General features: G+C 34.6%; 4 protein-coding genes across 4 annotated transcripts; 1 reads left to right on the forward strand and 3 right to left on the reverse strand.

Moving 5' to 3' along the window:
- Positions 1 to 32,817: 32,817 nt before the first annotated feature.
- Positions 32,818 to 41,713, reverse strand: LOC107408675 (anaphase-promoting complex subunit 7-like). Its single transcript, XM_060812986.1, has 11 exons — positions 40,636 to 41,713; positions 39,857 to 40,176; positions 39,019 to 39,173; positions 38,512 to 38,576; positions 37,968 to 38,173; positions 34,542 to 34,626; positions 34,380 to 34,439; positions 34,256 to 34,301; positions 34,019 to 34,071; positions 33,397 to 33,464; positions 32,818 to 33,287 (listed from the first exon to the last, which is right to left on the reverse strand). Exons 5-10 carry the CDS (start codon positions 37,997 to 37,999, stop codon positions 33,402 to 33,404), a joined length of 339 nt encoding a protein of 112 aa, XP_060668969.1. The 5' UTR covers positions 38,000 to 38,173; positions 38,512 to 38,576; positions 39,019 to 39,173; positions 39,857 to 40,176; positions 40,636 to 41,713; the 3' UTR covers positions 32,818 to 33,287; positions 33,397 to 33,401.
- A 5,528-nt stretch (positions 41,714 to 47,241) lies between these two features.
- LOC107409188 (uncharacterized) lies at positions 47,242 to 49,066 on the forward strand. The gene is made up of 3 exons (XM_060812739.1): positions 47,242 to 47,383; positions 47,993 to 48,334; positions 48,414 to 49,066. The coding sequence occupies exons 2-3, from the start codon at positions 47,993 to 47,995 to the stop codon at positions 48,933 to 48,935; spliced, it is 864 nt and encodes a 287-aa protein (XP_060668722.1). The 5' UTR covers positions 47,242 to 47,383; the 3' UTR covers positions 48,936 to 49,066.
- A 1,488-nt stretch (positions 49,067 to 50,554) lies between these two features.
- Positions 50,555 to 55,229, reverse strand: LOC107407438 (CDK5RAP3-like protein). The gene is made up of 10 exons (XM_048465456.2): positions 55,061 to 55,229; positions 54,700 to 54,834; positions 54,093 to 54,187; positions 53,906 to 54,000; positions 53,664 to 53,799; positions 53,431 to 53,580; positions 52,731 to 53,300; positions 52,337 to 52,545; positions 51,782 to 51,914; positions 50,555 to 50,872 (listed from the first exon to the last, which is right to left on the reverse strand). Exons 1-10 carry the CDS (start codon positions 55,119 to 55,121, stop codon positions 50,741 to 50,743), a joined length of 1,716 nt encoding a protein of 571 aa, XP_048321413.2. The 5' UTR covers positions 55,122 to 55,229; the 3' UTR covers positions 50,555 to 50,740.
- Positions 55,230 to 67,907: 12,678 nt separating this feature from the next.
- On the reverse strand, positions 67,908 to 69,208 carry LOC132800091 (uncharacterized). The gene is made up of 4 exons (XM_060813073.1): positions 69,063 to 69,208; positions 68,758 to 68,958; positions 68,573 to 68,668; positions 67,908 to 68,446 (listed from the first exon to the last, which is right to left on the reverse strand). Exons 2-4 carry the CDS (start codon positions 68,950 to 68,952, stop codon positions 68,252 to 68,254), a joined length of 486 nt encoding a protein of 161 aa, XP_060669056.1. The 5' UTR covers positions 68,953 to 68,958; positions 69,063 to 69,208; the 3' UTR covers positions 67,908 to 68,251.
- Positions 69,209 to 72,089: the final 2,881 nt, after the last annotated feature.

The following is a 72,089-nucleotide window of genomic DNA, read 5'->3' on the forward strand; positions in this document are numbered from 1 at the left end:
CTACAAAACCAAAGTGAAGATTGGTGATGGCCGGTTCATGAAAGTAGAAGGCAAAGGAGATGTGTGCTTGAACACCAAGGAAGGTACCAACATTATGGTGTTGAAGGGTAATGGTGAGCTAGAATCAACAACTGAGGAAAGTGGTGATGAAACCAAGGAAAAGGAGAAGGAAGACCTTGAAGGTGGGGCCGAAACTTTGAATGCTTCCCATGCTGAATTAAGCTTGGTTTCTAGGAGAGTGCTGACTACATACAAAGATGAGGATGAGATTCAAAGAGAGAACATCTTCCACACCCGATGTGAGATCCAAGGTAAGATTTGTAGCATGATTATTGATGGTGGAAGTTGTAGTCATGTAATTAGTAACATTGTGGTTGATTAATTAGGCTTAACAACTATTAAACATCCAAAACCATATAGATTACAATGACTTAATGATAATGGTGAGATGAAAGTTAATAAACAAGCTAAAGTAAAATTCAGTATTGATAAATATGTGGATGTGGTTTTGTGTGATGTTGTCCTATGCATGTGAGACATATTTTACTTGGTAAGCCTTAGCAATTTGATAGAGATGCTATTCATTATGGTAGAGCAAATAGTATTGTTTTTAGATTTAAAGGTAAGAAGGTCAAGCTAGAGGCATTAACTCCTAAAAAGGTGTACAAAGATCAAATACAAATACAACATAGGAGGGTGGCCGAACAACTCAAGGAGAGAGCTAGCATGGCCCCCACGGCAACAACACCCATCCGAGGAGTCCAAGCCATGCAAGACCAACCAGGTAAGTGTTCTAAGGCCCAACTTGAGTGGAAAAACCAAGAGAAAACTAAAAGTGATGTGAGAAGGGGAGAGAAACCCGAGAGTGTGAGAAAAGCCGAGAGTGAAGGAAATTGCGTGGTGGCCGAGAGAGAGAGAGAGAGAAAGGAAAGAAAGAAAGAATAAAAATTTTTATTTGAGTTTTGGAGATGTGAATAAAGCTATTTTGAGTAAGAAACCATTGTTGGTCATGATTTATAAAGATAATTATTTTAATAATCAAGCTAACCTCGAAGAACTTGAATTGCCAAGTTCAATTCTTTCTCTTTTGCAAGATTTTGAAGATATCTTTCTGGATGAAATTCTAAGGGATTACTTTGTTCCAGGGGCTTCCATACCAAATAGACCTGCATATAGAAGTAATCCCGAAGAAACAAAGGAGCTACAAAAACAGGTAAGTGAGTTACTTGATAAAGGTTATATTAGTGAGAGTATGAGTCCATGTGCTATTTCTGTTTTATTAGTGCCTAAAAAAGATGGTTCTTGGAGAATGTGTGTTGATTGTAGGGCTATAGATAATATCACCATTAAATATAGACATCCAATTCCTATATTAAATGATATGCTTGATGAATTGCATGGTGCTTGCATGTTTACTAAAATTAATCTTAGGAGTGGATACCATCAAATTAGGATGAAAGAAGGTAATGAATGGAAGACCGCATTTAAGACTAAATATGGGCTGTATGAATGGTTAGTCATGCCTTTTGGTTTAACTAATGCACCTACTACTTTTATGACGCTTATGAATCATGTTATGCGTCCATTTATTGGTAAAATTATGGTTGTGTACTTTGATGACATTTTAGTGTATAGCCGAAACTTAGATGAATATGTAGACCATCTTAGGCAAGTTTTAAATATCCTTAGGAAAGAAAGGTTGTTTGCTAACATGAAAAAGTGTGACTTTTGCAAAGATGAGCTTGTTTTTCTAGGATTTGTAGTAAGTGCTGCAAGAATCAAAGTTGATCAATCTAAAGTTCAAGCAATCAAGGAGTGGCCGACACCAACCTCTATCACTCAAGTGAGGAGCTTTCATGGTTTGGCAAGTTTTTATCGAAGAATTGTCAAGGACTTTAGTACCATTGCAGCACCTTTGAATGAAGTTATAAAGAAGAATATTGGCTTTAAATGGGGGGAAGTACAAAAAAAATTATGTATTGGAGCTGTATTAATGCAAGAAGGAAGGCCCATAGCCTACTTTAGTGAGAAATTAAATGGAGCTACACTGAAATACCCTACATATGACAAGGAGATGTATGTTTTGGTGAGGGCTTTGGAAACATAGCAACATTATCTCATGACAAAAGAATTTGTGATACACATGGATCATGAATCTTTGAAGCACATTAAAGGCCAAGGAAAGCTTAACCGAAGGCATGGCAAGTGGATTGAATTTATTTAGATCTTTCCATATGTGATCCGCTACAAAAAAGGTAAGGAAAATATGGTTGTCGATGCGTTATCCCGAAGGTATGTTAGGTATGTTCTCTTTTCTACCTTAGATGCTAGATTGCTTGGTTTTGAACAATTAAAGGAACTTTATGAGCATGATAGTGACTTTAGGGAAATATTTAGGACCTGTTTGAAACATGGATTTAATAAATTTTACATATTTGAGGGGTATTTGTTTAAGAAAAACAAATTTTGTGTGCCTAATTGTAGCATTAGGGAGTTACTAGTACAGGAAGGTCATGGGGGTGGTTTAATGGGACATTTGGGTGTTTTTAAAACTTTATCCTTACTGCAAGAACATTTTTATTGGCCTAACATGAAGAGAGATATTGAGAAAATTTGTGAAAGGTGCTTAAAATGCCGAAAAACTAAGTCCACATTGAAGTCGCACGGATTGTACCAACCTTTGCCGATTCCTTCACATCCTTGGGTAGATTTGTCTATGGATTTTATTCTTGGTTTACCTAGGTCAAGGATAGGTAAGGATTCAATTTTTGTTGTTGTGAATAGATTTTCTAAGATGGCACATTTTATTGCATGTACTAAAACTGATGATGCATTTAATGTTGCTAATTTATTTTTCAAAGAAATTGTGAGGTTACATGGAATGCCTAGGACTATTGTTTTGGATAGAGATGCTAAGTTCTTAAGTTATTTTTAAAAAGCTTTGTGGGCTAAGTTAGGTACTAAGCTTTTATTTTCAACTACTTGTCATTTACAAATTGATGGACAAACCAAAGTAGTCAATAGAACTTTGTTTGCATTGTTGAGAGCATTAATTAGTCGAAAGTTGAGAACTTGGGAGGATTGTTTGCCACATGTTGAATTTTCTTATAATAAGTTCTTGCATTCAGCAACTAAATTTACTCCTTTTGAAATTGTTTATGGTTTTAATCCTTTGACTCCATTAGATTTAACACCTTTACCTTTAAGTGAATGTGTTAATCTAGATGGGAAACAAAAAGCTGATTTTGTGAAGTAGATTCATGAAAAAACTAAGGCAAATATTGAGAGGAGGACTGAGTAATATGCAAGGAATGCTAATCAAGGTCAAAAACAAGTTGTGTTTGAACCTGCAGATTGGGTTTGGTTGCACCTAAGAAAGGAGAGGTTTCCCGAACAGCGGAAATAAAAATTGATGCCGAGAGGAGATGGACCTTTTCAAGTTTTGTAGCGAATAAATGACAATGCTTACAAAATTGATTTACTGGGTGAGTATAATGTTAGCGCTACATTCAATATTGCTGATTTGTCTCCTTTTACTGATGACTTTAATTTGAGGGCAAATCCTTTTCAAAAGGAGGGGAATGATGCGAATCCGCCCAAGCTCGCACAACCGACAACCCGCTAGGATACTTATTCGATACGGATGAAGACCGGACGGATCACTAGGGCTCAAGCTAAGAGGTTTAAGGACAACCTTGCTAACTTTATCCAGGGAGTAATTCATTCTCAAAAGGGCTTATCCATACTTGAAGATAAAAGACCTACTTTAAGCATCCAAGTTGTGGAGGTTGCTACATCAAACATTTTACATCGGACACCCATACATCGGACATTTTATATCGGACACTCATACATCGGATATTTTATATCGGATGCCTATACATCGGACATCTGACCTCGGACTTCAGACTTCGGACATCAGACATAACTTAGTTCGAGCATCAGGCAGACATAAGTTAGCTTGGACATCAGACCTAAGTCATCTTAGTTGTCAAACTAGTCAACTCGTTTCCTGATTTGCATTTGACTTTTTTTAGGGTTTTTATTTATTTATTTCCTGGACAAATAAGTTTAGGAAAGTTATTATTTTATTATTTTCATTGTAACTTAATTAATTTCTAATTCAAAATAAGGAAATTAATTAATTCAAATTAGATTAGGAAAGGATGTGAAATTAGGCAATTTCCTAATTGGATTCTATGTTGGTCGAAATTTCCTAATCCTTTTAGGGTTTTATTTTGTCAATTCAAAGCATATTTAAAAGCTTATTTTCAAGGAGAAATCAAGCTTGAATTTTATGCAAAAAATTATTTGTGACATTGAATTCTCTTTGTTCTTTTGAACACCTAAAACACTATTAGTGAATGAGTATTTTAGTTTGACTTATCAATAGGCCTTCCATTACCTATTGTGGCGTTTTCATTATATACCAAGGTTTCTAATCACAGGTTGGCTAGGGGTCAAGGTGACCATTAGAACTTGAACATAATTAGATCCGGGCTAATATAATATGAGTTTAGGAGCAAATCATCCTAGGTTCGTATCAATAAATGATGGTTGCATTTGTTTGCTTGCAACCTAAGTCATTAAGCAATTTCCTTAACCAAATCGCTTGGTTTGATGCTGCTGCCGTCGAGATGTATTCAATTTCTATTTTTGATTGTGTTATGCTTCCTTGCTTGTGTGAACTCCATGAAAATGGTCCTGAATCAAACATAAACACGTATCCAGAGGTGCTTTTCATGTCTTCCAAGCTACCTGGCCAATCATTATCACAATAGCCAACTAACTCACACATGTTGCCAAGCTTGTATAATATTCCAAAGTTAGCCGAGCCTTTCATATATCTTAGGACTCTTTTTATAGCTTGGTAATTGTTCTGAGATGGTGCACTCATGAACCCTGATAGCACACTTACAGCATACATAGTATCAAGTCTGGAAGCACACAAATAAAGCAAGCTTCCAATCATACTTCCATAAACTGAAGCATTCATTTTTTCACTTCCATCATTTAATTCAAACTTCGCATTTTGCATCATTGGTGTTTCAACAACTTTGGCATTTTCTAATTGAAACTTATCAAGCAAAATCAAAGCATATCTTTTTTGGGATAGAAATATACCTTTACTTGTTTGGTCGATCTCCAAACCTAAGAAGTAATTCATTAACCCAAGATCAAAGATCTAAATGTTTCTTTTAGTTTGTCTTTGAACTTTTGAATGCCTTCAATGTTGCAACCTGTTATAAGCAAATCATCCACATAAAGAGAGATTACCGTTTGGTCTTCATGTGAGTTGGCTTTGATATAGAGAGTAGCTCATTATCACTTCTTGAAAAGCCTTCATGAGTGAGGTAGTCATCAATTCTTGCATACCAAGCTTTATGAGCTTGTATACTTTCTCCTCCTCTCCTTCTTTGACAAAGCCTTCAGGTTGCTCTACATAAACTTTTTCTTCTAATATACCATTTAGAAAAGTTGATTTCACATTCAAATGATATATTTTCCATGAATTGCTTGCTGTATATGCTAGCAAAAGCCAAATAGTTTCATGTCTTGCCATTGGTGCAAAGGTCTCCATATAGTCTGTTCCAAATTGTTGAATGTATCCCTTTACAACCGGCCTTGCTTTGTGTTTGTTTAAGGTGCCATTAGGGTTTTGTTTGGATCTAAACACCCATTTAACACCTATAACATGTCCTTTCTTTGGTCTCGACACCGAACTCCAAGTTTTGTTCTTTTCTATCATGTGAAGCTCCTCCTCCATTGCAGCTTGCCATTCTTTGTGTTGTGAAGCCTCACTATATGTTGTAGGATCAAGTGTTGCCATCCTTACTCTAGCATAAAGTTTAGCAATTGATTTTGTGCCTCTCTTCCCCACATGATCTTCATTGGCCGGATCATCATCATCCTCATCATCATCCTTGATAATATTAAGATCACTTTGATCAGTGGAAGTAGTTCTTGATTGAATATAAATGTATGCTTCCACTTTATGTTCTTTCCAACTCCAATATAAGTTCTCATCTATAACAACATCTCTAGAAACAACAACCTGCATCTTAGATACATCAAATATTCTATAGCCTTTTGAAACCGAGCTATAGCCTACAAGTATACCAATATTTGGTTTTTTATCAAGTTTGGTTCTTTTGGAATCATGGACATGCATATAACAAATACTTCCAAAGAGTTTTAAATGAGCAATTGAAGGTTTAAAACCATACCACATTTCATTTGTAGTTTTGGACTCAATTTCCTTACTCGGAAGTCGGTTTAGGAGGTACACACTTGTGTTGGTAGCTTCGGCCCAAAATTTCTTTGGTAAGCACTTCTCGAACGTCCAGCATCTTGAAATCTCCATGATAGTTCTATCCTTCCTTTCACTAACTCCATTTTATTTTGGTGTGTATGGAGTTGTGAGTTGATGTATGATGCCATTTAGCTTGCAAATATTTTGAAAAGCTTTGAGAATATACTCACCACCATTATCGGTTCGAATCACCTTGATGGTTGTTTGTGCTTGGTTTTGTACAAGTGTTTTGAACTCTCCAAACATGGATGCAGCTTCTGTTTTTTGTTTGAGGAAGTATATCCAGCATTTTCTTGAATAATCATCAATAAAAATAATAAAATACCTCCTCCCTGCATGAGTTGCTTCATTCATTGGTCCACACAAATCCGAATGCACCAATTGTAGTTTTTCCTTTGCTTTGCTGAGTGTTGTTAAAGGAAATAGTTGTCTTTTGATTTTGCCAAGTTGACATGTTTGGGAAACAGTTTCAACTTCTTGGATTTGTGGTAAATGATCAACTATTTATTGAGATTGCATTTCCTTGATGGTAGCATAGTTGTAATGGCCGAGCCTCCTATGCTACAATTCGGAATCTTCATGGACTTTACTCCTCATAGCTAATTGATTCTGTTGATTAAAATCAATCACAAGGCTATTATCTTTCATATGGACAACTTTTCCATCCTTAGATATTTCACAATATGTATCTAAGAACTTCAAGGTGTATCCTTTCTTCATAACTTACGGCACATTTAGCAAGTTCTCGGATGGATTTGGTACATACAAGACATTAGTGATTAAAATTATACCTTTTGGTGTTTTAATGACCAAATCTCCCTTTCTGATAAGAACCTAGGACGACCTGCTCCTAAACCTGTATTATATTAGCCTAGATCTAATTATGTTCAAGTTCTAATGGTCACCTCAACCCCTAACCAACCTGTGATTAAAAACCTTGATATATCGAAGATGCCATAATAGGTGATGGATTTCCTATTGATAGGTCAAACTAAAACACTCACTCACTAATGGTGTTTTAGGTGTTTAAAAGAACAAAGAAAATTCAAGCTTAATTCTTATTAAAAAATAAGCCTTTAAGTAGGCCACAAAGTCACAAAATAAAACCCTAAAAGCAAAAGAGAAAACCGGCCACACAAATTAGTTTCCTATGGTGGCCGAAATACTCTCTCCTTTCCTAATCTAATTTAGATTAATTAATTCCTTTATTTTGAATTAGGAATTAATTAATTTACAATGAAAATAATAAAATAAAAACGTTCCTAAACCTATTTCTCCAGAAAATAAATAAATAAAAGCAAAAAATTAATGGTAATTTCCTAAAACAAAAAATAGAATCAAATTAGGAAACTAAAATACTAGCTTTTTAACTAAGTTGACTTTGACCAATGTTTGACCACTTTGAGCTCTAAATCAGCTTCTATAGCTTTTTATGATTCCAAATAAGCTTATTATGAAGTCCCACATGTTGCCCTTGCTTGGAAGAAAAAGAAAAAGCCAACTCAGCACAAAATATAGCAAAAAGGGCCAAATTTACTAACTCTCCGTACAACCCCCTTTTTGGACGACTTTGAAGCAGATTTGACTTAATTCCATGTCCTCTTATACATATGTATTGAATCCATGAAACATTGGAACCATTTCATGCTTCTCAGACTCCAAAAATGTACCAAAACCACCACCTGGGCCCGTACCTGCTTCCACCACTTGTATGCTCAAAACAGGTCTTGGATCTTCAGGTATGGACAAGTCCTCTTGAGAATGAATTATCCCCTGGATAAAAGCAGCAAGTTTGTCTCTAAATCTCTTAAATTGAGCTCTAGTGATTGGCCCGGTCTTCATCTGTATGGGGTCGGTACCCCAGCGGGTTGTCAGTTGTGCGGGTTCGGGTGGAATCACATCACTTTCCTTGTGCCTGCATGATTTGTCCATTTGCTGCCTTGATTTTTGTTGCAATTCTTGGGTTAAGTTTTGCAAACAGGTCATGGATGTTGCACATGTGATTTGTACATCCACTGTCCAAAATCCATGAATCTTTGGTTGTACATGCAAGGTTGCAAGTTGCTATGAAGGTATGCTCATGCTCTTCACTTGATTCCACGGGTTCTTGTGCTTGTCTTACCTCTTGTCTCATGTTCCTTTGCCTGGAAACTTTCTCCATATGACCAATTGCTTGCATATTTTGCATTAAGCATTCGATCTCCACCAACATACTTTGGCCGTGTGTCCTTACTTCTTACATATTGTTCAAGGACCATAGGTCATCTTGTTTCCTCTTTTATTGGTGATCTCCTTGCCTCTATTTTTCCTTTGAAAAGGCCTTGGTTTCTAGATTGATTTGCCTTGATTATTTGCTACAAGGGCAGCTTCACTTGAACTAGATTCACCTTGTAACCGAAGCCTTCTCCTTTGTTCCGTGGCTTACAAGGCATTGATCAATTCAGCAATTATGACTTGTGCAAGGTCTCTTGTTTCTTCCAAAGTTGAAATCTTTGCTCCATATTTCTCTGGAAGACATATGAAGATCTTTTCAACAATTCTTTGGTCTAGAAAAACTTCTCCATGCAACTAGATTTGATTAACAATATTCATGAGTTTATTAGAAAATTCCTTCACGGTTTCATGTTCAAGCATCTTCAGATTTTCAAACTCTCTTCTAAAATTGAGCAACTACATTTGTCCTGATCTTGTGCTTCCTTAGAACTCTTCTTGAAGCATTTCCCAACTTTTCTAGATGTTGTGAAAGTCATAATTCTAGTAAAGATCTCATCGGTCACAGCAGCTTGAATTGCTGTGAGTGTTTTGTAAAGTCTTGTAACTTCTTCCCTATGGAGCTTAATTTGGTTCAAGGTAGCTCCTGCCTTTAATGGTTCTATGTCAAGGTCATCTTCAACAAGTTTCCAAAGGTCATGGGCTTGAAGATAGGCTTTCGTTTTGATTGCCCAAACAGAATGGTTTTGGCCATCACAGATAGGAGGTGAAGGTACTGAAAAGTGTGAGGAAGCCATTACAACTGGTTGTTGTTCTTTGAGTTTTCACTCGGTTTTTTTTTTTAACAAGGAAGTGATGAAACCAAGCTTTGATACCAATTTGAAAGGTTAGGGCAAGGTTAAACTAAAGAGAACAAGGTTTTTGAGTTGCTGGAAATTGATTTTGGTGTATGATGTACTCGGATTTGTTTGATTAAGCTGTTGGAAATTTTTCAGCAAAGCCAGTTTGGTTTTTCTCTTGGTTTCAATAAGGATACTAAGGTATTTTTCTTCCAAAATCAGCACACTTATTCATTGAAATGTTTTACATATTTATAGCATACAAAATAGGTGTAAAAACACATCATGGTTAGTTCTAAACACCAATACAAAACAAGCCCTTCATGGTTAAGTAAAACACATGTGTAAAGTAACTTTGCCACATGCTTTATGGTTTGTAGACAAATGTTGCTGCCTCATTGAGTGCTTCATGTTGAAGTAGTCCTCATGCATGATGACACATGTCCTTACATGCATTGGATGAGAGAAAGCCGAATGGTTGAGCTCCATGTCACTAAGTGGCTTCCATGTCACCATCCATGTCACTAAGGTGCTTTCCATGTCATCAAGGTGCTTAATCTTCTTAAACTTCCTAAAACCCTAATTTGGCTAATGCATTTTAATTGACACATTTTGGTGTCTTTGTGCACCAACTTAACAAGCCTATATTTACACAAAATGGCTTTAACAAAGTACAAAACAAACTAAGCAAGTTGCTTCTTGACCAAAGCATTACTTATGGTCTCGAGCTTAGCTCGTTCATGGCTAACAATTGCCATGATTCTCTAACAAAACACAATGCATTCAGATCATCAGCTTTTGGCAAAAGATCTTATTGCTTCCATAGAAACAAAGGAACATTTTCATAAGAAAAGCATAATAAAAATGATTTGGTAGACAAAGCCCAAAACAATAGCATGCCATGAAGGAAAAACAAAAGGATACCTTTAAAAACCAATATTTTGCCAGCCTTTGGACCCTTTGACTAATTGATCCTTCTTCAAGTTTCTGATACAAAAGAAAATGTAGATTCAGGAAAACGTAAAAAATGTGATAAATGAGCATAATGACCAGGAACAACAGAAAATATATTATCCCAAAAGCAAAATAGCCATAAATTTTAAATTTTCTAATACAATATAGTAAGTCCCTCGTACTTAGTCCCCCGTAAATTCACTGTTCTAATACATGCCTTCTTATGAAAACTTGATGTCATGCCAGCTTCAGCACTTTTTTGTTGCTTCTCTTTAAAAATATCAAGCAAGATCCTCTTGGTCTCAAGCTTTACAAAAAAGGAAAAAAGATACAAAATTGCTAAGTCAAAATTGTACCAAAACCACGTGTTAGTATATAGAATCAAATTATGGACCACATCTATATCCTATACACAAAGTTGTTTATCATAACCAAAGTTCCAACAAATATGTCTATCGTAAAAGAGACAACTGAACCAAATTACAAGGTGGAAACTAGATATGAAGAGCTTAAGCACTACCCTAAATAATTTACCAAGAAAGCAAGCAAACATAGACATAGATATATATATATATATGCATAAATCCATCAAAAGCTGATAACTTTTTATATATCTACTAAAGTTTCACTTAAGAGGTTCAAATAATCAATAGAAAATAAGATGAACACGTAAGAATTCTCTTCAAATAAAAAATAATAATAATAAAAATAAAAGAAGGTCAATTTAAAAAACATACATTTCAACAACCCAAGTGCAGAACAGGGACCAATTGAGCTAAAATTTACATTTCCTCAGCTCCCACAAAAAGCATAAACACAAAAAGGAAGAATATTTCCTACCCAAATTCTCAGGAGCCAAACAAACATTCTAACTTAATAGACCAATTAACCACACCTTATCAACATTTAGCATATTAGGCCTAAAAATGTAGCAGATTAAGATATTTTTAACTGCCAAGAAGAATGAAAATCAAACAAAGAAAAGAAAATCTAAACAAACAAAAAACTTCAAGGAAAATAGAGAAATGAGAGAGAGTATGAGTGTGAGTGTGAGAAGTCGAACCAGTTAGGTTACTCGGACAAACTCAGTACTCGATTATTGCCAGCATATGAAAAAACAATTAAGAAACCAGGGACTCCATGGAGAAGACCTTCGTTTGTGTTTTTTCCTTCTTTTTTTTCCCTTTAAGTATGAGTTTTGTCTAAATTATAAAAACCTCCCATGAATTTTCTAAAATTTTAAAAATCCCCTACCTATGTACCTACAATATCAATTTTGCCCTTCACATTGGTTTTTACTTTGCCATTTTTGATTGGATCTTTTAACAAATTTATGATGGATAACCTTAATCGTGAAATCCACCTTCATAAATTTCGTTATGTGTGCCTGCCATTGATTTATTATTTATATCATTTCTAATTAGAAATTGCATATGGTTTTAATAATAAATATTACATAAATATCTTTTTTTGAGTAAATACTATATTGATTTATCATATAGGGACCAGCTACAATGAGGACCGACTGTATGGATTCAATCTGGACTAAAAATGTGCTGAAAATGGGAGCCGTTGGATTTTCACATATGCCATTAACGGCCCAGATTCAAGCTTTCTCACGTGTGAATTTTTGCCCAGAGCTCCTCTTCCCATTTGCACCTTTCTCTTCTCTTCTCCTGTGCTTCCACACTTCCACCCACCGTGCCAGCAACGTTGAGCCACCACCATTCTCCACTGTTTCCAATGGCCAACCCTATCTTAGATTCTCTGCTGCTTCCACCATCTAGGGATTAGGTTAAATCTAGAACTTCTCCTTACCATTCCAGCCATTCTCTCCTTATTCCACCGGCCGAATAGCCTTGTAAATAAGTGAAGAATGTGTTTCTTTTTAATATTTCGAGTAAGTATAATAATTTTCCCCTTTTTTATCTTGAATTTATGTTACTGCAAATGTAAAATAGGACAATAATCTATGGATAAAAAGTCTTATCAAAGCATATCAATCTTTACGAGTCTTGTTTATCTTGTTTCCCTACTTTTAATTAAGTTCTTGGTTCTCTATTAGTAAGTTGTTTTAGACTAAATCTAATATTTGGGCCATTGATGAGATCTCACCTACTCAAGATTAAAATTTTGGATTTTAGCTAAAACCAAGATTGTATGCATGTCCATCATATAACCGTGTATATAGATTGCCTTGCCAATTTACCAAATGTTCACATCAATATGGCCTATGATCAACAACTTTGTTTACACCCTTTTAAGTTCTGTGATATCTGATCTAGATCTTTGAAAATCCAACGGCTCCCATTTTCTGTACATTTTTTGTTCGGATTGAAACCATACGTTACTTTCATGTGTTTGGTATTGGGCGTTTTCATCATTTAGCAAATTTTGAAGTGTTTTAGCAGAAAGCAAGGATCTAGTTTAGTAATTACAATCATTGAAAAGATTTAGAGGAGTATATCCATTCATGGTCTTTTATTTGCTTAGGCTCTGTGTATTAAGAACTCATATAGTTAATATGCTTGGTAGTTACTCTTTATATCTCCATTCGAGGTTTCTACTTCTAGTCTACCAGTGAAAGAGTTAGACCTTTTGTCACTGCTTGAGCTTTTGGGTGTCCTCTATAGATAGGTGCTGAAAAATTTATTTTTTTTATTTGTGGAAGCAAAAATTGATCTTTTTTAGTTGTGGAAGCAAAAATGATGAAGTGTGTGGGGAAAGACAAATTATTCATTCCACTTTAGCTCTTAGCATCATTTTGAAGTTTCCTATATGGTTCATTTTGGTTCTACCAGGGATGGGATTTGGTACATGTAAATACTCTCTATGGTTGCCTTTATATTATTCTCATTAGAGCATTTTCAATGCTATTTTCTACTTTAGAAAGCATCTTTTTTCATAAAAGATATTAGTATTTTTCGGACGACTTTGTTTTAGACATTCTGTAGAACTAAACGAATATGGTGATATTTTATTTATGTAGATTGATATTTGTTATTAAATAAAAGAATTTATTGCAATGTTTCATTGTAATTGATTTTTTTTTTTAAAGGAAAAAAATAGAAGAGTTTATGAAGATGTTTTGAGTTGTATCAAAGTTGAGTTGGTGTTTACCCGCAAAGCCTCGCAATATCTTATGGGGATCGAGGGGTAAAGTTAATAGTTATTAAAAGGAAAGCCAGCATAAAAATGCATACTCCTTGTGGAATTAGGAATAGTGGCTTCCACCACCTTCTTGACAACTAGGAATCAATAGGTAAAAAAAAAATGAGATTTAAGATTATTCCTCGAATATTTGTAAAGAGAAAATTATAGTACCACTAACCCAGCTTCCAAAACTTAAGACTCAATGATGATTCCAAGTACCATGAATGAAAAGGAAAGTAACTAGTAGCTATCTAAGAAGTTAAAAAAATATAGGAATTATGGATCGGACTGAATAAATGGAAGAGAGATCTAGCAAAGTACAACTGATCCGATAGTGAAAATACCATGAGAAAACACCACCAATTCTAATTGCTTATCTTAAAATCTCTACTTAGACTACTTTGCATGCCATGTGATTCCCTCATTCTAAATGTTTATATATACATTATAGTGATATAAGCGATACAAATATCACAAACGAAACATGAATGTTTATTATGACTAAATCTCATTAGTAAGGTTCATGTAGCTTATTTATGATATTCTGCCTTCTCATAGTAGATTTTTTGGTTGGTAAAAAATCTATAATTTTATTGTTTTGTTTGGTTTTTGTTATTTTATATCTTTGTTTTCTTTGGGAAGATGAGATAGTAAGGGTGTATCTGCCATGTGCTCAGCATATACGATTTTGATTAGGTGTTATTATGTCTGCCATTTTAGGTGAAGTGTTTAAACTAATACTCTGAATTAGCAAGAAGAATTTTTGGTAAGATATGGTTCTTTCTTTCCTTTGTTAGCATACATCCTCAATGTTAATTTCAATACTCATGAATAGCTAGAAAGAGGAATTATCCTTGAGGTTTCTGGTGGTTTTTTTTATATTTATTTTTTTGTTTTCATATATGTCTTTTGGCTTTTTATAGCTCATTAAATCCTACCTTGTCTTCTTTAGAAGTCAGAGCTTAAGATTAGTTGTGTAAGCATGTCAACAAGTACTAGTGATGTTCAACAGATCTAGATGTGCTCATATGGGCAAGATATGCATTTAAAAACATCAAGGGCAAATAAGAATCCAAATCGTCAATTCTGGAAATACTTAGATGGAGAACAGGTCATACATAATTGTTAATATGTTTTATTTTTATTTGTTTTCGCTTATAAAATAATTAAACTATAAATGTTTACTTGACACGGGAAAAATGATGTGGTAAATTCATGTGGGCAAAAGAAGGGGAAGCTAAAGTAGACAAAATAGATATACTTATCGATGAAGTTCATCGTTTATTTGTGCAAGTGGAGAAATCTAATAATATGCTTGAAGCAATTCACAAAAATACTAAGACGAGCGACCAATATGACATTAAGACTTTTATAGTTCTTGTAATTTTATTATTTCTTTTCTTTAAAATGTTTTCCTAGTGATGTAGTCAAATAATATATGTGTCTATTTGGTTGGTAAGCTAATTATGTACGAAACTCTACTGTATGCTTGTTAAGCACCATATGTATCCTATGTGCTTTCGCTTGCTTCTTGGGTATATATTGCTGTTGAAATCTCCTTCATGGAAGCTGTTTTGGCACGCACACAAATTGTGACATTTCAACCAATTTGGCAGTGGTTTAACAGTGTTTGATTAAAAAATTACTTTTTAAATTACTCTCGTTCTATATTTCTCTAAACTTTGTATCTAAGTGCAGCTATCAATAACAATGTGTTTGTAAATTCCTAAGACAGTAGCAGTAGCACCTTATGTTGTGAATGACAATGGAGCTCTGTTCGTCAATACCGTGATAATAATATGCTACTTAAAAGCTTACTTTGTAGTATTCTTGTCTTCTTCTTTGCTTCCTACGTTATTTCTATCTTCTTTACATTAATTGACAATGGAAGTGGTAGTAAACTTTGTAACAATGCTTTCTCAAAAGTGAATGTAATGCTTGCCAAGGTTTTAGGCCATGGATTTTGTTTCTGTCCCTTATCTTTTTTACTTGTTTATTTAAATATATTAGAATTTTCCTAATCTATGTATTGTCATACTGCATAATTCTTTGTTAAAAATTTTTCAAGCCATGGCAAGTAATGCTTAAAGAAGCAGATGACTCTTATGCTTGTGCAAGCAGATGATGAGTTTCCAAATCTTGACAGGATCCATTCTATTTACATGCTTGAAAAGTGTGGAAAATTTTTGAATGCTTCGATGGCTGATGCTTGAGCTAAAAGTAAAAATTCTTTCTTCTTTTCCAGGTTCAATCCTTAGGAGTAAAAGTTCATAAGCTGTGGTGTAAACAATTTTGAAGCATGGATTGATTGATCTGGAGAAAAGCTGCTATGAACCATCTGCTACTTGAGCACATTGCAGCTGTTAACCTTCATACTAGTGACAATGTGACTGCTGAACATTAATGTTGGATTGTACCATGAACAAGTTTTAAATTTTCCAGAAAAGAAAATGTTGAGAATGTTGTCAAATACCTGGGTTGAAATTGTTGTAGCTCACGAGCTTTGAAAGTATAACTTAGATGTTTGTGTTGTGAACTAATTACTGAAATTTGACAGAAAATCTGAGCGTTCAAATAGGTAGAAAACAGGAACTGTACTTTTTGGACATGAGCATCAAGTTGATGAAGCACTTAATAGAAAATCATCATATTCTTAAATTTCAATTGTCTATGCTACATACGGTAAGGGCCCACATTTGAAGAGGTCTTAATGTTTCAAATAAAACAATGGACAGAAAAGCATAAATTTTTTTCTTCCTTTCGCCCTAGGTTCCATTAGATTGAGAAAAGCACAAATATTTGTCTTCCTTTCTCCCTACACCCATGACTTTTTTTTCCCACTTACAGCAACAACACGGCACTACACAATGAGAACTATTACAAGATTGAATGAAAACTTTCTTTTCCCTTGACATTTGGTAGAACATAACTATTACTTGAATGAAAACTTTGTGACGAGCAAAACCAGTTTTCCTCAAGGCACTAAACACTGCATCAGTTACTATTAATTTCTGCTCCTCTGTAACATAAACTGCATGTTGAAAAGAAAAAAGGAAAATTTAATCATCATCAAAACTTTTAAGTCCAAGTCCACTGATGCTGCAAAAAGAGACATTTTTTACAATTCTCATATGCAGAATTTTCAGCAATGAACAGTACTTCAATTTGTTGAAAAAAAATAATGTTGATTCCTAGCAGTTTAGACATTCAAACTTAGTTAGGTTCTTACTCTGCCCACCTCATATTTGCAAAAATATGACCATTTCTCAAATGATGCAGTTAAAGAATCTCCATGAGCACATGTTTAAGTCAGTAGCTTGGGGAAAGAAAAGTCATAGATTTATCTATAGTTCCAGCTAAACTACTACATTTCCAGCTATCAAAGCATTCAACTATGAGATTAGACCTTAAAATATCTAAGCCAAATTTGATTTTTCCATTCTTTAATATCAATTTAACATTTTAATGCATGTGCGGGTCCCTGGGACGTGATGATGGATGCTTGGAGTTGCAAGCAAATCAGCTCAATTCTATCTCATGCTCTTTCTGCCATAATCTCCCCCATTGGCTTTTTATAAAGGTATATAATATTTTTTTTTTTAACAACAAATTTGTTTCCCAGAATTCTGCTCTTCCTTTCTTTCATCATGTATAATTATGCTAATAGTTTCATGTTAATCTACAAAGTATAAATCTAAAGTAATTTATGTGCTTTGCAAAATTTATGAATTCCCTTACTTAAAGGATGAGATTGACTACCTTTCTTCTCAATTGGAGGACTTACAGCAAAAGGAGAAGGTAAGTTATTGGGATGTTTTCGGAAGGATAGATATCAGACTTGAATTTCTGGCCAATGTTAGACTTTAGGTAAGAAGAGTTTTCATGTGTTGCTAGAAATAGTGTAATGACTTTGTTAGCCTCAAAATGTAATACTAATTACCAATACCTGGGATGTTTTCATCATCATTCACTTTGATTGCTAGAAATGTAAGCTCTTATTATTTTATTTTATTTTATTTTTTATACTTCTTGTCTATTGCAAATCATATTTCTTACTATTCAATGAATGTGTAGCTAATATGACCTCCTATAATTATAAGCAGAAGGTTATCCTTGAAAATTGAAGAGCATTATCTATAGTGGTTGGAAATGGATGAGAACATTTTTAGTATTAAGAATTTAGGACATAAGACTCTTAAAATTCAAGGTTAACTTACCCTATCATGAATGGAAGGGGCAAAAGGATGCACTTGTATGGTTTTTTATATATCCATATTCTTTCCTACTCCCTGTAAACACAGACATCCCATAGGTGAAAATAAAGACTGAAAACATGCAAATTTAGATATATAAACACAGAATGGTTCCATGTCTCCTCCATGTACTTAGGAGAAGCTCTAGGGTCCCAATATGTGAAAAAAAACACCATATGAAATCAACTATGATTAAGGATCTAAAAGGAAAGAGATGAAAAAAAAACAACGATAAAGAAAGTCTCATAAAGATTAAATTTCCTAAAGGCATTTTGAGTTATTTTTTCACCTCATTTTAACTACATTTTTACAGGCTGCTATAGGAAAAAAGGAAATTTATTAAGTATTAATTATGTCTCTGAAGCAGGTAAACAACTTGTCATTAAAAGAAGACTTACAGGAACAGAACTAACTTCTAAACCAAAATGCATGCGAAGAACTCTATCAACCACGGCCTAAAAAACATAGGATGTAAAGTATATTAGACGGCAAATTGAGAAGCATTAAGCTTAACCTCAGCTAAAACTAGGAGAAGAAATCAAAAAATATCAGAAGGTGAGTTTAACATCAGATAAAACCATGGCCTGCTTTTTTTGCTCTTCTCTTCTTATTTCTTTTTCTTTATTTTTTTCTTTTATGTTTTACATTTTACCTAATATATCCATGAAAGCATGGTAGATATAATTTATATGGAACACATATCAGTTTCATGATGTAGAGAAATTAAACATTACAAACAAAAAGAGTAGGATGTGAATATCAATTATGAGTTGAAGAGGATGCATGCTTGACATTAGTTAAGTCACCATTCTTATGACTAGAAAAAGATAAGCTAGCTATGGCCTCAAATGGAGTTATCGGGAAGTCAGACAGTACGCCATCAACGCTGAAGCCGCTAGTTTCAATGAAGTTCAGGTACTCAGCTATCGAATCATAACTATAATTGTTAGCTAAAAGGATAGTCATTCATAAACTCTGATGCAAATACTTCTAACTTTTCTTTGTGAGCATCCAAGACAAGAGGAGTTTGAGGTTGCCAATTATTATTTTACTTCTAGCCATATGTAAAACTTGGGAATAAGAATTCCATAGGCAAATGTCTTCATAAATGTCAGATTCTTTAAGTCAAGTAATATAATCCATGTAATTAATATGCACACGTACAACGTAAATGCATGCTGATAAGAGTGAATGTGACCAGCATATTAAATACCAATGCCACCAATGGCAACCACATGCAACTTTCAGTGAGAATTACATATTATTGTAAATTTACACATTAAAATGAGAGGCATGCATTGGAAAAATAAACGGCAAACCAGTATACATTCATTCCAATAATCAAACAACACTTCATATTACAATACATGGCAAGGTATGGAGTTTATTATCATAACACAGCTCTATTTTACAAACTAAGCTGATAGTTCTTACTATAAGACAGAAAAACCCAAACAACCACACCAAAATAAGAAAACAACTTATTCCCCCAAAGCTATTGCAAGATAGTTTATCACACTACATGGGGTCATCCTTAGTTTTCTCATGTAAACCTACCAAATTAAAGCAAGTTATTAGATTAGCAGCATGTTAGTTCAAGCAAATGTCGAAGACCATAAGACACCACTTAGTTTTATACTTGTAGAAGTAAAACTATTAGCTTCATATTCAAATTCCAATGCTTGTTGAGATTTTCCTCATTTTGTGAGGACCTACGTAGATGAGTAGCATGGTTTGTACAAGGTATGATCATTCCAATTGCATAAGAATAATAAATCATAAATGTATTATTTGCTTACGGATTGTTGAGGACCAGACAATTTCTTTTGTCATGCGATTGCCCAATTTTTTCCACATCCATTGCAACATCGACCTCTATACTTTGCAACATTTGTTGCCTTACTTTTCCCCCCATTAATCTTCATCCACATCTTTTTTCCCTCACTTGAGATAGGTCTTTCAAAGCTTCAGAGTCATGAGCATTACTACCTTTTTCAGAAATGCCTCCACTCTTCGTGTTGCTAAGTATGGATTCAATCTTGCCTAGCAAACTTTGAAGACCATCGTTCACAATTACACTTGCCTCTTCATTTGTTATGGCTTTATCAATGACTTTTGAAGCAAGTTGGAATAGTTTAGCTAACCATGTCAACATTGAACTATGTTTTCCACTTATCTTAACACCTTGCTTATTGGATATTATTTGAGATTTTACAACTGTAGTCCACCTTTTCATGATATATTGATTTGGCAAAGGAATATTACCAAAGAGTCGTAAGAATGTCAAGATATGTCTACATGGAATTCCACACTCTTAAACTTCTTATAAGTACAAGATGCATAGTCCAATACTTTATCATAAGCAATTTCCCAAACTCTACGAACACTTTCCTTTGGACTACTCTCGACCACATACATTTTGCGTGTAGCATTTTCACAAACAAGTTATGGCATTTGTAGTAAGCTATGCTACAATTCATCTTGAAACTTAACAAAAATCTTGCCTGTGTAAATCTCAGCCATTTGCTTTTCTATTTCCAATGGCAATTTCAAAACAAGCTTCTCATTAATATCAACGTGATCAGTCTCTAATTCTTCGTGACATTGACGTGCAAATGCCCTATTAAATCAAAGTATGAAATCCATCAATAAATTTCTCTTCGAAACATATTTCTTGAAAAATGGATGGGAGCTTTCTGCAGTTGGCTACTTGACATTCCAGCTGAAATTATATGATTAACATATGCAGGCACCCATCTTGAACGTAGCTCAAATATTGATTTTAACCAATCATTTTCATATAGGCTTGCCTTCTCAATGTAGTCACCCATTTTCTTTCAAACTCTTCAGGGCATTCTAATTCGCAAATGCATTGTTGGAAGTCCTTATAAAAATCTCTGTAGGCGATTGCATTTAAATACGTAGAAAACTTCTAAAGTATGCGACAACTGGCAATACCTATGAAATGTATTCGATAAGCTCTTTGAGTTGGTAGTAGGCATGCTATCCTTTAATAGCTGAAACAACCAAACAAACGATTCTGTTCTTTCATCACTTAAAAATGCACATGCAAAAAGCACCATTTGACCATGATTGTTAACGCCAACCAAGGGCGCAAATATCTTGCCATATTGTTTACTGTTGTAAGTTGTATCAAATACAATTACATCACCAAAACATCCATAAGCTCTTCTAGACACCGAAATCAGCCCAAAAACAACACTTCAATTTACCATCATCATCAACATCTATTTTGAAAAAGAAGCATGGATCCTTTTCTTGCTTGGTTAGGAAATATTCCTTCAATAGATCTGCATCTTGTCCTCTTAATTCATTATGCAACTTAGCTTCATGGTTATAGATATCCTTCTTCGTACACCTAATATTCTCTATACCTCCAGCTTCAAATTCAAGAATACTTATTTGTTAATGAGTTAGCACATTTGCTGCTAAAAACTGCAGGGTTAGTGATTTATTAGCTTTAGACACACTACGATGTGACCTCAATAAATGCACTCTTCGAGGGGTTGATAATGGATGACTATGTTCTTCAACAAATATAATGATGACAAATTTCCCCAATTTTGACCTAATCATAGCAAGTTTTGATTTACAATTTTCTCTCGTCATCCGCCGACACCTGTTCTCTCACTATCCTTCATAGAAGATACTTTTTCCTTATAACAACCAAATTCTTTTCCGGAAACTTCATTCGTATCTTTACATCTCTTACTAGAATTTCTACGAACATTAAACCCCACCTCTTTTGCATATTTAATGTAAAACTCATGTGCCCCATCCATCTATTCAAACTATTGTCCAACCTTTGGTTTCTAGTTTTCAGACAGTTGAGGAATGTAAACATCATCAACGGATTCTAAATGTGACAGCAGGGATATTTCTTCAACTCCTATAGGATCAGAATTTGCTTCTAACTATTCTACATTCATGTTTCCAATATTGCGGAGCTAATGTGGTAATCTCTTTTATTTTAAGAAAGCTTAGTATCTAAATAGAAAAGAAAAATGATGAAAAAAAGAAGGCACTTCAGCCAAAATCTGACGAGTGTGCATAAAGGTTGCTGATCCATCACATTATAGAATGAAAGAAAAAATTATGCCTGCCACCATATATCTCTTCCTTATAGTCATAAAGAATTAAAATTTGTACACCACAAATGTAGTACGCTTCCAACACTATGAAAAAATTTACATGAGTCCCCTAATAAATAGCACATTCTAGCGGTGGCTTTTCCATTTTTTTTTATTTTTTTATTTTTTTGGAGAATTTGCTATTAGGATATACGACTTTCTCAACTAAAATATGTAGCATATATACACAACAGACATTAGCAATGTTCCATAAACAAATAAAAGGAGGCATTGTAGACTAACCTACCACCATATATCTCTTCCTTCTTTCCATTTGGTATTCTGCCTAGTCATTGATGACTAGTTTTCATAGGCAAGGCATGCATCTGCAAAGGAAATAAATCTTATGCTTTAGGGAGGAAAAAGTAAAATCCACAGATCATAGAATGATTAAAATAGAATGATCTATTACACAGTAAGAGAATTGACAATATCAAGTGTCACAGGTTTAAGATCAACCTACTTCAAACTTGAGCCTGACCTAGTTGGTGGTTAATATCCAAAAAAAAACTAATATCCAATTAGAGGTGCTTTACCTCAAATCAGGTCAGGTCATCCTGCATTGTGATGCTAATGAACTTTTGGCAGATTTTCTCACCTCACATTGCATCACTTGATAATTGTATTGACCTGAGGAATTTACTCCTTGTCACTCAAGGTCTAGCCAATTTTTTGCTTCCAAGTCTATCCATAAAAGTTATTCAGCATTAGAAAATTAGATGTTGTATTCTGAGGAAAAAAAAAAAGTCAATATTGTGCACGTCCACCAGTGAATGACCAATGAACATGGCAGAGTTAAAAGGAATAATAATGAGCAGCATTAGATGCATAAAGAGGCTAAATGAGAAGACAATTGATAAACATGAAAAGAAAGCAAGAGAAAGACAAACAAGTTGAAGTTACAAGCATAGGTGAAACCAAACAGAAATGATAAAAGCAATAATATAGCACAAATATTATTGAAACAATAAAAAACAGTAACAACATAAGTATGAGATTGATGCTTCATGATTATTGATGATAAATAAGAAATTAAGGACATGCAAAAAAACATAAGGGAACTTAATTTAAAATAAATAGTTTTGGCTATTGGAATGAAATATTTAAGATTGTGATCAAAACATGAAAGGCATGCAGCAAATTTTACACACTTTAAGTGTAATTGGGTGGTGGTTGGAATGTGCATGGTTGGTAAGCTTAACGTGACAACTACAAAGTATCCTTAATTTCCATTTCTTTATAATATTTTTGATTAACTATCAAATATGTAGCCACATATTTCCTTCTCCAAGCAGGCTAGTCCAGTTATAAATGTCAATTATTTTCTAAATCTTAAATTTTATCCAAAGAACAGGATGAAACCCACGCACCAAAATTCTCTTCAATATTAATTCATTGTTCATTACTAATAAAATCATTTTTACTTAAATTTGAATTTTTTTTTATTTTAAATTGATTCACCAGCCATGTCAAAAGGGAAAATAAACAAGTATTTAACTCACATTTCAAAAGTTTAATTCTGTGTTATGGTAAACTCTGCCTCAGTGATGATCAAAGGAAATATGAATGTGGTGGCCACCCCATGTAAGTAGACGAATTTTTATATAATTATATTGTTAACTTTTAATGGTTTCCTAAAATAATTTCTGCTGGCATGTCTACCCTTTGAGCCAGCTTTTATCCATTTGGGATTGTTTCTCAAAGTAAATTATTAATCAATAGCTCTGTTTCAGTCGTGTTCTATATGACATAATTTTGTTTTTTGTCCTTGTTAATTAACATATATACGGCAATTAGAATGGAAAAAAAAATACAAAACATAAAAACACCAACAAAGGATAGAGGTTAAATCAAAATGAAGCAATCAAAATGAAGAAGTGCAAGAAAGCAATGGCAACTAACTTACACTCCGCTGGTGAGGTACTCATGTCCTACTCTCTGAAATGGCCCAAACGGTGGTTGGAACGGTGGTTGGGAAAGGTGGAAGCTAATGAGAATCTGCCCGCACCCGCACAACCGACAACCTGCTGAGGTGCTGACCTGATACGGATGAAGACCAGACTGATCACTAAGGCTTAAGTTAAGAGATTTAAGGACAACCTGGATGCCTTTATACAGTGAGTAATTAATTCTCAAAAGGGCTTGTCCATACCCGAAGATACAAGACCGTTTAAGCATCCAAGTGGTGAAGGCCAATACGGACCTGGTAATTGTTTTCGTGCAAATTTAGACTCTGGGCAGTAAGGAATTGTTCCAACACTTCATTAACTCAATGAATATCATTAAGAGGACATAGAATCCATCCAAGTTAGAATCAAAAGCATCTAAAAATCACTTGAATAGACGGCATCTCAATTTGGCCGAAAATGTGATGTTTGGCCATTGACTTTGACTTTTCTTCTTGTTTGACTTATTCCAATCAAGGAGAAACATGTGAAAATCATTATTAATCATATTTGGCATCATAAATGGCATATGGAAGCTGATTTAGAGCCCAAAAAAACTGGAGATTGGTCAAAGATACCTTAGTAATCAAACTAGTCAACTAGTATCCTAATTTGATTTTAACTTTTTGTTTTAGGAAATTAGTCTTTCATTTGGTTTGTCTTTAATTATTAACTGGACAAATCAACTTAGGAAATTTATTATTTTATTATTTTCATTGTAAATTAATTTAAAATAAAGGGATTAATTAATCCAAATTAGATTAGGAAAGGAGGTGAATTTCGGCCAAGCTAGGTTTCCTTTTCTTTTGGTGGCCGATTTTACCTAGTTCAATTAGGGTTTTTTGTTTCATGACTTGAACCTATTTAAGGGTTATTTTTCAATGAGAATACAAGCTTGAATTTTATACAGAAAAATTGATTATGGAATAGAATTCTCTTTGTTCTCTTTGAACACCTAAAACACCATTAGAGAGTGTGTTTTAGTTTTGATTTATCAATAGGATATCCATCACCTATTGTGGTATCTTCATTATACCAAGGTTTCTAATCATAGTTTGGTTAAGGGTTGAGGTCAATCCATTAAAATCTAAACTTAATTGAGATTCAAGCTAATATAATACGGGGTTTAAGCGCCTGTCGACCTAGGTTGGTATCAAAAGAAAGCTGAAAGAGGAATGTAGGTTGGGAAGAGAAAAGGAATGAAGGTTGGGAATTTTGGAAATGGTGGTGTGAGTTGGTGCGAGCTGTTGCGATTTGGAATTTGGCAAAAACTGATGTGATGGGAATGCAAGCAGATGCGAACAGGAAGGGGAGCTTTGGGCAAAAATTCACACCTGAGGAAGCTAGAATCTGGACCATTCATGGCAGATGTGAAAACCCAACGGCTCCCATTTTCAACACATTTTTTGTCCGGATTAAATCCATATGATCGGTCCTCATTGTAGCCGGTCCCATATCATATATACATATATAATATGCTAAAATATTAGATAGATACTTTTCATTACAAATTTCATATTTTATTATGGTTATGGTTCTCTTTTTTAAAAGAAAAAAAAATTAGAAACAATAATTATTTGCTTAAAAAAAAAAAGGGAAAAGAAAAAACACTAACTATGAAAACCTACTAAATTAGTTAATATAAAATTATTATTTTTTGTTAGGGATTTGAAATCGATCATGCTTTTTCACTCAAATTGAATGAACATAAAATTCATTCTCATTGGGAAAAAAAATGGAGATTAATCAAGAAAAGATGGTGAGCATTATTTGTGAAGATTAAAGTGAATTATTCATCTTCAACTCTTCTTCTTTGATATAAGTGAAAGCAAAAGGTTAACAAAAGACAAAAACATTTTTGTTTTTCTTTTCAATTAGACATAAATATAATTAATTAATTAACCTATACTGCATAAAAAATAAAAAAATAAAAAATTTAATGCAACTTGGTGTTTAAAGATGGGTCTAATCCTAGATGATATTGCTGGTTTTTCTCCATAATAATAATAATAATTAAGAAAAATAATGGTCCACATTCATTCCATCCCTTAAGAACGTTCTTTTTGATAATCCATAATGTTAAAAGCATTCAGCATTTTCACCCATTAATTGCACGCATTGGAACGACTCTGTGATGGGTTAGAGCACGCATAAAGGCCATGCAGACTATGTTTTCAGGTCCCTTAAGCCTACTTTCTCAATTCAGAAAACACACCATCAGTTTAGAGATAGATAAGGTTTAAAAGACCTTTCTAATATCTTTGAGTGTATATTGAGTGTATAAGAGATAACAGCAATGGCGAGAGGTACATTTTCGATCTAATTTTTTTAATTCTGCATTGATCTAATTGCTATATAGAATTGTCGAGCATGTTTAGATCGATATAGTTTTTCTTACATTTGGTATCAGAGAACCGTTTACCTCTGCCTTGTTCGTTTTTGCTCTCTGCATTTTTGTTTAGCATAATACCTAAACTGAGGTTAATTTTTATAGAATTCAAATCTCTATTTTAGATGTGTTTTATTAAATTTAAAAACATCATAAATTATTAGGAAATTGAATTCTAAAATTTTTGTTATAAAATATGCAATTTTTGAGCATCGGAATCTTGAGGAACCATCTGGTTTCTATTCGAATCTCAACCAGGTTAAAAACGGGTCACTTTGATCCGTCTAGAGGTTGAAGACAACTCAAGCAAAGAGTCGTTTTGGTGCTTGGAAAAACAACATATCATTTTTCATCTAGAAAATGGGACCCTGAAGTTGAACGACATATCGTTTATCTGTTAAAAAAATAAATAAAACAAATGTTGACACCTGTAGGATTTGAACCACAACCCAGCCAATCCAAAACCTTAATCTAGCACCTTGGACCATCAAATCAGGCTTTGTTTTCTACACCTGTTTTATGCTTTTATTTTATTTATTTATATCCAACGGGTATTTTATTGAAGAAATTTTTATTGAAATTGAAATAAAATGTATATGTGTGTTTAATAATACTGTGAATATTACTGTGTTTAAATTGTTTATTTTGTTAATTGTATTATTTATTTTTGTGTGTATAAAATTTATTGTTGGTACATATGCAAAATTTAATTAAATTATTTTTATGCATATATCTATATATATATATATATATATATATATATATATTGAATTTATTTGCATTACTTATGTTTTATGCAAATATTTAGCTCATTTTTGTGAGTTGGTTCATGAAGGTGATTCATATGATTTTAATTAATTAAAGATTTTCCACAGCATCTTTAATTAATTAGGATTATATATTAAGTTTTAGGATCACATTATAACACTAGTTGTAGTTAATCATATGTGATATAATAAAATCTACCCACAGGAATTTTGTTATATTTGTACGATTAATTAGGATAAAATATCAAATTATATTTCTTAATCTACCCACAGGAATTGAGAAAATGAGCATAATTTGATAGTGTTATCATGAGGCAATTATTTTTTAAAAAAAATCTAATTGAATAGGACTTTAGCCCACATGCAAGTTTTATGTCACTAGGTTTATTAATCTAAAGCATGATTTACATTGGTAAAATATGAATTATTTTCTTTGTATCTCAAAATTATGAGTAATGAGCATGTATGTTTAAATGTTGCAGTTATTTAACCTGTTAATTTCTCTTATATGAAATGCGATGTTCCAAAATTTAAGGGTGACAACTATAAGGTTTGAAATAAGAGGATTCTCCTTCACTTGGGGTGGATGGACACTGACTATGCCATCAAGAAAGAAGAATCTCCTAAGTTTATTGAAACCAGCACTTCAGACCAAGTTGGTCTTCATGAAAAATGGGAGCAATCTAATCGCCTTTCAGTCATGTTCATAAAGACCAAAATATCTGCTGCGATTAAGGGTTCTATCGAGCAATACACCAATGTTCAAGAATTGCTAAAGGCAATTGATGATCAATTTGTGACTTCTAACAAGGCATTAGCAAGCACTCTAATTATGCGGTTCTCATCCATAAAGCTTACCTTGATTAGGCGCATGAGGGATATAACGGCTCAACTGTAAGCGTTGGAAGATGAGATGTCAGAAATTTTCCTGGTTCACTACATTCTATACACTCTGCCCCAACAGTATGGTCCCTTTAAGATCTCTTATAACACACATAAGGATAAATGGTCAATTAATGAACTGACGACCATGTGTGTACAAGAGGGGGGAAGGTTAGCAATGGAAGAGGGTGAGAAAGTGAAGTTGATAGTTCCGAGAAAGAAAAAGGATCAAGCCAAACAAAAGGGAAAAAGTAAGATTCCTCCCCAGTTGGACATCAAACAAGAGTTAAAGTGCTTTTTTGTAAGAAGAAAGGGCACATAAAGAAAATTTGCTCCAAGTTCAAGAACTGGCTTGACAAAAAAGGTACTCAACTTTCACCTGTTTGTTATGACTCCTATATGATAGATGTTAATCATAACACTTGGCGGATTAACTCTAGTTCTTCAATCCATGTTACCAATTCCTTGCAGGGATTACATGACCTTCGGAAGCCAGTGGGAAGTGAGTAAAGCATCTACTCTGGTAATAAGATGCCCCTCACATGTAGAGGCTATTGGAACATGCAAACTAGTTTTAAGCAGTGGTTTCATTTTGTCTTTAGAAAAAACTTTTTATGTTCCTAGTTTTTCTAGAAATTTGATTTCAGTTTCTAGACTTAGTTGGATATACGTTTAATTTTTCAGATTCTAGTTTTGGTTTGTCTAATAAATCTGAAATTATTGGTTATGGTACTTTTTCTGATAATCTTTTTTTGTCTTAATTTACAAAATGATAACAACTATGCTACTATGCACGTTCATGGAAATGTTGGTATTAAGCGATGTGTTGTGAATGAGAAATCCTCTATGTTGTGGCATCGAAGATTAGGACATATCTCCATTGATAGAATTAAAAGATTGGTAAATGATGAGGTATTTAGTATTTTAGATTTTACTGATTTTGAGACTTGTATAAACTGCATTAAGGGTAAACAGACTAACAAGTCAAAGAAGGGTGCCAAGAGGAGTTCTGAATTGTTGGAAATCATTCATACGGATATTTGTAGTCCGGAAAATGCATACCGTATTAAGTACTTTATCTCTTTCATAGATGACTACTCACGATACATGTATCGTTACTTGCCTAATAACAAAAATGAAACACTAGATGCTTTTAAGGTGTTTAAGGCTGAAGTAGAGAAACAATGCGGAAAGCAAATAAAAATCATGAGATCAGATATAGGTGGAGAATATTATAGTAGATACACTAAGAATGGACAAGCACTTGGTCCTTTTGCGAAGTTTCTTCAAGAACATGGGATAGATGCTCAATACACTATGCTTGGTTCTCCTGACCAAAATGGTGTTGCAGAAAAAAGAAACAAATTTTTATTGGACATGGTGAGGAATATGCAAAGTAATATGAAACTCCCTGAATTCTTATGGACTGAAGCTCTAAAGACGGCTGTGTAAATATTAAATCGGGTTCCAACCAAGGCTGTCCAAAGGACACATTTTGAGTTATTCAAAGGTTGGAAACCAAGTTTGCAACATGCACATGTTTGAGGATGTCCGTCTGAGGTGAGAGTCTATAATCCACAAGAGAAGAAGTTGGACCCAAGGACCATAAGTGGGTATTTCGTTGGATATGCTGAAAGGTCTAAGGGATATGAATTTTACTGTCCATCTCATACCATTAGATTTGTGGAATCAAGAAATGCAAAATTTCTTGAAAATGACTTGATCAGTAGGAGTGATCACTTTTGGGATATAGTGTCTGAAAAGGATCACTATGAAAGTCAACCCTCTAGTTCAAATGATAGATCAATTGTCATTCGCACCCCTCAAGAACCAACAGGTGTTAGGCAATCAGCTATTGAAGTTCCACAAACTGTTATTGATCCAGTAGATCAAGTTATTAATAAGTAACAACAAGTTCCTCAAGAGAATGATGAAGCAACATTAAGAAGATCTACAAGAGTCAGAAAAACAACAATACCGAGTGATTATATTGTGTATCTACAAGAATCGGATGACAACATTAGAGCCGAAAATTATCCTGAAACGTTTTCACAAGCCATGAGTTCTAAGGAATCTTGCTTGTGGTACAATGCCATGAGAGAAGAGATGGATTCTATGGCATCTAATCAAGTCTGGGATCTTGTCAAGTTGCCTGATGGTGTAGAAGCCATTGGATGTAAATGGGTCTTTAAAACAAAGACTCACGAGGTAACATTAAGAGACATAAAGCAAGATTTGTTGCTAAAGGATTCACTCAGAGGGAAGGAATCGATTACGCGAAGACATTTTCTTCTGTATCTAAGAAAGATTCTCTCCGTGTAATTATGGCATTGGTAGCCCATTTTGATTTCAAGTTACATCATATGGACATAAAAACGACATTCCTCAATGATGATCTTGAGGAAGAAATTTATATGAAACAACCAGAAGGATTCTTCTCTAGCAATGGTGAGCACTTAGTCTGCAAGCTTAATAAATCCATATATGAATTAAAACAAGCTTCCTATCAATGGAATTTAAAATTTCATGAGGTCATCACTTCATTTGGATTTGAAGAGAACGTCATGGATCAGTGTATATACCAAAAGGTCAATGGGAGGAAAATCTATTTTCTTGTGCTATATGTGGATGATATTTTGCTTACAATTAATGACAAGGGTTTGTTGTATGAGGTGAAGCAATTTCTCTCAAAGAACTTTGATATGAAGGATATGGGTGAGGCATTTTATGTCATTGGCATTAAGATTCATAGAGAAAGATCTCGAGGTATTTTAGGATTGTCTCAAGAAATCTATATCAATAAAGTTTTAGAAAGATTTTGCATGAAGGATTGTTCACCAAGTATAGAACCCATTGTAAAAGGTGACAAATTCAATTTGAATCAGTGCCCCAAAAATAATTTTGAACGGGAACAAATGAAAGCCATTTCATATGCTCTAGCTATTGAAAGCCTTATGTATGCTCAGGTCTGTGCCAGACTTGACATTGCATTTGCTGTTGGAATGCTGGGGAGATATCAAAATAATCCAGATGTTGACCACTGGAGAGCTACAAAGAAGGTGATGAGATATCTTCAAGGGACAAAAGATTACATGCTCATGTACAGATGGACTGATAATCTGGAAGTGATCGGCTACTCCGATACAGAGTTTGCTGGCTGTGTTGATTCACGAAAATCAACATCTGGTTATATTTTCATGCTTGCTGGTAGAGCTGTGTCTTGGAGAAACGCAAAGTAGACTTTGATTGCTACCTCCACTATAGAGGCTGAGTTCGTATCTTGTTTTGAGGCTACCTCGCATGGTGTATGGTTGAAGAGTTTCATTTCTGGCCTTAGAGTTGTGGATTCCATTTCTAGGCCATTGAGATTATACTGTGACAATTCAGCTGTAGTATTTATGGCTAAGAATAATAAGAGTGGTAGTCGAAGTAAACACATCGACATCAAATACTTAGCCATAAGAGAACGTTTTAAAGAGAAGAAAGTGGTCATTGAGCACATTAGCACTGAATTGATGATTGCCGATCCTTTAACTAAATGCATGCCACCAAAGAATTTTCAGGATCATGTAAATCGTATAAGACTTGGTTCTATAATGTGATTTTCGATGTACATACATTTAGTGTTTCAATGGAACTCTTATTTAGTTGATGTTTTCTCATTTGCGTTTTATGCACATATTCTTATATTCATTTACTTATTTATAAGTGAGAAATATCATTCGGTTTGGACCTAGAATAAACATAGGGAATATATTGGATAGTGTTTAAAGAGACATGATGCATTGTATTACATGGAAGATAATACTCATTTTTAGGGGACTTATTGCTATGATTCATGTATTGTGTTTCTTGCTATGGTGAATGATGGAATATATGGACCAAGTGGGAAAATGTTAGTTTTTCTCCATAATAATAATAATAATTAAGAAAAATAATGGTCCACATTCATTCGATCCCTTAAGAACTTTCTTTTTGATATTCCATAACGTTAAAAACGTTCAGCATCTTCACCCATTAATTGCACACATTGGAACGGCTCTGTGATGGGTAGAGCACGCATAAAGGCCGTGCAAACTATGTTTTCGAGTTCCCTAAGCCTACTTTTTCAATTCAGAAAACACACCATCAGTTTAGAGAGAGATAAGGTTTAGAAGACCTTTCCAATATCCCTGAGTGTATATTGAGTGTATAAGAGATAACGGCAATGGGGGAAGGTACGTTTTCAATCCAATTTTTTTAATTCCGCATTGATCTAATTGCCATATAGAATTGTTAAGCATGTTTAGATTAATATAGTTTTTTCTTACATATATAATATAGAATTGTTGAGCATGTTTAGATCAATATAGTTTTTTTTTACAGATATAATCTTAAAATGTTATCAAGAGTAAAAAGTACATTTTTTTAATCTCACAAGGACTGAGCTGTGTCCCAAATCTGCAGGACCCTCTCAGAATAATATCAGGCTGAAAGTAAGTAAATGGAATCTCTCTAAACTCCTTGTAAAACGGTAAATAAGAGAAAAACTCCATTTTTTTAATCTCACAAGGACCGAGCTGTGTCCCAAATCTGCAGGACCCTCTCAGAATAATATCAGGCTGAAAGTAAGTAAATGGAATCTCTCTAAACTCCTTGTAAAACGGTAAATAAGAGAAAAACTCCGTAATTTTTAAATAATTTTTACCTTTTATATGTTTCTTCTTCTTCTTCTTCTTCTTACAATGTACTTTAAAACTCCTTATCAAAAAAAACTTTAAAAAAATGTACTTTATTAGATCGCCAATTTGCACCATTCATGAGTATCCATAAAATGCCAAAGCTAGCTACTGAACTTTGGTAATTAACCCAAAATACATCTTCTTCTTCTTCTTTATTTATTTTTAATTTTTACTTTTATTTTTATTTTTATTATTTTTTCACATAGTAGGATCATAGATATACATATACACTATGAGGAGAACAGAAAGGGTACAAATTTCAAAAGAGAAGCAAAATGAAGGCTGAGAAAGCATCTTTTGTGTAAATATCCCCCCAACTTGCTGCCACAGTCTCACACAACACATCCAAAGAAGACCTTTCTCAAATGCAATTTACTCTCTCTCTCTCTCTCTCTCTCTCTCTCTCTCTCTCTCCGTATATGACTTCACAATATGACAACATCCTTTCCACCAATCCAAGTCTGCTTTCCAGCCAAAAACCCAGATAACAACAAATTCAGAAAAACAAACAAAATAAATATGAGTGACAGAGAGAGAGAGAGAGCCACAGCTGAATAAGTGTAACCTTCTTTACAAGTTTCAACTACTCAAGACACACATTTATAAATACATACAAAAGAGGGCAAAAAGAAAGAGAGAGAGGAAAAAAAAAAAAAATGTTGTTAGCACAGCTGCTTCCGCCCTCTTCATTGCTAAAAACAGGTTACCCTGAGGTTAAAATGGATTCTTGTTAGTACTGATATATTAACACATTATAATAGGTATTGAAATATATTCCATTAAGGAAACCTCTCAGATATAGAAACGTAGTTAATACCTTCATTATATAAGCTGGTATGTGCCCCTCATCAATCCTGATGCTCTGATCACAAACAAACAGAGGACCTGTAAAATATGTGATAAAAAAAGCAGTCAATCCAGCTTATTCTGAATTAACAATACCTTCTCGCACAAAGCTCCCCTCTCATCTTTCCTTTCCCACAGCACTGATAAAGCCACAAAAACTTCTGGCCTCGTAGGATCAGTAATCAGCAAATAATGGACTAGCTTGTTTAGCTTTGAAAAGACAGAATTTATCTTCAAAAGCATAGCATAATCATCCATATAAGTCACAACATATGGATCGATTCACCAAGCCTTCAACGACCATAAACTTGAAGTCTGAGACTACTCACATTTCTTCATATGGGTGAGGGAGAAAGAAAAGACTATCACTGTAACAATAATAAAGCCATTTCATTACCTTCTCAAAATTTATTATCTCCTCATCATTTTTCTCCAATAATTACTCCAACCTTCACAGATATAAGTAATACAAAAGTATACTAGTAAAGGTACTTTGGTCCCTCTCTTCCCATAACCAACATATTAGTAGAAATATTAGCAACACAAAACTATTTAGTATAGCAATCAAGCTTGGAAATATAACCATTTCTAACCTTTGCAATCTTCAGCAAAAAGTGTATATTATTAGGGAAACGTTGTAAACCACCTGCCAACGCAAAGAAATAATATACAAAACTGTAAGGACCTTGTTTACATCAGTCACATGTAAAAAGTAATTAACCAAGCAGGTAATGTTAACAGTTCAGAAGAAAACAAAGACAAATCCATGAAAAATCATCTTGGACTGAGACAAGTCTACTACAAATAAACTACAGATGGCATTTCTTTACCTTCATAATCATTCAAAGCAATACACCACTGGGCCTCGACATAGCACTGTGATGAAGTGAGATAATGTGTTAACATAAAGAATAAGTAACTTATGATAGATAAAATCTCTGCTATACTACTTACTTGAAGCCATCCACTTGAGTCAAAATAACCATATGGAGCCCTCTCACTTCTATTTGGAGTCTAAGGTGATAAACAGAAAAAAGAAGCCAATTAATATCATGAGTCAGAGAACAGAAACATGAATGTCAAATTATAAATAATGGTCATGCTTCATTAACAAACCTGCAGAAACAATGATATGATATCTTTGGCGTTAACTCCTAATTCTGCTAAAGCTATAATAGCCTCAATGACATTAGGACAATGCCTGAAAAAGACATAACAAAATCAAACAGCATTATTTCTAAAATGTCATATGCCAAAATAATAAAAATAGCACCCAAAAGACATAAAGGTATTACGCCCCCAAAAAAAAAAAAAAAGGAGAGGAAAATGGTAATTTGGTAATTTTAAAAATAAACAAGTTATATAAAGTTAAGGAATAAATGAAATATAAAATAAAACAATAGTTGCTTTGTCATTTTTGACAAACATAAAACATTCTTTATAACAAGTATCAGCAGAACGATTAATTCTAAAATATTGGTAAAGCTTTCCCATTAAAAGATTCATCTGCTAATTTCGCGCAATATGTGAAGTTTGCTCCATCAGAAAAGTAATTAGGGGCAAATGAGAAATTATTAACTCTTTTGAAGAAAGCAAGACAGATAAGAATGGAACAAAAACTTTCAATTTATCTTCATATAATGGTGCAACACCCCATACTGAGCTTGCTAGGCATATCTGTTAATCTATACGTTTTTCTTAAATTCAGGATCCAAAGGTAGGAAAGCTGTCCTAGGATTTTGAAGTGCTCCAAATCCAAATACGAACTTATGATGGTTATCTTGTTGAGTGTTGATGGTAACAAACTATAACAAGGCTGAAATTTGTGGAAATTAACAAATTTCAAGCTCTTCGAGCATTCTAATTTCTTAAGGCTTTCCAATAAGTCTGCAGGCCATGGAATCCACCATTGGCTTTTTGGATATATCAGATACTAAATGCAGTTTCTCTACATTTGGGCATTTGGTCCACGCTTTAGCAATAAGAAGCTTTATTTGCACTTCAAAAATAAATAAATAAATAGGCAAATAGGTGCCAATAATTAGACTGCCTTTCATAGGAAAATCATTCCAAGCACCCTTTCACAAGTGCCAAACGACCAACCATATAGAAACACTAATTCTATGCTTGAAGGTACTATATTATGTGATGAAAAATCAATCAAAAATAAAAATTTAGTCATCATATAATAATTCTAACTATCAAAGTAATAGTCTAATAAAAAAAAAGCATGCAATAAATCTGTAGAGTCCAAGAACTGACCCTTAATATTGTACATAGAAAAGATTCCATGGTACAGCTTCCTAAAATTTGTTTTAAATTTATCATTTGATTTGAAAATCTAAGTAAAATTTGTAATCTAATCTTATTTTCCTCTTTCATAAGAACAATTGTGTTGTAAAATTGCATTTCCATATAACTAGAGTTAAACTTCCTTAGCTTAACATAAGATTTTAAATTTTTAAATAGAACTTCCATTTCCCTATACCTAGTCAACTAAAAATGATCTGACACTAAGTAGAATATGGTTAACATATCATGTGCTATTAATTAAAAATTTCCTATATTTCTTGCATTTATCTGTCAAACTTCCAAGCGAGGTTATGAGGGATTCATTTTCGCATTCTTAAACTTAAGCAGAAGCATATTGATAGAAATTTCATTGCGAATAATGAACTAAGGAGGCTGTGTAAAGAATGAACTACATTTCCTAATAATAAAAAAAGGTAAAAATATGAACAAGAGTGACTGTGATAACTAGTGCAGGAAATAAGTTAAGGTAGTCATTTTAAGTCATTTAAACTCAAAGCATGAAAAACTGACAATTATTGTGCTGCAAAAGCTTTATATAAAACTTAAAGTTGCAGCTCAAATGTAAGAAAACAGAAATATCAATAAGAACAAAATGGTAACAATAATGGAAGTGATAGCATTAAGGCAGGATAGAGGGGAACCCAACACGTACGTAGAGAAGAAAAACTTATGTTGTCAGATGATTCATTCAAACTCTACATGAGACCTAACATTTACATCTGCTTAACATAAGTTCTTAATATCCAAAGACAAAAAAGGTACTGTAGTCTAGCAGCAAGACATTAGTATATGTCGTTGCTTCAATAAATTATATTCAAATACAATGGATATAGAAATATATGTTTACTAAACATAAAAGAAGAGCATTATAAGCTTCTGGCTTTAGTCATGTAAAGAAATTGGGATGCACAACTGCATTCAAGATCAGGCAGATTGGCTCAAATGACCAAATTTTACTAAAGCTATGCATTGGGGTATAATTGAGCCAAGCAGCATTCAAACACATAGGCTTGCAGGATTCATGAATTTCTAAGTCAAAATACTCGATACTCGACACAACATTCACATTTCCACAAAAGAAAAAAGGAAATATATATATACATATATATATATATATATATATATATAGAAGAAGAAGGAGAAAAAGAAGAAGTTTAACAGCATTCACGTTACCTTAAGAGAGTTTCCAAAGAAAACCTATTCCTAAGAAACACCAGTAAATCACCTTACAAGTTCGATCCAAAAAACAGGGCCTCACAATTCATACAAAATTAGCAAATGTAAATCTTACAAATAAGCAAGATCAAATCATTAACAAACAGAACAAAGAAGAAGTCATGGACTAGGAGAATCCAATTGCAGTTAACCTTCTCTGTACTTATTTCTCTTCCTTTCTCTCCTGCACATGAAATTCCCTCTCTTTTCCAGTACGCTTTATAAATTATAGACAATTTAAAAAATAGTGAGTTTTGTTTATTCCAACCCTTTGATTGAAGTTTCTATACGGTCTTTACATTTTCTTACGGATCACAATCATGCAGTCAAGATTTCCCCATGGTTATAAATTATTCAGATATCTGTTTCTCATACTGATTCTATAATCCCATTTGCGTGAAAATGAAAGAAGATTAACTAATAGCAAGCCTGGACTCCATAATTCCTTTGTTTACGTCTTGACTGAGATGCCTGAACATGTAATTGTAATTCACGACGTGCATTAAGGATTTCCGCAAAAAAAATTTCTTTTTCGCGTCTTGATATGGTTTATTTCCTCCTCTTCTAACCTTAACAGCCTCTGTATCAGACATTTTTACTTGATCGGCAATGTTCAGGAAATATATTACATAGTGTTGTGCACACACAAACGTACAGCCACCAAGTTAATTCATTTAGCATCTCACTATTTATTTTTATTTCAAAACCTCTTCAAGAAATAAAATATTTGTCTTACATATAAACTAATAGCTTCTGAAATTATAAACACTAATTTGCTAAAGAATGGCCTTTCTATAGAGTTTGCGAGACCAAAAACTTTCACAAAACAGTTTAATGTCAAATACAGAGACATGTGGCTCTAATTAATCAAGGAAATTAAGACTTGTAGCCCCACAATTCCACCAAGTAGCATGCGTCGTTACTCCAATATGTAAATCTAAAATCTAAAAACCAGATTCCCTTTCTGAGTATGAATTGTAGGCTTGAGTTTTAACAACTCATACACATACTAACCTCAGCATCCCTTTTCTTTCTAAATTGATCATCAACCTCTACAGCAAAAACATCTGCAAAACCATTAGTGGATGGTGCAATTGGATCATGCCTGGGTCAAACAATTGCCTGTCAGGATATGTACAGTTCGCACACAACCAATACTCTGAACTGACATCAGACCGGTACCTTCCTTTGCAATTCTTCAAGCTGCCAAAAAAGAAGTCCTTGCCCACAAGGACAGAACCAATGTCATCCCTCAGCGCAAGAAGTCAATAAACAAATACATAGAAGAGCTCCTGGAGCTACATAACTTAGTAAAGTCATAAATACAGGATATTTCACACAGAAGTCTTCCATCAATTCTTCAAGGAAATATTTTAGGTGTTTAAGGAAATTTTTTAAGCGTGCTGCAAGCAACAAAACACATTCACAAAAGGCTTTATTAGAAAATAAAATTTATATCCAGATTGGTGTGTCAAAATTTCTCTGCAAGTTATGAATTTTATGCCAATTAAGCGAATGAAGATAAGTGTTAAACCAATTCTAGTACACCAAGTGGTACCTTTAGTCCATAGAGCTCAAGCAACAACTTTGTCCGCATCTCCTCTCCTCTACTTTAAGGTAACTCTGATTCAAAAAACCATTAATACATAAGTGATATTTTTGGGAAGTTAATCAAGATCATAACAACAAAGTAATAACAGTAACATATACACAGCATAGAAAGAAGACATAAGGAACCATATAGAAAGCTTCCAACCTAACACTTGAATTAAGTAATAATTTTTTTCTGTTTGGTATTTTAATAAGTACAATAATAATTATGGTTTACTTCGCTCAAGACATGAAACTTAAAAGTAGAACTAATGTAATGAGAAAGGGTAGTTAAGTGTTCACACTGTAAAAAAACTCATCGTCTTGATTTTATGGCAACATCCTGTACCAAATTCATATTTTCATTAGTTTTCCAGAAAATTGCAAACATAAGACCAAAGTCCATTTAGATTACTGACAAAACTTACAGTAATCACGTACAGGACATGAATACAAAACACTTATGAAACGTCACCTTCAAGTTCATTTAACAATGCTGAATGTGGATATGATGACGATCGTCCTTGATTTTGTCAATTCAAAACCACACATACAGTTTGGCCGTTGCTTCAGCAACGCATCTTCAAGTTCTGTTGATAAATATCCTTCAGAAATATTTCCATTATCATTCTGTCGTGAATATTAAAACAACTATTAGAATTGCTACATTAGAAAAGACAAACTTGGTAATAAAAGGATAACTTTACACATCATTGCTTTCAATTAAAATATTTTACCACTTTTTCAGAAAAGAAAAATAAAACCTACCAAATTACTACAGAAAAATCCAAACATCTCAAACCACAAACGATACTTAATCTGATTAGTATGGCAGCTTAAAAATTATTACGTCAGCATAATACAACTATAGAATGACAAATTAGGAACAAGTGAAAATTATATCCACAAATCTGAAGCACTTGAAGTTCGTTCAAGATAACCTATTGCTATATTTTCAGAAACAAAAATAGAACATCCAATCCAATCCAAAACAAAGATTACCCGCAACAAGAGGCACAAAAAATAACAAAAAGAAACGATCATACCCACAGAAACCCATTAACGAAATTCCACATCTATTTCCTTATAAATCATTGCTGGAGAAAACGACGAACAAAAAGTCTCCAAATTTCAAAAAGTTTCACATAACACTGCATTTCCCAACTCCACAAAAGACCAAAAACACCAATTTCAAGCAAACAAAAAACCAAACCCAAATTTGCAATAACGCATGAACTAATATTCAACCCTGCCCCCACAAACCACCTCAAATTCCCAAGACCCAGAAGCCAAAATCGAAAAACAAATCATACCAAACCATTGTTATCATCTCCGTTGTAATAGATAGAAGAAGCGGTGTCGAAGAGGTCGGGAGGGAGAGGAAGGTTGAGGGCTTTGATGAGGGTCTTAGTCTTGTGGACGTGGTCGAAGGAGGTTTGCTGCTGGCTCTGGCCCTCGAGCTGAGCCATAGCCATGGCGGGAGAGAGGGAAAGGTAGGCAAAGCCAACGGTCACTTTTTAACGGCTATGTTGAAATAGAAAAGTTTTATCTGTGTTCATGTCTCATTATATGGCGCAAAACCAAATCCTCTCTTTGGCGCTCTCTCCATCACTCTGTTTTTACACGTTAAGGCCTAGTGGGGAAGAGCAGCGCCGAATTATTGAAAAAACATAATAATAATAAAATAAAAATAAAAAATAAAAAACCTCATTTCCATATGTGTTGAGGCCATTCGCGGCTCTAAGCCTCTATGCAATAATGGAACGACGAATATACCCCTGTAAGAATAACAAATGCCCATCTACCCAGTTATATATCCTTAATCCATATTACAAGTGAGAAGTTATACCATGTTTTGGTCCATTTTTACTGTTTAAAATGGTTCAAAAACAAGGATTAATTACTTTGCATACTAAATTTTTCTTTAAATACAATTGGATATCCTAATATATGTGATAATTTTAAATCAGTTCCTGCCGTTACCACATCGGTGTTGACAGAGGAGGGGCATAATAGTTATTTGACAGTCATTCCATAAAAAAACCACAAAAATTAGAAAAACGTAACCCTACAATACTGCGGGCTGTTTGACCTGGGTCCTTGCCGACACGTCTTCACCGTTTGCTGCTGATGGGGCACAATCCTCTGGTCCACCGAACCATCGCAATTGGCTTCCCAACCGCGCCACAAGCCCAACCACTGCCCTCTCGACGAAGACTCCGCCACCCCCCCCCCCCCCCCGGGGGGGCGGAAGACCGTACGGTACCCATAACTAGGAAAAGTTGGATGGTCTTCTGTTTACAGCTATCATCCTCACCCTCATCGTCTTCATCTTCCCCAACTTGCCGCACTTTGGCACCAACTGTACCTTCTCCAACGATGTCGTTTGGCTTGAGAATATCGAAAGAGTAAGCGAAGGCAGCATCGCAGGCTGCTTTCGAGTAGGAGTCGTCATCGGCAGTGACGTTCGAGGAGTTGAAGCTTTCAGAGCTTTCCATCTGGGAATTGGAAAGATGGAGAAGCTTATCGGAGATGGAATCGGAGGAAGCGACGATGAGGTTGAGATTCAGCATTGTTGGAGGTTATACCAGTGGGAAAGTGTTTGTACAGAGAGAGAGAGAGAGAGAGAGAGAGAGAGAGAGAGAGAGAGAGAATGGTGTTTGGTGGAGAAAAATGGGTGGGTGAGAGAATTGATATTTAGAATTGTTGGGTTTGAAGGAAATGAGACCCAGTTAGTGTCATGGAGCTAATTCAGCTCTAGCGAGAGAGAGAGAGAGAGAGAGAGAGAGAGGCAATAGGGGGGTGGTTTATTGTTTGATTTAAGAAAAGAGAAGGGAAAAGAGGAATGGAGAAGAGGCGATTACATCGCAAGCGAAGAGGAATTTCATATTGTTAGCTGGCTATGGGATTTCCATACAGACAGAGAGAGAGAGATAGAGAGAGATTGTTGTGTTGGTTGTGTGCTCGCTGATGGAGCAAAGAACAAGAGGAGGGCCATGGAGGGAGATGACAGGAGTGGGTCTACATTTTTCCTTTTTATTTTGCTTTTACTTCTTTAATTTGGCACGTGGCTCTCTCCTTTAATTTTCTAATTTTTATTTTTTTTTAATTTTTTTTATGGAATGACTATCCAATGATTATTATGTCCTTTTTCTGGTAAGGACCGATTTAAAATTATTACATACATCGAGATATCTAATTGTGTTTGAAAAAAACTCTATGCAATGTAATTAATCTCAAAAATAATTGTTTTCTTTGCATTTTGGCTTTGGTTTTGAGTTTTTCTTTTCTTAATTAAAATCATAAAACGACGTCATTTTATAGTTTGAAAACGCAAAATGTCATTTCTTCATCTAACACGTATCAACTTTTTGATACAATTTACATAAAAATTAGCCCATTAATTAGATAATTTATTACTATATTGCCATTGAATCTCTTTCAGTACGAAAAGCTTCTTTCACTTTTTTTTCACATATATTTTTTAATTGTTATATAACGTATCCAATTTGATTGTAAAATTGATATTAATATATCTTTAACCAAAACAATATAAATATTTTAATACAATAAAAAGCCTATATTTAATTTTTTTTTTCAACTGAACCATTTTTGTTTATTTAACTAACTAAAATTATAATAAATTTATATAATATAATTAAAAAATTAATACTATTCAAAAATTAAAATAATAAATTAATAAATATGTATCATTGATTAATTAAATATCTCAATTATGTATTTTATTTCCTTCTAAATTAGAATCTTTTATTTTTTTATTAAAATTTTATTTTATTTTTATTTCTACAATACTTTTTTTATTTTTTGTTATTAAATCATATTACTTTGGTAAATTTATTAGCAATTTATATTTTTTATTTTAACTTGAAATAAATGAATAACAATAAAATATTAATATTTTTATATTTTAAATATAAAATAAATTAACATTACTCAATTAAAAAATTTTAGAACTGGATTTGCAATTTTTAAAAGAATAGAATGGCAGTTTCGTAGTATAAACTAAACTCCATGACTTTTGTTTTAATTAAAATATGCTTTGGTTTTGTAAAAAGTAAAAGATACGTGATAGATGTAAGAAACGGCGAGTGTATGAGCGGGTGTCCAAATGAATGTAATTAGCACTTCTTTTTTTCTTTTTCTTTTTCTTTTTTAGTTTTCCAATTGTATAGTGCAGTTTTATTAAGTATGAAATAGAAATTTTATATTTTATCATGCACAAGTCTGATCTAAAATTTTCGGTCCCATGATATGGCTTCTCAGTACCAGTATTTGACTTGTGTTATAACAGCTCTCACTCATTGACATTATTTAATTTTAATGATAAAAAATCTGTAAAAGTTCAACTTTATAATAATTATTCATTATCTCCATTTGTTTGAAATTTATTTAATATTTTTGTACTATCATCTATAAATAATTATATATATTTGATGAATATGTCTAATATATATTTGATAAACCACTTTAGAACTAAAATCTTATATCGTTATCTTTGTTATATTTTTAAATAAAATATAAATTAAAAAGTATACACAACATTAGTAAATCCGATGCACATGGCCAAATCTAATATATATATATATATATATATATATATATATATATATATATATATATATATATGTGTGTGTGTGTGTGTGTGTGTGTGTGTAAAGTGGTTCTGTAGTCAAGGCGATCTTTGATCTTATTTGTTCGGGTCACAAATATAATTTCAAAAAGTATAATTTTGATTGTACTTGTTCGATTAAGCCTAATGATCTAGTTTAGAATCACAAGTTCCCTCCCAAAAACATGCTCCCACATGTTGAGAACATCTACCACAACATTCCTTTCCTTTTCTCTTCTCATCTGTTTCCACTGTTCTAACAACCTGCCAAGTTTGTCAAGCCCATGAATTATCAAAATCTGCAAAAGTAATAGCTCTTGCAAACATCAAAAAGCCCAACAAAAACAAATGAGAAGAAGGAATTCAGATTCTAGTTTTTGGCTAAGAACCTGTTTTTTCATTTTGCAAGAGTTAAAATATTCCACGCACTCATCTTCTTGTGTATATAATTCTTAGTTTGGACACAAAACCCAAGAAAAACAAACCCTTTTGTCTTTTTTCTTTAAATTGAAATCTCTTTTTTGTTTCTTTTAAGAGAATGAATGGATCTATAAAATTGTTATTTGAGTTTTCAAAAGAAACCGTTAGAAATCCAAGATCTCCTTGGATAAGAACACCAATGGTTTTGGCTATCGAATGGTCCTTTCTTCTTGCTGGAATAGTGGGAGATGGGTGTGGAAGAAAGAGAGCTCTAATGGTCTCTCTTTCTGGTTGGAATAGTGGGAGATGGGTGGAAAAAAACGATGGCTCTAGCTGTCGAACGGTTGGGCTGAACAACGATGGCTTTGGTTATCGAATGGTGGGAGATAGGTGGGAAAGGAAGGGAATAGGAGAAAAATGGCAATCTAATCTAAAGTGTTAATTTTAATTGAACAACCAATAAAATAAATATGTTTTTAATTCAGCTAGAGTAACAGTCAGGACAGTCTTGACCTTAGCACCATTCTATAGGTTGTGTTTGGTACGCAGGCTAGGTCCGAATTGGATAGGATAGGACAAGATAGACAAATATAGAATTGTCCAGTCGTATATTTGGTATAATTCTGGACTGAATGGTAAACTAGTTGACCAAAAAATAAGCTGCAAACTAATCTGAAGGAATGTAAATTGATGCGAATCCGTCCGTGCCTACACAACCGACAACCTGCTAGGTTGCTGACCCAATACAGATGAAGACCGAGCCGATCACTATGGCTCAAGTTAAGAGGTTTAGGGACAAATTTGCTGTCTTTATTCAAGGGGTAATTCATCTTCAAGAGCACTTGTCCATACCCGAAGATCCAAAATCTGTTTTGGGCATACAAGTGATGGAAGCCGATACGGACCCGAATAGCGGTTTTGGTGCATTTATGGAGTTCGGGCAGCAAGAAATGATTCCAACTATTTATGGATTCAATAAATATCACTAAGAGGTTATGGAAACAAGTCAAGATAGAAGTAAAACCAACTTGTACAGACAGCTTCAAAATTTGGCCGAAAATTGCTGTATCATTTACTTCTTTACTATATTTTTCTGAGTTGGATTTTTCTCTTTATTCCAAGCAAAGCCAACGTATGGGACTCCATAATAAGATTTTTCGGGATCCTAAAAAGCATATTGAAACTGAATTGGAGTTCAAATCGGTCAAAGATTAGTCAAAATCAACTTAGTCAAAAAGCTAGTATTTTAGTTTTCTAATTTGATTCTACTTCTTGTTTTAGAAAATTACCAAGATTTTTTGGATTTTCTTTATTTATTTGCTGTACAAATAAGTTTAGGAAAGTTATTATTTTAATATTTTCATTGTAAATTAATTAATTTCTAATTAAAAAAATAGAGGAATTAATTAATCCAAATTAGATTAGGAAATGAGGAGATTTTCAGTATATTAGGATTCTTCATTGCATGGTCAGTTTTTCCTTTTTGTTTTAGGGTTTTATTTTATTTTCTCTTAGCCTATAAAAGGGCTTGTTTTTTAGGATGAACATACCATTAATAATATTCAGAATTTATTTTGTGAGATTGAATTTCTCTTTATTCTTTTGAACACCTAAAACACCATTAGTGAATGAGTATTTTAATTTGACTTATCAATAGGATATCCATCACCTATTGTAGTTATATACCAAGGTTTCTAATCACAGGTTGGTTAGAGGTCAAGGTGACCATCAGAACTTGAACATAATTAGATCTGGGCTAATATAATACGAGTTTAGACACAGGTCGTCCTAGATTCGTATCATAAATGCAATTCCTTTCCTAATCAATCGCAAAATCTGAAGAATTTTATATTAAACTACCAAAAAAAAAAAAGCATTGAAAAAGAAGGTTTCTAGTATTTATCATTTTCCTTTCCACTTTCCTTGTTTTGCTTGCCAATCTCCTTAACATTTTCCTCATCTTCAATGGCTATCTCAGATGCCACAGTAGCAATCATAAGAGAGTTAAATTTCTCAGACTTCCCCGGCACAATCTCAATATGAAAGAAAGAGAGAAAGGTTTCAGCATCCAAATAAAATATACTATAGGAATTTTATGAAAAAACTGTTCATAAATTAGAACTACCAACTATGGACAACTGACCTTGGCCTGCTATACCACTGTGAAATAGTTCCATTGATCACAAACACCTATGCCTCCACCATCGCAATAGCAGACCACAACATAGTAAGAATTGCCAATGCGAAATAAGTAGGCACCCAACTATCTTGCTTCTACACACAAGTATATTCTCCCTTAGATTCCCGTGGCACAATCTTCCCATTCAACCTGGCAAATACCAAGAACACAACAATGGGCTCATAATAGACAACCAACCCCAATATCAAACAGGGCAGAACCACAAACAAACCCAAGTTCTTAGAAAGAGCATCAGACACAATCCTGATTATGCTCAGAGTCAACTCAATTCTATGCCGATTAGCCACGATTATCCACGAAAGAACCCCAATAACCAGAAACACAAAAACCAATGCCGAAATCCTATAAATCAATAGGAAGGAATTGCTACAGGACAAACTAACCATACAGGCCACGAACTAATAAACGTTGAAGAAAATGGGTATCAAAATGAAAAACAGAAGTGATGCAGAAATTCATACTCACAGGTTGTGTTTGTTCCTTGAAGAGATGCAGAGGTCCTATGAGAAACACAATCATTCATCGAGAAAGGGAGCTGCTTCAATTGTTGACACAATCCGGTGAGGAGTTGCTTCGAAAAAAGACACCAGCAAGGGAGAGAAGAGCTTCGGCGAGTTTGGGACGAAAGTGACCCAAGGGTAGCGACGGGTCTGATTTGGCCACTGTTTGGGACATCTTGTCTCCTTCTCAAAATGCTGTTACCAACCACCGGATTGGACACAGTCCTATCCTAACCTGTCCAATCCGGTGAAAGCAATATATTCTGTTCATTACTAAAATAAATAAATTACCACCTAATCCAAAAAATAAAATCATCTCAAAAAAATCCAAAAAATAACATAAAATAAAAAATAAAAATTACACTCGGTATAAGCCCGTTCATGCTGTTTGGCTTCTGGTAAAATTATTTAATGCAAGAAATGTCGTTTACTTCATAGAAAATTTAAAGTCAATTTTTTGGTTTTGTGAAAAAAAAAAAAAAAAGAAAAGAAAAAAAAAAGGCCCCACTTACATTGACATCAAAGCCAAGTATTGTTGGATACGATAGCAGAACTCAACAAACAGCTTCCATTTTTTTTTTTTTTTTTTTTTACATTTTCGGAAAAATATAAAATTATCGAAAGCGATGAACATTTGTGGAAATAGTGGAAATTTCTCCTGATTTCTATACTACGGCGTCGTTTAGCCTCTTCTAAAGGACTAATGAAAAATTAATAGCATCCTTTTTGCCTTAAAAAAGGTTTATTAAATAAGACACTTGAAAAATTGCCTCAGACAAAAATAAATAAATAAATAAATAAATAATTCTTAAAATCATTTCTGAAAAAACGAGTAATAATAATATTGTTATTATTTAATATAAAAAATAATAATAATAATATTTCTTAAATAATAATAATACTACTTAAATGAAAAAATTCCTCCTTCCATAAAGGATAAAACCTTAAGTCTTGCTCACACTCATAAATCTCTACCCTGTTTCCTCTTATCGCTCTCTCTCTTTCTCTCGCTCTCTCGCTTTCTTGCCCTCACGTTATCAACCTGGTAGTTCTCGCTCTCTCGCTTTCTTGCCCTCACGTTATCAACCTGGTAATTCTCTTTCTCTTTTTCAATGCTGTTTGATCTGCATTTTGTTTTTATGTCTAGCTTTGGATTCACTCTCTTGCCACGTCTGTCAAGCTTTTGATCTGTTCTTGCTGGTCTTTATCTTGTTTAGGTTTTAGCGCTTAAGAATTTTCGCTTTCATCTTAGGTTTTATTTCGTAAGCTTTGTTCTTTCTTGATTTTAGATTTTTCGCTTGGGGTTCATTTCGCTTTCTTTGCACAAAATTTTCAATGTTCTTGCTTGATTTTTAGATTTCTTTGCTTAGGTTTTTATAACTCTCTCATGCACAATCTTTCTGTCAATCTCTTGCTTGTCTTTGTCTTGTTTTTGATTTTTTGCTTAGTGTTTTATCTTAGTTTTATTTTAGAAAATTTATTTATTTATTTGTTCGCTGAACTGCTTTTTTCCTTTTTGAGTTTATTTTCTTAAAATAGGAAGATAATTTTGAAATTAGGGTTGATGCCTTTTGCGAAGGCTTTCTAGTCCGAAAGTTGTTAATAATTTTGAAATCATTGCTTTCCAATCTTAATGGGAAAGTAGAATTTGTGCTTTCTTTGTCTGCAGTGCTAACATGGGTATGTGAATTTAAATCAGATGGACGATTTTGATTTCAAACAAGCGGTGACAACTCTGAATCCTGTTATTAAAGAGGTTGTCAGTGCCCGTGTTGAGACAGAGTGTGTCTATGGAAACGTGCAGTTCGACAATGTGACAAAGGGTATTACCCAGACTATGTCGGATGATCTTCAAAGTGCCGAGGTTAAAAGGAGAAAGTGCGTTAGAATTATGGAAGATTATATGACTTCATTTGGTACTATGGGTATGAACCATCAAGAATGGTTTTTGGAAAGGCTAATGGTTATCAATCCTCCAAAGATTGATAACAGGGAAATTCGAAAGGCTGAACGTGAAAAGTATGATTTTTATGTTGTTGAGGTAATAGCTCTTCTAGTTCTGGGTGTTCGTATAAATTTCTTTATCAATACTGAATTCCTATGTGCCATCTTCTTTACAGGTAAACAGTGACGATGAGGTCGATGAGATGAGTCTGACTGCAACTTATAAGAATAAATATTTGTTTGAATCTAGCCTTTCTGAAGTGTATGATTATCCCCTTGCAAAAGGTTATACTGATTTGGAGACTTATAAGGTGAACTTGCAGTCTTTGATACGTGAGATGATTAAGGAAGAGTTTCCGTATGATGAATTTGCTCGACATGTTGTAAGGATCCTTTTAACTGATGGACCAATGGCGGGCAAGCTGCCTTTACTGGAACGACTACTGCAGTTTAAACAGCTTGCTTCTTGCATGACTGTTTTTGATGGTGTGAGGAAGAGACTTCTTGAGGATGTTCAGAGGAGAAAATTATTAGGAGGTAGAATGCTGTCTGGGGAAGCTCTCAAGGACTCTGAAGAGGGATTTGGAGATGAGGACTCAAAAGAAGTGTCTGAGAAAGCTGTTCAAGGGGAGGAGGACACTAAAGGTATAGCTGAGGATGCTGTTCAGGATAAGGACCAAGATAAAGGGGCAGCTTAGCAGCAGCTCAGCTTGTTAATAAATATTCTTCAGAAACATTTCCATGATCATCCTGTCGTGAATATTGAAACAAATATTAGAATTGCCACGTCAGAAAAGACAAACTTGGTAATAAAAAAGATACCTTTACATATCATGGCTTGCAATTGAAATATTTTACCAATTTTTCAGCAAAGAAAAATAAAATCTACCAAATTACTACAGAAAAATCCAAACATCTCAGACCACAAATTAAATTGAATCTGAATAATATGGCAGCTTAAAAATTATTACGCCAGCAGAATACAACTATAGAATGACAAATTAGAACAAGTGAAAATTATATCCACATATCCGAAGCACTTAAGTTCGTTCAAGATAAGCTAACGCTATATTTTCAAAAACAAACATAGAACATCCAATCCAATCCAAAACAAAGATTACCCGCGACAAGTGGCATAAAAAATAACAATACGAAACCATCAAACCCACAGAAATCCATCAACGAAATTCCCCATCTATTTGCTTAAAAATCATTGCTGGAGATAACGATGAACAAAAAGTCTCCAAATTTCAAAATGTTTAACATAACACTGCATTTCTGAACTCCACAAAAAACCAAAAACACACATTTCAACCAAACAAAGAGCCAAACCCAAATTTGCAAGAGCCCATGAACTAAAATTCAACCCTGGCCCCAACAAACCACCTCAAATTTCCAAGCCCCAAAACCCAAAAAACAAAAACAAATCATACCAAGCCATTCTTATCAGATCCATTGGAGTCCCCGCCATAAAAGGAGTCGCTAATGCCATCATCTCCGTTGTAATAGATAGAAGAACCGGTGTCGAAGAAGTCGGGAGGGAGAGGGAGGCCGAGGGCTTTGATGAGGATCTTAGTCTTGTGGACGTGGTAGAAGAAGGTTTGCTGCTGGCTCTGGCCCTCGAGCTGAGCCATAGCCATGGCCCGAGAGAGGGAAAGGAACGCAAACCCAACGGTCACTTTTTAACGGCTACTTGAAATAGAAAAGTTTTATCTGTGTTGTGCTTTCTATATATATATATATATATATCTCACTCCATGGCTGTTTGGTTTTTTTGTCTCACTCGGCCCAAAACCAAGCCGTTCATGAGTATTTTCACTGTATTTTTAAATACACCCACACTGTTTTTCGATGTATAATCCAATTCCTAGTTCTAAATACACTCCCACAATTCTAAAAGTACAACCCAAGAATTTTGTGCAGTGCATAGAGTAATTTTCTTTTCATTTATTAATACACCCAAAGAAAATTGTGGAGTGTATAAAGAATGTTCCTAATGTTCCTTAGAATTTATTGAGTAATACCCTTTCCAGTTCTGAATACACCTCACAATTTTGTGCCGTTCACGTAGCAATTTTCTTTGTGTTTCTACAGAGACCAAGTTATCGATGGTGGATACGTCCAAACGTGTAGAGTAATTTTAAATAAACTGCACAATTTTTCGTGGGTTCAAAGAGAATCTTCTTTCTGTTTCTATATACAGGCACACTATTGATTGTTAATTTGTGGGTGAAAAGGTAATTTTCTACTACTTTAGGTGCATACTTTCTTCGTATTTCTAGAAACACTACGCTCCTTATTTACTATATACACCCTCTTTTAAATTATTTCTATGTTATACACCAGGCCAATTGAATTGGAGGCTATGAACAAGGGCACCAGTTTACAAGTCGAGTATGGAAAAAGTTAAAACAACAAATAGCTACCACCGAAAAGAATGCCACTTCAATCTGACATATTACAATTCGAAAGGTTTTGTAGTCACCAAAGAACAAACATCTCCTCACGCACCAAGGCCACTAGTTAAAAGAGCATTAATCTCTCCAATGATATTTACAGGTCTTCCATCAAACATAGATGAAAGAGTACTCTCGCATAGCTTCTTCAGCTCCCTGGTTTTTGCAAGAGCTGCTTCCTGTAACAGAAACCAACAGTGAAATTGAGATAAACCAATTAGAACTTATATACATGTGTGTGAATGTGTGCAAGCGTGCACATGAAATATACCATTCTCTACTCTCTCTGTGTGTGAGCGTGCACATGAAGTATACCATTCTCTACTTCGTTTTCTAAGTTTTTACATATAAAGAAGTTCCAATGCACAAATTTCAATATATTATTCTAAACAATAATTTTTAATTCAGCAGTATATTATTCTAAACAATAATTTTTAATTCAGCAGAAAAGCATAATGCTACGTAAATCTTTCCCCTCTGGTAGATGTACAATCATGGAGATGCTATGCACTTTAGAGGAGTAGCAGCCTATAATCCAGAGTTTGATTTGATTATCTATTATCAAACCATGCTTTTATCGATAAGTATATGCATGGGGGTTCAAATAGGAAACATGAGATACATGGATGGCGACAAATAGACATAGCTTCAGAGAATTAAGCAGACAAATAGACAGAATTTATACATGTGGGGATGCGTCTGCATAGACATTACCCACAGGTAGAGATAGAAATGGGGAGGGGGGCATTCTGGCACATCAGAACTGAGTATGGTTAATAATGCTTTCTTTTAAGAAAAGCTTCAAGTTTGGTGTTCACTCATAGAGAAAGGAAGGGAAAAGAGAAATTTACAATGATGGATCGCAGCTGCAATAATAAACATCAAACCTTCTACTTATATAAGCAGATATTTTAAAAAGTTATCGAGTATGAGACAGTTAAATTATATGTATAACACTAGTAATTCAGCAAAGGGGACGTTAAAACATAAATAAATCATCAGAATATTCTCCTCAAATGTGATAGTATAATAATTTTTATTAGAAAAGAAAACAAATTGAAATGACTAAAATATCAATAAAGATCAACCTGCTTTGGCCAGGATGAAGATAATGAATTCTGCAGCTCCATGCGTTTGATAGTCAAGTCCTTCAAACCATCTTTCAACTTCACTTCGTGGTGCTTCTTTTCCTCCAATGTGCTAACTAGTCTATCTAGAAATCTGAAATTAAGGTTGGCATCAGAGCTTAAGGCGCATAAACAATTTATAGATCATTTAAATCACCAAACGAAAGAATGGTTGCTTAATTAAAAGCTAGCACTAAGATTGATCAGAATCAGTAAAAAAAAATAATGTAATAGAAATAATAAAAACTTAGATGCAACCAAAAATAAAAAAATAAAAAAATAATTCAAGATGTGTTTTTTTTTTTTCTTCCCCAGAAAAAAATGTGATGACAAATTTCCATGACAATACAATGTAGTAAATGTGATGACAAATTTCTATGACAATACAATTTAGTACTTACAGTGCCACTTTTTTGTAAATAAATTCTAAGAAAATTGTTCTCATAAATTTAAAAAAGAAGGGAAAAACAAATCAATGAAATTGGTCCAGATACATACAGTCCAAATGGTATTTACCTTTTCGAGTTAAGAATCATTATCAAGTCCCGTGTCTTCCTATTTGTCAGCAAGGAAATGGCCAAAGAAATATCATGTAACATTGTGTCAATGGCATCAGGAGCATACTGCTGCAACACAAAGGGAGCAACTGCCTGCACTTGATGTTGCAAGGACAGAGTATCCTCATTCCTCAACTCCATCAACCGCTGATTTAAAAATGATTTGATCTGATAGCATAGTTTAAATATCAAATATCAACCTTTATCTAGAAGTGCTATGATCAAACCAAAAATGTATACCAAAACTAATACATCTGCTTAGTGCTGTATCAATATTTTTTTGTACAAAAAAGCAAAATAGAAATACCTTATTAAACAAAGAAAAGAATCAATGAATCACATATAGTATTTACCTCATACAGATCATCAAGAATCTTATTCCTATACTCTGTCTCTAAAAGTTGGCTCCTGCCTTCCTTGGTTTCAGTGGTTTCAGTAGTTTGAGTAAGACGACCAAGAACATATTTCTGATTCTCGGAGCCGATATTTGGCAAGTTCAAATCATCAATCATATCAACTTGAGGAGTTTCAACACTAATATCCCAAGATATCTCTGACACAGAAATCTCTGGTAGTTGATCACTCACACCTTTATTTGATGGGAAGTGATCAGACTCCACAACATCATTTGGCGAAGAACTCTGTAAGATCTCACTGGCATTAACTATTTCATAAGGGCCCAAACCATTACCGGTATCATCAGTTTCTTCTACAGTACCAATATCCCAATCAATCTGAGAACTCTCCACAGAAATATCCCAATCAATTGTATCTGCACTAATGTCCATGTCCCTTGCATTGTCAGACTCATTATAGCTGGATTGAACATTCACAGGATCAACAATATCAACGCCCACAGACACATTCAAAGATGGTGGATGTTCCCGTATGTCTCTCAAGTTCGGCAAGACCTTAATAGATTTCTGTAGTTGTTGAACAAATATATGAGTTGATTTGTAAATAATCACTATATCTTAATGTCCACCAAAAAAATCAGATAATGAAAACAAGCTGTACTTCAGCAATCACGAGAGAAAAAAGTAATTATCTTACATCCATTTCTGTATGAGCATCTCTGACAAAATTGGAATAATAATCCATAGCCTGTGATGTAGAGTCACTATTTAAAACTTCTAAAATCCTGCTAAATGTGCTTGGAAGTGATTTTGCAGTCTCTAGAAGCTCTAACCTCACATTTTTTCCCTGTACAGTGAGACAGATTAAAGAAATGAGGGAGTTATAGGAAACCGAGTTCAAAAGCAGATAGAGGGATCCTTAGCAAACACCTGCAAACCAAGCTCTTGGCAAGCCTCTGCATACTTGGCTGCTGATAGAGCCGCATTCCTTTTAATATCAGCTTCTTTGCGCTCCAGTTCTGCCAGGTGTTGCTGAATCTTTTGCACTTGCTTTTTCTGATATGGTCTACATAGGAGAAAAACAAGGTAGTTGATATAAACTACATAGACATCTACCTCAAACTTTTCTTTGCCATTAGACCAACAGGTCAACCATAATATTACATACTTACATCTCATAATTTACATTTTGGACCATCGTTAGAGCAGCCTCACCAAGGTAAACATAATCTTTTTCAAAAGATCGCACAATTGCCTCCCAAGCACCCTGCCAAAAATATATAAAATACATTTAAAAATAACATAATCCTTTCAGCAGTGGAGCAGAGAAGAAGAGGGGGAGAGAGTTGAGTGTCTTACAGCGGCACCAGATAACCTGCCAAATATATTCCGGCTTTCTGGAGTAGACTTTAGAAGAATACCATATATTTGTTTAGCCTCCAAGTAACCAATTCCTGGAAATATTATTCTAGTCAAAACTTAAGCAAGGGAAAGGAGTAATGGTAAAGAGCTTAAAAAATTGTAAAGAATAAACCCCTAAAAGTTTCAATTCAAGCAGCAAAAATACCAGTGCTACATCAATGCCTAAAACATTTTGATGGGTCTATGAGCAATCATAAAAACTGAAAAGCAAAAATTTGCATGAGTTATACTTCTAAATATTTAAGCCACTGATTGACCTTAGCATCTTCTATTCCAATATGCTTCAAGAATATCAGACTTTTCAACTTTCTAAATCGCCATTGCCTACTGGCCTTCTACACAAGGACTTACGTTAAGTTTTTATGCTCATGCTTATTTGATAACGTGATAGTTTTCTCATCTTTGCTCCATAATTATCATTTGCTCTGACAATTCGAAAATTTACACTGATTTATCAACCAAAGTCAGCATATAAGAAATCAAATTAGATTGAAATAAATAACGAAATGGAGACAATAAGTCTGCTACCGTGTGTTTTGCTAACCTTCAGGGTCTAATGTCTGGAAATAGGGATCGATATCTTTCGGAAGCGACGCGAATTCTTTCGCTATTCGAGCTCTTACTGCAGTGAATCGTTTTCTCCAATCGGCTGGTATTCTCTTCCGATCAACCAGCCATTCTTCAGTTCAATCGCAATCAAAAATAGGAGAATCACAATCAAATTAGTAATGAAAAAAATTCACCAAAAAATAAAATAATAATAACCAAGACGGCAATTAGTGGAAAAAAAAAAAAAAAAAAAAAAAAAGGGAACTAGGTCTCGTTTGTTTTGAATTGAGGGCGTTAGTATATATTTTTTGAGACTGAGTTAGAGTGAGAGAGAGAGATGAAGCAAGGTTTATTACCTACGAGACGAGAAAAGGTGATATCGATGGGGAGATTCCGAATATCCTCTGGACTTTGCATTTTTCCGGGAAAATTTCTCAAATTCTTTCCAGGGAAAATGAAACAGTTTACTTCTCAAATTTCTCAGCTCTGTCAATCTCGCTCGCTGCTGGTTTTTCCAGCGATTGCAAGTTCTTAACCTTTCATCGATGTATCAATTAGCCCAAAAAGAAGCCTGAACGGGCCCAATGGATCATGGTCGGCCCTACCCCCGAAATGTAAGTTTCGTCTGGGCCTCGACTGACACCTTCCTTATATGGTTCTATATGCACCCACCTTTATTAACAATTAAATTTAGGAGAATTTGGCCCAATACCCTCGTAGGACCGAGGTTAATGAATTTTGTCCCCTCATTTGATATCTTTTTTGTTCTACCCCTTCAATCTTTTATAATCCCAAAATACCCTTATGTTTTTTTTTATATGTTTTTTTCTTTCCTTTCTTCGACTTTTCTCCTCCATCTCTTTATCCATAACCAGACCATTAGGAGCCCTCTGTTTCCTTTCGCATCGGCCGGATTGTAAGCGTGGAGACTGTGCGTTTTGAAGGAGATGGTGAAGAGGCGACTCCGAGAGAAAACTGCAGGGTTTTAGAGAGCCCTAGAAGTAGAAGCAACAGGTAGGCAACAGCGAAGTAGGAAAGCATGAGGCTCATTCGATCAATCACTGGTAATCTTCTCCTCTCCATTTTCAAATTCTTAAGTTTTTCCCTAGACATTTTCTTACTTGTTTCGCTAATAATGAAATAGTTTTTTTTTAAATAAATAATATATTTTAGATTGTTATTGGGACGGAGGAACTACGCAAGCAATGTCTCTAATTTTGATTTTCTTTTAGTGGTTTTGGGATTTTTTTTTTTTTTTTTTGGGAGAAATTGTGAAAGTTGTGTTCTGTTTTTTTTTTTTTTTTTTAATAACGATGATGGTAGGCATTTCTTGCTGAGAGATATGTATGATGATATGATGCTGGATGGAGTACAGCCAATTAGGGATACATTCCATTCTGTCATCAGTTAGTGGAAAGGTGCTTTCATGTTTGTTATCATGGACTTTCATTCTTTCTGGAATTTTCCGTTTGCTTGATTTTGTTTTGTTGCAGGTGGATAAGCAAAATGCTCATTTCTTTGGTGTTACGATCAATGAGCAACAAGCCGAGTGTGGTATTGTAGTAAGAGTTACTTCAAATGCACAAAGCAAATTTAAGGTATGTATATTTCATATTTTTGCATTTAAATTTTTTATATACCATGTTTGATGACTATGAACTCTCTCTCTCTCTCTCTCTCTGCATCTGCATTTTCTTTTGTGTTGCTGATGTGACATTAAATTTATAATCTAATTGCTTTATTTTCCAGTTACTTTATTTCGAGCAAGATGTGAATGGCGGTTACGGTTTGGCCCTACAGGTACCATATCTTCTTTTCTATTGTGTCTCCAATCCATTTTCCATTTTATAGTGCATATGATTTTTGCATTCTGAAAGCTGTCATGGTTGTTTAAAAATTTTGAAGCATAGATGGAGTCAACAGTGCCAATGATCATATACAATTGGTAAAAATGTTTTGTAATACTCTTGTCATGTTAAACTTTCTGCTGTTATATCCTTCAATTTCTAAGTACTATGCGTCTCTAATTTATTTGCAAAGCATAAAATTGTGGCTGTGAAATTGTGATTTTGAATATCACACATGGGTAGAACTTAAAATTAGTAACCTACCTGTGAATGTGAAAATGATGCTCAACTTGTCTTTTCAAGTGAATGCTTCTTCATCTAGCTTCCAATTTCCACACCACCCCCCCCCCCCCCCCAATGAAATCCATGGGTTTGGTCCCTAATGTATGTATTTGTATATATATGCTTCTTCTTCTTTTTTCGTTTTTGTTTTTTTTCACATGGATCTGCATTAATTTTTATCTGCTGAATATTAGATTCTTTCAAGGTTGGAAATTTTGTATAAAGTTACTTTGTGTTTTTTTTTCTTTTTTTTTTTTTTCCCTAGCTATTACAATGTATTGCTTTGTGTTATAGGTTACTTTATACAACAGTTTAGTTTCTTGATGTAGTGCAGATGAACTCTGTCACTGTTGAGTCGAGGCCAAAGTGCTTAGTTGGCATTATTTTTTATGGTTACCCTTCTTATTCTAGAATGTATGCAGAAGAAACAAGTTACTACTTTTTCTCTAGGTGATTGATGAAATAGATGGAGCTCTTGGTGATGGCAAAGGTGTTGTGGAGGTTATTCTAAAGATAGTAATTGTGTGTTTTCCATTATTGAATGCTGCTTATTTATTAAATTTAATTGTCTGCACGCTTATTTGTGTTTTAATATAATTGTAGTTATAGTTATTTTATTACTATAATTGCTGTTGGTGATTAAATATAACTGCTTTCGTTGTTATCTGTTATTGTTGTCATGTATAATTCTTGTTTTCCTTAATGTTTAATGCAAACTGTCAGTTATTGCATTTACTTCATTATCAACATGAGAATCATAAGGGAAATTTACTGTTTAAACTCCATGGTTGCACATTATATACGTTAACAGAAACCTCCATTTCTACCGAGGGTAATATATTCAGCTATGGTGGTTTTTATTTCCCAGTGCTCATTATATTTTTCACTTTTATTTTATGTTGTTCATATATTTTTGTGCAGATAAGAAGTCTGATACAGGGAAGGAGAATTTTCCAAATGAAGAAAATCATGAAAGTACATAGAAAGTTTCCTTTTCATGATTCCCTGGAAAATGGTACACCCGAAAGTTTATCATTCATATGGAGTTTCCTTTTCATGATTCTTTTCATGCAAACTAGATAGTATTTTTTGCTTATTGACAGCTACTTGCTATCTGCAGGGTTCATATATTTGTTCAACCAACAATTAATCGTGTTGTCAGCAGGTGATCCTTGACTACCATGGCTGATGTTTAATTGCTGTGACAATTTCAAGCCTTTCCATTTCTGATGGGGAACATTGGGTCAAGTCGGGATTGATACCAACAGAGGCTTTTGTAGGAGCTGTAATATTCTCTAGGAGGTGTAATATTCTCTTGTTTTTATTCATAAAACACTTGTACAATTTCCTCTTGCTAATTCAGATTTTGTTTTTAGTTTTTGTACTTGATTCTTGTGTCAATATGATGTGTAAGGATCCAATTTCATTATTAAATTCTCCATATTATTTGATATATAGAGAAGCAATAAATAAGAAGGATGATAATTTAAATGGATGGTATCAATCACTTTTACATGAACGGCTCCATGGTAGTATGTCCAAGTGAGACTTGTTAGGAGGGAATTAATTGTCTGGCTTTTGTAAACTATTTAAATACATGGATATGAAAGTGTAAAATAAAAATAACAGTTTTCCATTTCTCATTGACTGTCTCGAATACAGGTGATAATATTAAAACAATTTTTTTGACCATCTCTCATTTCTATCTACCCTCATTAACTTCTGTCCCTCTCTCTTACTATCCCTGCTACCACATTAAATGTATACTGTGTCTTCCTCTCTCTTTCTCTTTTGTTGGTTAGGTACCTTTCAGCCTTCTTTCTTTGCATTGACGAACATTGCAAAAAATCCCAAAATCTCTTCAGTTCAGTTCACTCTCCCTGCATCATCTGAAAATCTTCATTGTGGAGCCCATACACTTCAAAAGGATGTAATTAAATTGTACGTTTCTGCTGATCGGAATTAACGATTACCTGGTATGTGGATATATATACATAATTTGGCTTTATGCTACTTCTTTACATAATTTTTTTTTATCATTTATAATAAATTTTTTCCATCTTAATATTTTGAAATCATGAACTCCCAATAGTAAACATAAATGGCTTAATAACTAAGCCAAAAAATAAATACAATATACTTCATATTAATTTTGTTAATTGATTTTACGAAAAAAATTTCCTAAAATATACTTTACGTATAGGTGATAGATAAAGTCAAAATCAAATAATGACTTAGCCTTAGCACAATACTAGTAGTGAGGAAAAAGTATGAATTGGTACGAACAAAGGAGGCGTTATAAACTATGAACAAAAAATTAAATATAATATTATAAAAATGAATCAAAAATGTTTTGTTTGAATTCACAGAAAGATGATATCGAGGTCAAATTTAGAGCATTAGACCTTTCAATGGATCGATTTAATTAATAAATATATATATATATATATATTAGCCTAAGAATAAGAATTTAATTAGTCAATATTGTATTAAAAAAATAACATTTACATGGTCAGAAAGGGAAAACATTGACCAACTACAAAACTCGTTTGTCTTCTCTATCCAGCAGCTAGTACGTCTATCAGCTTTCACAGGGTGTGTTATAAATATAAATATGTGTACATATATGGCAACATTTTTCCCTTAAACAACATTTGTACTCATTTACATAAAATGCATTCCTATTTTATCTTTACTCATTTACTGAAAATGCATTTGTATTTGTATTTAAAATGCTATTCCAGTAGGCGTTAATAACATAATTGTTTGGCTTATTTTCTGTACTCATTTACTAAAAATGTATTTGTATTTTTTCATTACTTTTGCTTCAGGATTATAGTTAAACCTTCTAGCAAAGATTCTACGATTGCAGAAGTAGATAGTATGTTTTGAATTGGTAAACTCTTTGTGCTCAATGTCACAAATTTCAGTTTTACTGTTCTACGATAGAACATGGAGTGTATGTTCTGAAGGTACCTGGAGATACCAACGTCAAAGAATGAAGATTATACGTATCAAAAGGAATTGTACGTTGGCCGAACTTGAAGATGTTGTCTACAACGCTCTCAACTTAGATTCTACACAACATCAATTAATCTTCAAGTTCATATACCATGTGTGTTTGTCATGTGAGCCGTAAGTTGTGGAAAATGATGAAGACCTACAAAGTTTTATAGAATAGTATAGTTCACACAGACCTCAAGACAGATCTCCACTTATTGTTGATGTGTTATCCAGGGTTCCAAAAAGTATTAATACTGCTGGATGTGTTGTGAATAGGATACCTACAAGTTCAGGATTTATGACTAATGCCCCACTATCTGCAGTTCCCGAGATAGCTACTTGTACCTCTAATGCCGACATGCAGTCCCCAGCGACCGAACTTCATGTGCCGGAAACTCAACCTGGATTCTTTGAAAATCAAATTTGTGAAAACAATGTGCAATCTGTGGAACATGATCATGATAATGAGCACTTCGACATTAATGATATGAATGAATATCGTGGACATGATTATGATCAAGATGAACAATTTGAGGTTGAGGTCAACACTGATTGTAGTGAAGATGGGTTACGAGACATTTGTTGGACCCAACATTCAGGACTTTCAGCTGGTGATAGTCGACATGGTGAGTCTCCTTATGGTAGTACTCCAATTGATAATGTGAATGATGATGTGCTTGCCTCTCCTTGTACCAAAAACCATTTGGACATTCGACAGGATTCGACCGCAACCATGGCTGAACTTAGGGTTAACCATCGCTTCTCATCCGTCAATGCCCATGAAATCATTCGAATCAACCAAATCTTTGCGAGTAAGAATGCGCTACAGAAGAAGATTAGTCTTTATGCACTAAGGAGAAATTTTGAATTCAAGGTCAAGAAGTCGGATAGAGTCCGATATGAGGTTGTATGTGCAAACGACAATTGCATGTGGCGAATGCGTGCTACCAAACTACATGGTGATAATACAGAGGCCTTCATGATTAGGGCCTTCAACGATGAGCATATTTGCTCTTTAAATATCATGAAAAGGGATCATCGTCAAGCAACAAGTTCAGTTATCATAGACATCATCCAGCCAATGTTTGATGGGATTTCAAGGCAATACAAACCTCGAGATATCGTGCATGACCTTCGCTCTAATTACGGAGTAAACATAAGCTACAACAAAGCATGGGCCGCTAAGGAAGTTGCACTATTGGGTTTGTGGAGCACGCCAGAAGATTCATATGCAAAACTTCCTTTATGGAGTCACGTTTTGAAGAGCAAAAATCCAGGCACGTTTACTTGAATTGAAACTGATGATCAAAACAGATTTTTATATTTTTTCATAGCACTTGGAGCTAGCATTAGAGAGTTCCAGCATATGCGGAGAGTCGTAGCTGTCAATGGAACTACACTGAAGAATAGATATAGAGGTTTGTTATATATTGCATCATGTTTGGATGGGAACAATCAAATTTATCCACTTGCTTATGGAATAGGCCCTGGGGAGACTGATGTGGCTTAAAGAAGCGTTTGGGGATGATCCGAATATAGCTTTTATATCGGATAGACACAAGAGCATTGCAAAAGCAATACGTACAGTTTTCCCTAATAATCACCATGGCCACTGCACATATCATCTTGGTACAAATTTACGTGCTAAAAAGTTTAAAGGTAATGTCAACGCGATTATATCAACTTTTAATGATGCAGCTAGAGCATATATTGTTGAGGATTTTGATAAGGCCATGCAACTTTTAGAAGGGGTTAGTATTGAAGCTGTACAATATCTCAAGGATGCAAGTCCTTCAAAATGGGCTAGATCACATTTTCGGGGCAATAGATACAACATAATGACAACTAACATTGCAGAGAGCATGAACTCTGTGCTTATTGATGCTAGGGATAAACCTGTTTTTCCATTACTAGATCACATTCGTGATGTCTTGCAAAGGTGGTGGTATGAACGTCGAACTAACGCTGCTGCAATGCAAACTCCTGTTAGTAATTGGTTGGAAAAAATCATGCAGGACCGCTCAAATAATGGCAGAGGCTTACGTGTTATGCCAATGAACTTATATGAGTTTTAAGTTGTTGGCCATGGCATGTTCGTTGGAGTTGTTAACTTAGAAAATAAGACGTGCTCATGCAAGGATTTGACATTGATGGATTTCCTTGTGTTCATGCAATTGTAGCATGTAAGCATCGACATATTTCTCCATATTTCCTTTGCTCGGCGCATTACTCAGTTGACTCACTCCGTTATGCATATTCGGAAACCATATATCCACTTGGAGATAAATGTCAGTGGCATGCTCCAGATGATGTCATAAACCAGGTTGTACTTCCACCTCAAATTGGCAAACAGTCAGGAAGACCGAGAAAGAAGAGGATTCAATCTCAAGGAGAGGAGCGTCATCAATATAGATGCGGGAGGTGCAAACAGGTTGGTCACACCAGCCGATCATGCTCCGCCGCCGTACCTCTTGATAGCACTAACAACCAACAGCACCACTGAAACGAACGCCCATCAATCGCATGATGATATATTCAGACAATGAGGCCATGTTATGTGGTATGCGTGTGTATGAAATGTAGTCAGGAATGCAATTAGTTGGTCAACCGCGTAACATGTGTTTTGGCGTAATAGACGTTGGCTTTATGTGTTCTTTTATTGTCAAATTCATCTGTCATATTGTTTTGATAACATATCATTCCGTCTTCAGTTTTTGGTTCAGTTGTTTGTATGTTTCTTACTATTGCATGGATGATATTACTGCCCGATGGTAATGACCAATGCATCATCGGTAATTGAAATTTGTACACCGTCGTAAAAGACTCACAACAATTCCATCCGGCAACTTCAATCATGTGTGTTCCAACCAATAACATGCTAAATGTAGCATTATTAATGATAAATTCTGGCAAAGTAAGTGATCAAACAGCATTAAAAAATGAAAACGTTCAATTTGTTTTTGATTCAAGAATTACCGAAGGTTTCATCGATAATTACCGAAACCCTATGGCAATCACATTTTACTAATTTTTTGGGCACCACAAGTCCCCTAAGGTGTGTTGAATGCAAAAAAATGAAAAATATGGATTCTAAAATTATCCTAAGGAGAGAAAATCCCAAAATTGCTTAAAAAGTTCTCAAATTTTCTAAAAAAATACAATGACTGTACACGATCGGTAATTCCCGAGGAAACAGCCGGTAACCAACAAATACACCCTGGAAATATTACCGACGGTTTAGTCGGTAATTACCGAAGGTGTACAGCCATCACATTTTACAAGTTTTTTGGGCCCTACAAGTCCCATAACGTGTGTTAATGCAAAAACATGCAAAACATGGATTCTAAAATTGTACTAAGGAGAGAAAATCGCAAAATTTCATAAAAGTGTCTAAAATTTTGCAAAAAAATTGGATGACTGTATTTCCTCGGTAATTCTCGAGGAAACCGTCGGTAACCAACAAATACCCTCTGGAAAAATTACCGACGGTTTCGTCGGTAATTCCCGAGGGTGTACAGTCCATAATATTTTACCAATTTTTTGGGCCCCACAAGTCCCCTAAGGTGTGTTGAATGCAAAAACATGCAAAATAGGGATTCTATAATTGTTCTAAGGAGAGAAAATCCCAAAATTTCATAAAAGTGTCTCAAATTTTGCAAAAAAATAGGATGACTGTTCACCCTCGGTAATTCCCGAGGAAACCGTTGGTAACCATCAAATAACCCCTGGAAAAAGTACCAACGGTTTCGTCGGTAATTCCCGAGGGTGTACAGTTCATCACATTTTACAAATTTGTTGGGCCCCACAAGTCCCATAATGTGTGTTGAATGCAAAAACATGGCAACTAGGGATTCTAAAATTATAATAAGTGGAGAAAATCCCAAAATTTAATAAATGTGTATCACATTTTGCAAAAAAATAGGATGATTGTTCACCCTCAGTAATTCCCGAGGAAACCATCGGTAACCACCAAATTCGCTCTGGAAAAATTACCGACGGTTTCATCGGTAATTTCCGAGAGTGTACAGTCCATCACCTTTTACCAATTTTTTGGGCCCCACAAGTCCCCTAAGGTGTGTTGAATGCAAAAACATGCAAAATAGGGATTCTATCATTATACTAAGGAGAGAAAATCCCAAAATTTCATAAAAGTGTTTCAAATTTTGCAAAAAAATAGGATGACTGTTCACCCGCGGTACTTCCCGAGGAAATCGTCAATAACCTACAAATACCCTCTGGAAAAATTACCGACGGTTTCATCGGTAATTACCGAGGGCATACAGTACATCACATTTTACAAGTTTTTTGGGCCCCACAAGTCCCATAACGTGTGTTAATGCAAAAACATGCAAATTAGGGATTCTATAATTATACTAAGGGGATAAAATTGCAAAATTTCATAAAAGTGTATCAAATTTTGCAAAAAAATAGGATGACTGTTCACCCTCGGTAATTCCCGAGGACATCGTCGGTAGACTACAAATACCCTCTGGAAAAATTACCGATGGTTTCATCGGTAATTCCTAAGGGTGTACAGTCCATCACATTTTACAAGTTTTTTGCATTCAACACACGTTATGGGACTTGTGGGGCCCAAAAAACTTGTAAAATGTGATGTACTGTACGCCCTCGGTAATTACTGACGAAACCGTCAGTAATTTTTCCAGAGGGTATTTGTAAGTTACCGACGCTTTCTTTGGGAAGTACCGAGGGTGAACAGTTATCCTATTTTTTTGCAAAATTTGAGACACTTTTATGAAATTTTGGGATTTTCTCTCCTTAGTCCAATTTTAGAATCCCTGTTTTGCATGTTTTTGCATTAACACACGTTATGGGACTTGTGGGGCCCAAAAAACTTGTAAAATGTGATGGACTGTACACCTTCGGGAATTACCGACGAAATCGTCGGTAATTATTCCAGAGGGAATTTGGTGGTTATCGACGGTTTCCTCGGGAATTACCGAGGGTGAACAGTCATCCCATTTTTTTGCAAAATTTGATACACATTTATTAAATTTTGGGATTTTCTCCACTTATTATAATTTTAGAATCCCTATTTGCTATGTTTTTGCATTCAACACACATTATGGGACTTGTAGGGCCCAACAAATTGGTAAAATGTAATGAACTGTACACCCTCGGGAATTACCGACGAAACCGTCGGTACTTATTCCAGAGGGAATTCGGTGATTACCGACGGTTTCCTCGGGAATTACCGAGGGTGAACAGTCATCCCATTTTTTTGCAAAATTTGATACACATTTATTAAATTTTGGGATTTTATCCACTTATTATAATTTTAGAATCCCTATTTGCCATGTTTTTGCATTCAACACACATTATGGGACTTGTAGGGCCCAACAAATTGGTAAAATGTAATGGACTGTACACCCTCGGGAATTACTAACGAAACCGTCAGTACTTATTCTAGAGGGAATTTGGTGGTTACTGACGGTTTCCTCAGGAATTACCGATGGTGAACAGTCATCCTATTTTTTTACAAAATTTGATGCACATTTATTAAATTTTGGGATTTTCTCCATTTATTATCATTTTAGAATCCCTATTTGCCATGTTTTTGCATTCAACACACATTATGGGACTTGTAGGGCCCAACAAATTGGTAAAATGTAATGGACTGTACACCCTCGGGAATTACCGACGAAACCGTCGGTAATTTTTCCAAAGGTTATTTGTTGGTTACCGACGATTTCCTTGGGAATTACCGAAGGTGAACAGTCATCCTATTTTTTTGCAAAATTTGAGACACTTTTATGAAATTTTGGGATTTTCTCTCCTTAGTACAATTTTAGAATCCCTGTTTTGCATGTTTTTGCATTAACACACGTTATGGGACTTGTGGGGCCCAAAAAACCTGTAAAATGTGATGGACTGTACACCCTCGGGAATTACCGACGAAACCGTCGGTACCTTTTCCAGAGGGAATTTGGTGGTTACCGACGGTTTCCTCGAGAATTACCGAGGGTGAACACTCATCCTATTTTTTTGCAAAATTTGATACACATTTATTAAATTTTGGGATTTGCTCCACTTATTATAATTTTAGAATCCCTATTTGCCATGTTTTTGCATTCAACACACATTATGGGACTTCTGGGGCCCAACAAATTGGTAAAATGTGATGGACTGTATACCCTCGGAAATTACCGACGAAATCGTCAGTAATTTTTCCAGGGGTTATTTGTTGGTTACCGACGATTTCCTCGAGAATTGAGGGTGAACAGTCATCCTATTTTTTCGCAAAATTTGAGACACTTTTATGAAATTTTGGGATTTTCTCTCCTTAGTACAATTATAGAATCCCTATTTTGCATGTTTTTGCATTCAACACACCTTAGGGGACTTGTGGGGCCCAAAAAATTGGTAAAATATTATGGACTGTACACCCTCAGGAATTACCGACGAAACCATCGGTAAGTGTTCCAGAGTGAATTTGTTGATTACCGACGGTTTCCTCGGGAATTACCAAGGGAATACAGTCATCCAATTTTTTTACAAAATTTGAGACACTTTTATGAAATTTTGGGATTTTTTCTCCTTAGTATAATTTTAGAATCCCTATTTTGCATGTTTTTGCATTCAACACACGTTATGGGACTTGTGGGGCCCAAAAAACTTGCAAAATGTGATTACCATAGGATTTCGGTAATTACCGACGAAACCTTCGGTAATTAAGTATTTGTGCCAATAGGAGAACGTTTTCGGAACATTTGGGGGCATTGATGAATGTATAATTTGCATGTTATTACCAAAAACACTCCATTAGCTGAGTATTTGGAGAAAAAAAATGTTAATTCATATTACCAAAAGCGTTTCTGTAATTACCGATGGTGAATCGGGAATTATCGATGCACCATCGGTAATCATCTTTGCTTTAATTTTTACCACAACCGAGGGTTTTTTTTTTCTTTTTTCTTTTTTTTTTTTTCAATGGTTGTCATTAGTAAAGATAGGTTCAGCGTATTAAGATAACATTAGTATAACATTAGTATAGAGTGTCATAACATTAAACATACAATCTACGTTGAAAGTTTATTAAAGTACAAATCAACAGCATATTTTTTTCTAAAAAACATAATGTCTTGCGGACCAAATGAAGGATTCTCCTCACTACTCATGTATTCAATAAATTTCAGAGCGTAGATGCCACAATCACCCCTGCAGAATAGCATTAATGATTAGCATTAATGAAAACCAACCACGTGTATTTTCACACGTAACCACAATAAAAAACAGCAGCAATACAAGTTGTTTGAAATGACAACACATTCACACCCATTATCTTGGCGGGGTGCATCTTTGATCATGGTCATCGTGAATGGATCTAAAGTGGGAGGCACGTCCGGATTCTTCTCGTAATATCCCCCATCCCTCAATAGGTAAGGCAGCATATACGTAAGGCATTCCGCATTCTTCAACTCTCTATTCTGGACATATTTATTTCCCATATTTGGATCGTATAAATCAATATGTCGGGCCTTCAAGTCCACACATGCTGCCAACCAATGCGCACCTCCATTGTTAACAGGGATGTACACCTGCAAATTAGAACATAACCTCATTATCCACAAAATGGGAAACTTAGTGAGAATTTTTTTCAATATATGTATGGACTTACATAATCACATATCCGCCACGACACGCTAGATTTGGGTGACTTCCCACGCACATAGTTACAAAGGGTCGCATCACATGAATATGTGCTACGAGATGCCCTCCATATGGGATAACGCCCTTTGATGGATGACTGCCAAATAATGAAATATATACAATATAAAATATCATCAATATAACATTAAGCAATGCAGTAACATCCCATCATCTTACCCAAAATAACACGTCTAATATGGCACAGGTGTTGGTGAACATCTTCTCATTATCAAACCACCTTTTTCGTATGAAATACAAAATAGTGTCAATATGCTGCAAAACCACATTAAAGGAAATAAGTAACAAGTGCGAGGTGATAAATAAAACATCATTCCAAACGTAGGACCACAATGATTTTACATGAACATAAAGCATATAACTTACATCGGAATACAACCATCCTTCATCGGTAAGTAGCTCAGCAAAAAATTCCTTTCCCACCGTCATATAAGATGTACACACGGTTGCTTCCTTCGGTGCCACCCTATACCACTCATTGAATGCCCTCTCCTTTGATGCATCAATAGGTCGAGTAAGATTAAATTTGACCTTCTTTTTACACGGGTCGGTGTAAGGAGAGATGACGTGATGTGACTGGTGGTAAACTCGACCGAATCGGCTTGTATCACCAACGTTATGCGTCCGATCTTCCACCTCAATCTCAGCTGATTGGTCATGATGTGGACTGTCAGCTGAAGCACTGATATCCCACCCAAAATGCAAAGGCTGAAATGGCACCAAAGCCTAGGAATCCTCCACATAGGGTCCTCCAGGTACGATAGGCTCAAACGGTATAGTACAATCATCATCCTCCTTCCTACCATTGGAACCGTCTATGGGTGCATCAAATTCTTCAGCTTGCTCTCCAACAGACGGTGCCACAGGGGATGATGGTCTAACCGAAGATGACGGTGAATGGCTATGCATATGATGCTCGGCCTGCAAAACACAATGGTTATTTTTGCAGTTCCCAAACTCTAACAACAAATAATTGCTGAATTACAATATGTAATTTAATAATGCTGAAGCACTAAAGTAAAGTATACTAAGTTGTCTAAATGATACCTGATGCTTTTGTTGGTCAATAACAGAACTAAGCATCTTCCTTAACGCTGCCATCTCTTTATTTAATTCATCAAATTTTGCCTCCAAGCAAGCAAGCTAATCAATATCAATATCCAAAACATAAGTCAACATATATTAGTACAACATATGAAATACAAATTTGCGTGCAAGTAACAATTGCATACCCTGAAATTAGCATCTGGAGGGCCACTAGAATGCTCCTCAGCTTTGGACGCATCTTTAGCGCTAACATCTTTAGCGCCAACTATTGGTGCTACAATTGGAGGTGACGTGTAGCGAACTTCATGTATGTCAACTGCTATTGTTCGCCAGTAATCCATAGTCTTCTCCTCATCGGTAGCATCTAACCTCCAGTGCATAACATACTACATGAAATGAAGAAAGGAAAAAAAAGTAAATTTGGAAACTGACTATGGTAATGTAACTTGAATGTAGTCGTACCATGTAGTCTAAAAAAAATTTGCCTTACATTGCTATTGGAGGAGAACCAATTATGGACAGCAAAATGGTTCGGTTGCCTTGGAGTATGCCATCCAAGGATCCTCGGACAACGGGTTTCCAACCGGTCGGCAAATTGGTTACCAAAATCAGGGATTGCTTCAAACCCCCACACCTACAAAATACAAATTATAGGTTATTAAATATAATTTTTAAGTAAATGCTACATGTATTAAATATATTACCGTACCTGAAACACCAATGGAAAACCTTTTAGGTCATAATACTGTGATTTATTCTTTACTGCACGTCCTCGTTCTCATTGCTGGAATGCATTGTGGAATGAGTTGATCGTCTCCTTGTAGCTCAGAATGCCCCAAGGGTAGGAATTAAATACGTCAAGATCAGCAACCAAATCAATGAATTTTTTATTTATTTGAACCGTCGGATCCATTCCTAGTACACCATGAACTAAGAAATATAGTAACGCAATTCTAACAGCATCCCAATCATCCACAAAAAGTGTATCCTTGAATAGTCGTTCCAGTTCGGTCGGTTTCAAGTCACTCCTGTCATCTAGCAACCTCGTGCGCAGCTCATTTCCTTTGGAAATTTGCATATCATACATCGAAGGGTACCTACAAAACTTTAACCCACTAATGAGTGCGAATTCCCACTTCGTAAACCGCACTGCAGATCCGCCGAAGTTAAACTCCAGTACTTCTGGATTGTTGGACACAACTTGTCTGCAAAGCAGGTGATGCACTACCTGACCAGAGAACCGGAGGTTCTTCATGTCAAGTAAGTGTCCAAAACATGTTTGTCTATACTTTTCCAGCTGCTCACTTGTGAGGACACTTGTAATTACTTTGTTCGCCTCTATTGGATTCCCGAATGAATGTGCCCTAACTTTATTTATATCGGCGTCCTGCAACATCCGTTCCTTTGGAGCATCGATGGGCTGCAAAATGAATTACATAAATGGAACTGACATCAACGATTTAATCATACCCTATTTTTCCACCCTAACTTGATAATAATAATTTCCAACTAAATCTTAAGACATATGGGTTCACATTTTTGCACAAGTGGTAATTACCGATGAAACCATCGGTAATCAACCTATAATGAACTAAAAAAAAGCCCGATGGCCTATCGGCAATTACCGATGGCCATCGGGTGAAGTTTTTCTTCAGTTTTCACATTCATGAATAAATACTGTCAGATGTCTTATCATTTACCGCACAAAATAACATAAATGAATATAAAACTTACCATATCAGATGGGGGAGAGGAAAGTGGAACGTGCCCTCGAAGTTTGTGCTTTCCGTCTCAGCTTTGGATTTCTGCCTAGTAGTTCGTCGATGCTTAGAGTCGGGTGCTGCTGTGCTACCACCGCGTCTCTTACTTTCCACCTTCTTAACTCCCTTCTTCGGTTGACGTCGCAAGTTCCTCTTTGGTGCCATTATAAAGTACAACCTACAAATGTACATTGACAACATTAATAAACTTTTATCTACCTTTAACAACATTGTCAACTATGTATACATACATGTATAAATATCCACAATCCTCAATTTCATACGCTCTCTTCCTAAGGATATTGTGCATGCCATCTACAAAACATTTACTGAACATTTACTGTATAGCAGTGTGCATGCCATCTAAATCTTTCTATCTTCTTCTTCTTTAATTTTTATTTTTTTCTTTTTTGGGGATAAAGTGTTTGTGTGTTTGCTTCTAGCTAACCATGTACCTAAAATTTTATGCATCGATCTTCTCTCTCTCTCTATATATATATATATATATACCTTTAGAAAGTACTAACTCTGGAATTCTCAACTTCAATTCTAATTAATCATAAAGTATTTTTCTCTTATCTCCATGTACTGATTTTTAGTAATAAATTACCCTAGCAAAAAGGAAGAAGAAAAAACTTAAAAGAAAAAAGAAGGTCTGAAAAGCAACTAAGATTTCTAATGCAGCTATAGTCTAAAGTGAGGTTTTAATAGAGCAACCCACAATTGTGGCCAATTATGATGCTACATGCAGAAGCAGATAAAGTGAAATATTGAAATGACTGGAGAGGAAGTAGTCAATTCACCCAAAATAGAAAAACAAGAAAGTGAAGTATAGAGGTGGAAGACTAGATAGAAGCGACGCAACAGACAGATTGTTATAAGCCAATCAAAAGCAGTCCTTAGACTGTATATATACATATCATATTCATGTTATATTTAATTATTTCTTACCATACAATATATGTCTAAAAAATGTGCACAGAAAGTTGCAGACTATAATCTGAACATATAGGTTAAGCTGGACTGCAACATGTCCACCACTTCTATATGAGTATGTCAACTAATGTAGCTACATCTCTTCCCCATACTGCTTGTGTTTAACCTGATTTGGTTGTAAAAGCTCAGACCTACCGACACCTATATATGCTATACAAATCATTCACTTCATATTTATTTTATCTGTTTACAAATCCAAAAAGAAATATAATTAGTTTCCTAAGGGTCAAGTACGTTTTTAAAAAAATTCTTCTTTTCAACCCACAAAAGCAGTTTTCTAGACAGAGTTTGAGTATCATGCACTAGTAAGATAACACCTTTAGCTTAAGGATTTAAACTTCGATCAGGGTAAAAATCCTTATATCCCTAAGTTGTAACAAATACATATATATAAATATATTATGTTTTTTTATTACAAACTAACATTATTACCTAACATTATTCTTCATCAAATTCATTGATTTCCCTGCCTTCATCCTTTATTGATTATCCATGCTCAGGGATGTCTGTCGATGGAACCGAAAAAAAAAATTTATAAAAATTTTAAAAAAAAAAGTAAAAACAACATGTCGTCTGGGTGTCGTTCATCCCAGATGACATGTCGTTCAATCCATTTTCAACCCTTGTCCGAGTCGACCCGAACCCACCTAAACCAGTCTCGACCCGATTCTTGACCTGGTTATTTCTTCCATCTCCGGCCACCGTTCAAGGCCAAACCGGTCCCATTTTTTTCCTCTCTTCATTTCCTACCAATGCCCAAT

Source organism: Ziziphus jujuba, chromosome 11, assembly GCF_031755915.1.
Source record: "Ziziphus jujuba cultivar Dongzao chromosome 11, ASM3175591v1".
NCBI classification, from domain to species: domain Eukaryota; kingdom Viridiplantae; phylum Streptophyta; class Magnoliopsida; order Rosales; family Rhamnaceae; genus Ziziphus; species Ziziphus jujuba.

Excerpts from the sequence above, each read along its gene's own strand:
- LOC107408675 (XM_060812986.1), bottom strand. The coding sequence starts at position 37,999 with ATGATCAATTTAGAAAGAAAAGGGATGCTGAG. Across the intron at positions 34,627-37,967 it reads GAAAGAAAAGGGATGCTGAG|GCATTGTCCTAATGTCATTG; the intron begins GTTAGTATGTGT and ends TGTCTTTTTCAG. Across the intron at positions 34,072-34,255 it reads TGCTTTGAATGATTATGAAG|GTGGTTTACAACGTTTCCCT; the intron begins GTAAAGAAATGC and ends TTGCGTTGGCAG.
- LOC107409188 (XM_060812739.1), top strand. The coding sequence starts at position 47,993 with ATGGACGATTTTGATTTCAAACAAGCGGTGACAACTCTGAATCCTGTT. Across the intron at positions 48,335-48,413 it reads ATGATTTTTATGTTGTTGAG|GTAAACAGTGACGATGAGGT; the intron begins GTAATAGCTCTT and ends TCTTCTTTACAG.
- LOC107407438 (XM_048465456.2), bottom strand. The coding sequence starts at position 55,121 with ATGCAAAGTCCAGAGGATATTCGGAATCTCCCCATCGATATCACCTTT. Across the intron at positions 54,188-54,699 it reads CCAGACATTAGACCCTGAAG|GAATTGGTTACTTGGAGGCT; the intron begins GTTAGCAAAACA and ends TAATATTTCCAG. Across the intron at positions 52,546-52,730 it reads TTCTTGATGATCTGTATGAG|ATCAAATCATTTTTAAATCA; the intron begins GTAAATACTATA and ends CTATGCTATCAG.
- LOC132800091 (XM_060813073.1), bottom strand. The coding sequence starts at position 68,952 with ATGCACTGGAGGTTAGATGCTACCGATGAGGAGAAGACTATGGATTAC. Across the intron at positions 68,669-68,757 it reads CTCCAGATGCTAATTTCAGG|CTTGCTTGCTTGGAGGCAAA; the intron begins GTATGCAATTGT and ends GATATTGATTAG. Across the intron at positions 68,447-68,572 it reads TTGACCAACAAAAGCATCAG|GCCGAGCATCATATGCATAG; the intron begins GTATCATTTAGA and ends TGTGTTTTGCAG.